The sequence below is a fragment of the Gymnodraco acuticeps genome, unplaced genomic scaffold (genome assembly GCF_902827175.1).
Source record: "Gymnodraco acuticeps unplaced genomic scaffold, fGymAcu1.1, whole genome shotgun sequence".
In the NCBI taxonomy this organism is placed as follows: domain Eukaryota; kingdom Metazoa; phylum Chordata; class Actinopteri; order Perciformes; family Bathydraconidae; genus Gymnodraco; species Gymnodraco acuticeps.
Genome location: NW_022990271.1, coordinates 49,266 through 121,354, shown reverse-complemented (window position 1 = coordinate 121,354; position 72,089 = coordinate 49,266). Strand labels below are relative to the sequence as shown.

At 40.9% G+C, this 72,089-nt stretch overlaps 2 protein-coding genes across 9 annotated transcripts in view; one reads left to right on the top strand and one right to left on the bottom strand.

Annotated features, from left to right (window-relative positions):
• LOC117549291 (solute carrier family 22 member 18-like) overlaps positions 1-3,525 on the bottom strand; it is an 11,879-nt gene extending 8,354 nt beyond the window's left edge. The window contains exons 1-4 of the mRNA XM_034221061.1: positions 3,514-3,525; positions 3,348-3,445; positions 2,974-3,119; positions 2,468-2,600 (exon numbers count right to left, since the gene is read on the bottom strand). Coding sequence (XP_034076952.1) covers positions 2,468-2,600; positions 2,974-3,119; positions 3,348-3,445; positions 3,514-3,525 — 389 coding nt within the window. The remainder of the gene's footprint in view (positions 1-2,467; positions 2,601-2,973; positions 3,120-3,347; positions 3,446-3,513) is intronic.
• Positions 3,526-34,096: 30,571 nt separating this feature from the next.
• LOC117549443 lies at positions 34,097-42,229 on the top strand. Of its 8 annotated transcripts, XM_034221366.1 has the most exons (8): positions 34,097-34,383; positions 35,504-35,548; positions 35,648-35,695; positions 36,601-36,672; positions 38,456-39,529; positions 39,665-39,820; positions 40,066-40,158; positions 41,464-42,229. In XM_034221366.1, the coding sequence occupies exons 5-8, from the start codon at positions 38,474-38,476 to the stop codon at positions 41,770-41,772; spliced, it is 1,614 nt and encodes a 537-aa protein (XP_034077257.1). In that variant the 5' UTR covers positions 34,097-34,383; positions 35,504-35,548; positions 35,648-35,695; positions 36,601-36,672; positions 38,456-38,473; the 3' UTR covers positions 41,773-42,229. The 8 variants fall into 8 exon arrangements, with proteins under 8 accessions (XP_034077257.1, XP_034077259.1, XP_034077262.1 ...); XM_034221368.1 differs by lacking the exon at positions 36,601-36,672; XM_034221371.1 differs by lacking the exons at positions 36,601-36,672; positions 38,456-39,529.
• Positions 42,230-72,089: the final 29,860 nt, after the last annotated feature.

The following is a 72,089-nucleotide window of genomic DNA, read 5'->3' as shown; positions in this document are numbered from 1 at the left end:
AGCGGACAGACAGGTTTGGTGTTAGGTTTGGTTAGGTTTGGTTTTGGTTTGGTTTGGTGTCCTCTGCTTACTTTTAATAATTGTAAATACAACTTTTGGCCCGTAATTTATTTACCTCATTGTAGCGACCAGAGAGGGGAGAGGGGGGGGGGGGGGGGGGGGGGGCGTTATTATGAGATTGCTCTGTTTGAGACTGAAATTGTATATATTTATATAAATATGTATGTGTGTGTGTGTGTGTGTGTGTGTGTGTGTGTGTGTGTGTGTGTGTGTGTGTGTGTGTGTGTGTGTCCGCATCTGTAGCCTGTTATTGTCTCATTATACCGCACTGTGAATGAATCAAAGTAAATACATAAGTGGTCATCAACACATCTGTCCATCAGACAGAGGGCTGCTGTGCCTCCTGTCATCATTAATGGACGTCTCTTTAAAATGACCGCTCAGAGGAGAGGAGTTCTCATTTCTCTAACCGCCTGCTGCTTCCCCTCCTTTCTCCTCGGTTCCCCTCCTCGGCTCCTCCGCTCGCATGTTCTGTGGGCGGGACTAAGTTTCGAGGATAGGAGTCGAGGAGGGGAGTTAGAGAAATGAGAAAGGGCCCCTGTTTCTGATAGCAACTTTCTGTGGGTCCGCTGCCGATTTGATCGTCAGCAAATCTGTATCCGCTCGTTGTACACCCGTTTTTAAAAGATTTGGGTACGGAGGAAAAGAGAGAGAGTTTTCTTTTCTGACGCTGCGCGAGTTCCCCGACGCATACATATTTATGTATAAAAGACATCACAAAGTGCATTTTGCATGATAGGTCCCCTTTAATATAATCATTAGGAAACATTGCAGTGCAGAGAAGAGCTTCACCTGCAGTATAGAAACAATGCTGACCTCGACCGTCTGATATAACCAAACCTGCCCTTTCCTGAAAAACATCACAAAATGTAGACCGATTTTCCAACAAACCACCAGTGGCGAACCGTCAGGGCCTTCAAGGTAATCAGAGAATACCCTGGAACACTCAGATAAAACAAACAAAAAATGTATTTAAAGCTAAAAATAAAATTAGGTTTCTTTTACAGGAATAAATCCTGTTTCTCTTTTCAGACAAGGAAACATTTGATATCTGCAACGTTCTTACCTGTATTAGATTATGGTGACCTGCTATACATGAATGCCTCTGACCAATGCCTAAAGAGCTTGGATACTGTGTACCATTGTGCCTTACGATTTATCACTGGATGTGGATATCGAGTACACCATTGCACTTTATATGCTGCTGCTAATTGGCCATCTTTGTCTGCTCGCAGACTTTCCCATTGGTTGGGTTTTATTTATAAATCTCTGCTTGGGTTGGTTCCCTCCTACATTTGAACATATATGTGTCAAAGAGAAAGTCTATATGGCCTGCGCTCCCAAGATTGTATTCAGATGCTGGTCCCTACAGTGAGAACAAATGGGTAAAACAGCTTTTAGATATGCTGCCCCCACAGCTTGGAACAATGTACAGAAGGAGCTGAAACTCTCAGATTGAATCACTATGGGGGAATTCAGGTCCATCTTAAAGGACAGAGAACACGACACCATTGGTAGATGTGAGTGCTCGTATATCCTAAAATCGTTTTAAATGTTGCCAGTTTTGAATGATTTTAATTGTTTGTTTTACTTCGCATATTAACTGGCTAATGTGCCATTTTATTTGTGTTTTACAGCTGTATCTGTCTGCCTGTCATGTCTGTGTTTTATCTGTTGTAACTTTGTACATGCTGCCCTTCTTGGCCAGGTCGCTCTTGGAAAAGAGATTTTAATCTCAATGAGTCTTTTACCTGGTTAAATAAAGGATATATATATATATATTTAATTATATAAATAAAATGTATATAAAATGAATAAATGAGAATCGTATCTGTGTCGTTGATCTGTAATATTACAGTGTTACGTTGATTTGTTTTTCCTTCTCGGACCATGCACTACGCATTTCAGTGGTTTTGTGTTAGAAAAGAAAGCAACCAATCAGATCTTGTTCTGGGTCTCTGGGTAGAATATCCTTCACCAAGGTATTCTATATCCTTGATAGAATGCCCTGGCCGTTGCACTGAATGAGAGCGTACCTTTGGACTGACAGTTTGATCAACCAATCATATATTGATTTGTAGCCAATGGACGTATTCTTTCAGAGTTTCCCTCGGTTCCAGGGTACTCTAGAAGGCCCGCTAGTTAACTGGCTCGAGACAGAGAATCTAGATGAATGAGACGAAGCAATTCATGCCGTTTAATTGTTTTTCACGTTGAAAGGACAAGTGCAACAGGTGAAGATGAAGTTGTTGCGGAATTGTTGTGAGTACCCTTTTCAAGACGACAATTCAGTGAAAAGACGGACATTATAATGCCGCGAAGGGGGGGGGGGGGTGTGTGTGTCTACAGAAGGTCCAGTTGTGATGGACACGGTTCGCCACTGCAAACCACATACAGTGAGACTCACCCATAGCGTGTGTTAAGCTGGCCGCCCAACATGGATCCTGCAATCATTCCGATGCCATAACACAGACCTATTTTGGATAAAGCGTCTGCCCGTTTATCAGGTTCTGAAAGGTCCGCAACTACCATCTGAGATGCTGCAGGCAACGGATGAAGACATACAAGCAAATGGAAAAAAGTTTAACATAGAAATGTGGTTAAATATTTCAATAACAATATTGCACATTGGTTGTAACTCACATCACCACTTGATATCAAAATGTTCTTTAAGATCACTTAAGAATATTATGAATCCTTTTTTTATGTATTAGGAGTATGTGGTTAATATGTAATTAACTGAGCTTATAATACAAATAGAATAACCAACACTTCTTAAGAGATGATTAGTGACAGTTATTGAATGTTTCTCAAAGGCAGAAGAGAGAGTCTTAAAAGCCTGTGTTTCTAAGAAATGTTTGAATTTTAAAATGTTAAGCTTAGTGAGCAGGAATATAGAAGCGTGGTGCTCACCAGGTAGAACATGCATGAAGACTGTGGGGACTTTGTGGAGGAACAGCATGGCAGGACTCGATGCGATGGCCAGCAGCAGAAAGAAAACGATTGTCGCAGAACAAGACAGGGACAAAGCTGCCCGGGCACCAAAGATATCTGCAAACCTGCCATCAACAACAGCACCCACATTTTCATCTGGACAAAAACATTGTAGGTTGCTAATAGCAAAAGACATAATATGTATTACATTACATTAAATATAATTTAGCTGACGCTTTTGTCCAAAGTGACTTACAATAAGTGCGAAAAACATGAAGATTAAAACTCTGAAAAACAAGGAAAGTGCAAGATCACAGTAAGTGCTGGTGAATTACATATATATGTTTTCTTACCTTCCAAACATAGGACCACCCAACAGCTGGATTAAACCAACCATGGTTTGCAAATAACCAAGCCACAAGGTGTCGAAACCAAGTTTCTTTGCCAAATACTACAGAGACATAATGAAAGAACAGATACAAATTCACACAGTCATGTATGGCATGTAAACAAGCTCACAGCAGATGTCATCTTGATATGAGTTGATTCTTCCAACAGATTCAGTATTGTAGCATTTGACACTCATTCTGCCTTAGACATTACGCAGATGACCTCTGTTTTTAATGTATATCATGTTTATTATACGTTTGTGTCATAGGATGGTAGGAATGAAAAGAGATTCCCATGTTTACAACTTCCTCAAACAAAAACATGCTGCTGTTTGCAGTAGTACTCTATTGCAGTAGCTGTCAACCGATTAAAAAAAGTATTAACTCAACATGGCACAAGTCCTTTGTCATTGTTACTACACTGAACAAAAATATAAATGCAACACTTTTGTTTTTGCTCCCATTTTTTATGAGATGAACTCAAAGATCGAAAACATTTTCTATATACACAAAATAACCATTTCTCTCAAATATTGTTCAAAAATCTGAAAAAATCTGTGATAGTGAGCACTTCTCCTTTGCCGAGATAATCCATCCCACCTCACAGGTGTGGCATATCAAGATGCTGATTAGACAGCATGATTATTGCACAGGTGTGCCTTAGGCTGGCCACAATAAAAGGCCACTCTGAAACGTGCAGTTTTGCTTTATTGGGGGGGTCCGAAAACCAGGCAGTATCTGGTGTGATGGGTAGGGTTAGGGTAATGTTGTGAATCGAGTGGCCTGTGTTTGTCGTCCATTACATACGCCTGCCCATACCATAACCCCACCACCACCATGGGCCACTCGATTCACAACATTACCCGAACCCTAACCCTACCCCTCACACCAGATACTGCCTGATTTTCGGACCCCTCCAATAAAGCAAAAATGCACGTTTCAGAGTGGCCTTTTATTGTGGCCAGCCTAAGGTACACCTGTGCAATAATCATGCTGTCTAATCAGCATCTTGATATGCCACACCTGTGAAGTGGGATGGATTATCTCGGCAAAGGAGAAGTGCTCACTGTCACAGATTTTTTCAGATTTGTGAACAATATTTGAGAGAAATGGTTATTTTGTGTATATAAAAAATGTTTTAGATCTTTGAGTTCATCTCATGAAAAATGGGAGCAAAAACAAAAGTGTTGCGTTTATATTTTTGTTCAGTGTAGTTTGCTTTTGATGAATGTGGCTTTGAGCCATATTTGAGAAAGGTGGTGGTGACTGTAGTGGTTGAGGCATTTCACTACAGATTTTTTTCAGTGCAGCCAACATCAAGATTACATATTTTAAAAAGCTGAATCAACCTTATGGACTAAATAAGATTGCTCAATGTTTAAACTACTGTGATTTTCCTTACATTTTATATTTACATAATTACATAATCTTATGAATTCCATTTCTACCATAGTTCCTTGTATTCTCTAGTAAATAATTAAAAGGTCACAAGACTTTTGTGTGATTGTGTGTATTTACTTTTACTTAAGTGAAGCGTTGTGGAGCTTTTATTATGCAGTATTTTCACATTGTAAAGTTAGTTTTTTTAATTGGTAAATAATCTGAATAGCCTTCTTCTAACAACACTGGATATCATTATTGTTGTATATAAAAGACTATGGACTACGACATTTAGGTTGACCGTTTATTGAACACGTTGTTATATACGCTCCCATGACAACACCACAACAACACAACTGTATCCGGTTCACACATCCCAAAACTCCCGGTGCCATCTTAAAGGCACAGTCACACCTGATGTGACACATACATAACATTTACCCCCCCCCACAAGGAACCCAATTAACTTTTAGCTATCTACTCTAGATGAACTGGGTAGACTGCCAGTCACCAGCATAGCCATGTGGATTATTCTGCCACGCAACAGACTATGCTCTGAACATTACCCCTGAGAGTCACAAGCTCACAATATAGTCTTCCAAGTATCTTGGTCTGACCCGGACACGGGCCGGATGAGCTTCAAAACGAACCACTGGCTCAACCGGCTCAGGTGGGAACCCGGCTGGACCCTGCAACTGATCATCAGGACAAACAAAGTCCCCGTCCTCCCTGGGCCCTGGGTCCATGATGGGGGCGGTGCCACCTTCTGAAGCCGGCTTGCATGCCACCGTGATCCGTCGGCCAGACGAAAGGTGGCTGACCCCAGTTGAGCGGTGACCTTCATCGGCGCCGTCCAGAAGGATAGCAGCTTGTGGTCCCGGTTAGGACGGTGAATCCTGACCCAGTCCCCCACTGTGAAGGGAGGCGCTCTCACCCTCCGTCTCTTGTCGAACCGCTGCTTCATACGACGCTGAGCCTCTGCAACCCTGGCGCTCTGGCAGGGTGTGGCTGTTGGCATGACGGCCGCCGGGGCCCGTAGCCGATCCAAAGGGAGCTGCAGCTCACGGCCCATCATCAAGAGGGCTGGGGAGCTGCCGGTAGTTGAATGTGGCGTCGCCCGGTAGTGAAGCAAGGTGCGAAGCAGCGCGGCTGAGAACGGAAGACCATCTGCCAGGTGTGCTCTGATCCCGTTCTTTAGGGTTTGGTTGAACCTTTCCACCCATTTGCTTGCGGGTGGTAGAAAGCTGTACGGATGTGTTTAATCCCCCTCCCTTCCACAAAGGTGGCGAACTCAGAGGAGACAAACTGTGGGCCGTTATCCGTAGTGATGGCGTTAGGACTGCCCCACCGAGCAAACAGAGAGGAGAGGAAGTCTGTGACCACCCGAGCCGTTACGGACCCTGTGGCGACCACCTCGAATGGAGGTCGTAGGCCACCAGGAGGAAGCGTTGGTGGTGCGGGACGCCATGCAGCTCCCCACAGATGTCCATCTGCATGTGCTCCCAAGGCGCGCGGCCACTGCAAGGGCTGCAGGGGCGGTGGGAGTGGCGGGCCAGTTTTGACACTGACCAGGCAGGCCGTGCACTCCTTCACCATTGTCTCTATATCTCGATCTATGCCCGGCCACCACACCAAATCCCTGCAGCGCTGTTTTACCTTCACGATACCCAGGTGGCCCTCATATGCCATAGACAATACGCGGGACCTGAGGTCGATGGGAACGAACGTTCGGAGGCCCCTGGCCACGCAGACACCGTTCCAGCAGGTCAGCTCGTCCTTGACCCGATGAAAAGACGCCAGCTCCTCTGGGAACTTCGCAGGCCATCCCTCCCGGATGTAAGTGCGGAGCCGGGAGAGCGTGGGGTCCTCCTCCGACGCGAGCCGAAGGTCATCCAGGGAAACCGCGGCCTAAAGCGGGGCGTGGAGCATGAGTATGAGCTCTGACTCTGTTGCGTCCGGGCCCGCGCCGGGCGCTGGGATGGGGGTGGCGCGGGAGAGCAGGTCAGCCACCACATTCTCCCTGCCGGTAGTAAACACTGTGGTGAAGTCATACGGCAGGAGTCTCTCTGACCAGCAGTAGATCCTCAGCGGTTTGTGCCCCGACCCCGATGTAGCAAGCAGGGCTGTAAGAGCCTGATGGTCAGTACGCAACGTAAAATGCCACCCATACACGTACATGTGCCACCGCTCGCATGCCCAGACGCAGGCCAATGCCTCCCGCTCCCCCACTGAGTATTTCTGTTCGGCCGAGTTGAGGGACCGAGAGGCGAACGCCACCGGGCGTTCTGTGCCACCCTGGATCTGGGACAGCACCGCCCCTATTGCCGTATTGGATGCGTCACAGGGCACGAACGTGGGGCTCGTCAGGTCAAAGAATGCGAGCACCGGCGTTGAGGTGAGCTGCGTCTTGAGCTGGCGAATAGCGGCAGAGCAGGCCGGGGTTCACTCCCAGACCACGTCCTGTTTCAGGAGTTTGCGTAGTGGGGAGGTGGTCGAGGAGTACTGAGGAAGGAAGCGCAGGTAGTAGGCCGTCATCCCCAGAAACGAAGAGATCTGAGCCGGACAGGACGGCTCAGGCAGGCTCAGGCAGGCGCAGCACCGCCTCTACGTTGGAGTGTAGCGGGCTGAGGCCGTCGGCGGTCAGGTGGAACCCCACAAACTCGATGGCTGGAACAGCGAAGGTGCACTTTTCCCCATTGAGTGTGAGGTTGTGACTGGCGAGGACCTCCAGCACCCTCGCCAGGCGTTCGTCATGAACGGCTGGTGTAGCACCATGAACCACTATGTCGTCCAGGAAGACGACCACGCCCGGGATGCCGGCGAAGATGGTCGACATGATTTTTTGAAAACAGCTGGGGGCCGAGCTGAGGCCAAAAGGCATGCGGGTGTAGCGAAACACTCCGACATGAGTCACGAAAGCTGTAAGGTTGCGGCTGTCAGGGTGCAGCGGAACCTGCAGGTAGCTTTGACGAAGGTCTAGTTTCGTGAACATGGAAGAGCCATAGAATTGTGCGGCTAGCTCCTCCACTGTGGGCAGCGGATACCTGTCAGGTATCACGGCTTTGTTCACCGGCCTGAGGTCGATGCACGGGCGCAGGCCCCCTGACTTCTTCTTCACCACCACCAGGTTTGAAATCCACGGGGAAGCATCAATGCGTTCGATGATGTCCGCGTCCAAGAGCTTTTGCAGCTCGGCGGTGATGTCGTCGCGCAGGGCGAGAGGCAGGCGGCGTATGGGCTGAATCACCGGGTGTACCTCAGGCTTGAGGAGGGGCTGGTGGTCAAAGGCGGTGAGGCAGCCCAAACCACTGAATAGGGCAGGCCAGCGCTGATGCCACGGCGAGCCGACAGACAAGATAGCGGCCCCAGAATTGTCCACAAGGGTGAAACCCAACTCACAAAACAAATCAAAACCCATGAGGTTGGCCCCCTGGTGAGACACTTGAAAGGTGAATGCGGGGAGAGCCTTAGTCCCGTAACGCACAGCCAAGGTGATTGTGCCCGCCATTCCAATTTTAGAGTGTCCATACCCGTACAGATCCTCAGCGTCGGCGGTGACTGTTCGGAGCGGAAAGAGACACCGGACCGTGGAAACATTCAGGAGCGACTTGGAGGCCCCCGTATCCAGCAGCAGCGGGAGGCAGACCCCATCCAGCTCCACCGTGCAGCACTTTAGCGGTCGGGAGATGGCGCCCACTGAGTGGATGGTCGTCGGTGCGTGTGGCCCAGGCGTACGTGGAGGTGGGCTGTCGGCTGCAGGAACAGAGCGACAGACCCGTGCAAAATGGTTCTGTCTGCCACAGCGTTGACACCTCTGTCCCTTGGCAGGGCAGTTCGGAGCTCGACTCTGGTGCGATGATGAGCCACAATTACCACAGGGCCGGCGTGCTGCCATACCCTGGCGTGCTGCAAAGTTCACATCAAAGTTGTCCTCAGGGAAAACCTCCCAGGGGGGCTCCATGGGTAGCGCCACTGTTTGAGTTAGTAGCATGCGTCTGTGGGAAAAGAACCGGAGGAGGGAGCTAGCTGGGATGCTAAGGCTGCTGCTGACTCAAGCTGGAAAGCTACCTCCACTGCTCTTGTTAAAGTGAGCTTGTCTGTCATCATTAGCAGCTTTTCTCTGAGCGTCGAGCTGTTAGTGTGCTCAGCCAGCTGATCCCGTATTAGTTCATCCTCCAGCGCCCCGAATTTACAGAGGCTGGCTAGTCCCCTCAGATCAGCCACGTAATGGTGGACGGACTCACCCGCCTGTGTCTGTGTCATGTGTCTCCCATCACCCAAATCCCCTGACTATTCATCCAATCAGCCAGTTGAGGATCTTTCCTACGTCTGTTTCCGGTATTGTTCCTGCAGAGCTGCCAAGTCTCACCCTTTGAGAGTGAGAGTCACGCAATTTAACCTCTTCACACGCCTCACGCCAGACTTGCCATTTCACACGCTTTTTTTCCCCTCTCACTACTTTATAATTATTTTTGTATTTAATGATATATTTCCATAACTTGTTGCTCGAGGCATGCCGTAGTTCGAATCAGGGACAGGGTGAGTCCGCCCTATTCTGCCCCCGATTGGCTGACCGAGATATGTGATAACCAATCATCAGCCCTCGAGGCTAAATCTAACCAACCCAACGAAAGGCACCACGTATACAAACCAATCAGAGGCAGCTTAGGGCGGGTCATTGCGTCTCTATCCTATGAAGAACAACCTAACTCTATGGCGGAGAAATCGAAAAGTAAACGTGAAACGTCTGTGTCAGCGCCTCAATAATGCCGTGACTGACATTTTCATCTGAAGCGGGAGGTCAAACGGTAGGTAACCACATTATTTTTACAAATATTTTTATTTTGATGAAGTCAACGGTGGGTCTGACTACGTGAGACTTAACGTTACACAGGCTGCTGGTGAGCAGTGTGGCAGGTTGCTGCGGTGGGTTTAACAACAACCGTGACTAATAGCAGTGTTAGTTAAAGAGCCTGTGACAGCATCCCAACAACTGTTGTGCAATGAAATATTGGGCTACTAGTAATCTCGAACCGTCAGTTTAAAAAAGAAAAAGCGATACCGTTCCGTTAAATATCAATAATTTCGAACATCGCGGGGAAATTCCTTCGACTCATTTTGAAGTTTTGGGGGAAGCCAGAAGTGACGTCAATGCGGGAACGCTTCACTGTGCGGCGAGAGAGCCAAACACGGACAAAGTGTTGTCATGCGTAGAAATGGTGAATTACTGAGTTTAGGCACGTTAATAACGTTTTAATGAAGTTGACTACAGTATATTCATATTTGTCAGTGCTTTCATGTCAATTCGCCGAACATAAACATACATGATCGTGGTGAAGATGATGATTACATTAGGATTAAAAATCGGTAGTGAGAGCTACTGAATTTCCTACCGTAGGATGTGATATAAAAACAAATCGATTATTTTTGTAGTTGTAAACTCAAGTGGATGAAACTACATTTATTAGTGCTTTCATGTCAATTCGGCGAACATATGATACATTAAATGATCGTGAGAATGATGATTAAAAATCGTTTGTTTGTGCCGGTCTGCATTTCCTGATGAGAAAACCACCCGATGCTTTTTGTAGTTGTAGTACACCAACATGGATTAAACGTGTGGTTTTTTCACCACAATGTTGGGGAAATTAATGGATAAAATGCACGGATTATTATTATTATTATTCCCACTCCGATCGGGACACCAGGTCCACCGTTTCCCCGCAGCGAGGCTCCCCCCGTTGACAGTTTACGTGGGCTGGGTGCAGTGGCGGACTGGCCATCGGGACGAATCCCGATGGGCCGGTACCGAAGTGGGCCGGTCGGATAAATCACTAGCACACCCCCCATAGGCGGCGCGTGAGGTTCAGGTTTGGGAAGGCTAAATAACTTTTTTTACCTGACGCTGCCCGGCTCCGGCGTCTATAGAAAAGAGATCAACTCAGTGTGCGGAGTTAAATCTCTCAAGTCATATTACAGGATAAAGGAAATACAGTTTAAACTGCCGTATGCAGAGAAGACGCCGACGTGTCGCACTTATCATTCATATTACATCATCAATCAGATCATCGATCATATAATGTATCATATATTTCTTTATCTGAGTCAGCTTCTCCAGCCGTATCTGGCCGTGCAACACTTACAGTGTCACATACTGTATGCAGAAGAGAAGTATTATTTTAAGCAACACATTATGTTGACGAAACACTCGAGTCAAATGTAATTAAAGTCAGATCCACTCGTGTCTTAGACGTGAACGCGCTCTCAGCTGGAGAGAGAAACCCTGGCTTGATATACCGAGTTGATAACCAGCGTCGTAGGACCGCTTAGCGAGATCTCGTTTGTTAGTTTGTTGTTGTTAGTTTGTTTGTTACTCAAACATATCCAGGGTCTGTTGAACTGGCTTCGTAGTACAGGGCACAGGTGGCTAGCAGCCTAAACTGCTAACAGATAAAACATAAACCGATCCTTCAGCCTCATATGAGCTCTCAGACACGTTCAAAATTAAACTGTCATCGCTGTCTGAGCTTGCTGCTGTGTGCGCCATCGTGCGTTTACATGCAGATGCTGGGATCCTGAACGGTGCCGCTGGAGCGCTGTGCCCGCAATGACGTCACACATAATTTGGCGGGACTTGAAGAATCCCCGAGAAGATCCAGAAAATAGTCAACATTGAAGGGCAGATTAATGGTTATCAAAGTACAAATATCCAAAATCAGTTCAGTAACGGTTTTCAAGGGGACAATATTTACTCAAATTGATGGGTTTGGATGATGGGGGAAACTCGTGTCACAGGCTCTTTAAATCATCACGTATTTGCGTGTGTGAGCTAATGGATACTTACTATGAGCTAAGGGAATTTACAGTACTGTACCTGTGCTGTTTGCATTTCTGTCTAATAAAATATTCAATCAATCAAACAGTTACATGTATGTAGCTATATTTTGATCCAGAGGATCTGACTGTGGATGTGGGATACTGGTTTAAAGGAAGCACCAATACAGTATGCTAGTAATAATGTACTATGTTTGTTCCCTTTTTCATTAGCACTCTACTTCTAGGTTAAATGTAATTTTGAAAATCTTTTCTGAAATACAAATTTGTAGATGCGGAGTTTCATCCGCAAGTTGCTCTCGAAGTTTCTGAAGCCAGCAGCACTGCAGCACCGGGAATTGCATGAAATCCTCTATAAGGACCCATCAAACCAACTACCATAGGTAATCCTCCAAGTTTCACATCAGCAGATGCACATACACTATCCACTCTCTGATCTCACTCACATAATACTGTTTGTGTTTGTTAGAGGGCTGCTTGTGCAGACAAGTTATGAGTTTGATAATCTCATCTCATCACACACATAGGACCACAATGGAAACAAGTCCACAGGACTTTTTAATGTTATCCTTTTAGCCCAAATGTGTGACTGTACCTTGTGCTGTTTGCATTTCTGTCTAATAAAGTATTCAATCAATCAATCACTGATGTGATGAAGATACTTAAAGGGGTGCTTTCAAGTTAGCTATTGTGGTTGTTGATGATTGCTAAAGGGACTCAACACCGGTCTTATTCCCAGTCTCATACTGACATGTTGGTGTTGGGAATGAGAACATATTGCATCAATCTTTCTCCAGAATCGCATACAGCACCTTAATGACCTCTGTGATGTTGTTGATTTATTGTGTCTCTCGTAGGAGAAAAGCTGGTGATCGGCTTCACTACTCGAGCTACACTCAACAGGCTCCTTGATGCAGGATACATTACACCGCAGCAAGTGCAGAGGTTCCAGCAGGCAGCAGTGGCGTTTCTGGTGAGGGCTGTGGAGTATGCCACATGAGAGAGCCCCTGATAAAACATGCCATGTTTCTGGATGTCCAGCAGAGGGTAGAGTGTGGAGTGGAAGACACCTTGTACTTTGTTGTGATGCCCCTGTGGGTGCATCAGTAGATAGGGTGTGGCTGTTCTGTCTGTGCTGCATTGGCTCCAGTGATTGTACCGATTGCAGTAACTCAGGGCACCTGGGTCTGGTGCTCTGCAGCTATCTTAAAGGCCTCTCTGCTCCTGTCTGCTCTCTCGCTCTGTTTTCCTGCAGGCACCCGGCTCTGATGAGTATAAATGTGTTGAATTGACCAGTGTTGTGCAAAATAAACACCTTTACCTACCCGTTGACATGTTGTGTCTCCTTTTTGTTGTGGCCTTTTGAGCCAGGTCGCAACAAATGGGGGCTCGTCCAACGGGTTATTTATTTAAAAAGTTTGTGTAGTGCTCATTGAGCAGCTGATTTATTGTTGTGGTCCAGCTGTGTGCTGGCTCTGCGCTGCTATTTGGGGGACACATCATGTCTTTTGGGTTTCAGGATGCTTTAGTGTTTGACATGGCATCAGGTTTTGTGTGCCAATCAGAAGGTAAGATATTGCTGTTTGTTACGCTTTTGTAAAAGAGATTTTCCCCGCTAGGCTTAAGTGGCGTTTCCCCTTGGGTTCCGTCTGTTTGTTTTTTTCATAGTGTTGTGGCGACGTGGTTGGTGTCAGCTGTTTTCGGACAGCTGTCTCGGGGGCACATCCGCGTGATTTCTTGGTGTTACCTGCGTGCAGGTCGCTCCATAAATCCGCCGGGTTCCAGTGCGTAATTACCCGCCGCAAGCCACATGAAGACTAGGTGAGATTAGGAAGATTTTGGTAAGGCAGTTAGGGGGGAATTCTCTGTTGGGTTTTGTCTTTTCGCCCAGGCGTGTTGACAGTTGAGTACTTTGCTTTCTGATTGGGTATAGGCAATATATTATGGCTTCTTTGTCAGCGTTTGTGGATGCGCCCTCAGTATCTTTCTTGGATGGTTGCCAGAAGGCGCAGTTGATCGAAATAGCAGAGCATTATGAAATTGCTGTTGTAGGGAGCAAGCGGAAACATGACATTAAAGCTGTCATCGTGTCATCTTTGTTTGAGCGGGGAGTGTTACAGAAGAGTGAGTCTGGTGTGGCAAGGGTCGGGCCAGTAGTGGTTCAGACAGCTGGTTTGACATTCGAACAGCAAAAGGAGCTTTTGGCCATGCAGTTTAATCAGGAGAGATTGCAGTTGGAGATGAAATTGGAGCAGGAGAGATTGCAGTTGGAGTTGAAGTTGGAGCAGGAGAAGTTGCAGTTGGAGATGAGGGGTCAGCAGCAGGAGGTAGAGAAGCGTTTAGAGGTGGAGAAGGTGCTGGAGGTGGAAAAGATGAAATGTGAGGTGGAACATGCTAGATTACGGCTGATGGGAGAGGGCAAGTTTTCTCCAGGGGAGGATGGTGGTGCTAGGTTAGCATCAGGCAGTGGCGATATAATTTCTTACTTGCGATTAGTGCCAAAGTTCAATGAGCGTGACCCGGACATTTTTTTCACTCTATTTGAACACATAGCAGAGGCAAGAAACTGGTCAGATTCGGACAGAGTGCTGTTACTTCAGTGTGTACTCACTGGGCGAGCACAGGAAGCCTATTCAGCTATTTGTGGCGAAAATACTTTGGACTATGATAGAGTAAAATCAGCGGTGTTGAAATCTTACGAACTGGTTCCTGAAGCGTATCGTCAAAGGTTCAGAAGTGGGGTCAAGGGAGATAAGCAGACACATGTGGAGTTTATCCGTGATTTAACTTCTCATTTTCAGCGGTGGTGCGCGGCAGCAAAGGTTGCAAGTTTTGACGGTCTTTGTGAGCTCATTGTCTTGGAACAATTTAAAAACATTCTCCCTCAGCGTGTGGCCACATATGTGAATGAACAGAAACCTCCCACCGCGTTTAGAGCTGCTGAATTAGCGGACGATTTTGTGTTGACACATAAGGGCAGTTTTGCGGAGAAATATTCTAGGGGTGATTGGAAACGTGGAGAAGACAATGGAGATGCCCGTGCAAAGTTTTCACCAGGCTCCTCCCGTAGATTTGCAGGTACAGGGCGACCCGAGGGGGCCAAAGTGGACCAATGTCACTATTGCAAAGGTGGGGGTCATTGGAAGGAGCAGTGTCCATTGCTGGAAACGAAGGGGAAGCCTCGTTTGTCACCACATGCTCCAGCCATGTGTTGTTCTGCCGTGTTGGTTAAAAAGCCACAGGGTGTAGGATCGGGCATGGTGCCTGATAAGAAGCTGGTTTGTGCCGACTTGGATGTGGGTTCTGTTTTTGGGCCGTTCATAACGGAAGCCGTTGTGTCAATAGTTGGTAGTGACAAGTATGTTCCGATTAAGGTGTTGCGTGACACAGCAGCTAGATACTCATTTATTGTTGAGTCAGTGTTGCCTTTTTCGTCAGAGACAGAGGATAGGGATTTTGTGCTGATGAGGGGAATGGAGATGGGCTTGATTCCTGTGCGACGTCATACAGTAGTGCTGGATTGTGAGCTGGTACGGGGAGTTGTGTCTATCGGCGTGCGTCCCGCATTGCCACTTGATGGGGTACAGATGATTTTGGGCAACGATCTTGCTGGTTGTGTGGTGTGGGCAGGTGTGCCACCGCCTGTGGTGGTTTCCAGACCGTTGGCATCTGTAGAGCCAGATAAGAGTGGTTTGCAATTTCCAAGTGTGTCTCCTTTTTATACTATTACGCGTGTGCAGAGCCGTAGGATGTCTACTGACCTACCTGTTTCGGAGTCTGGAAAAAGTGGCCCAACACGGTCCTTTGACTTTCAGATCGAGACAAAGGTGAAGGAGAAGAAAGAGAGGAAACGCCGCAAAGCGAAGAAGAGGAGGCCGAAGGAGGTCAGCGCGCCCAAGAGGCCGATGAGCGCCTACATGCTGTGGCTCAACGCCAGCCAACCCAAGGAGGAGTGGGACATAAAGGCAGTGGAATCGAAGAAGCAGTACGAAATCGCAAGGCAAGAGCTCGAAGACAGAGGCGGAGGAGGAGCGTCCTCCAGTCCTAAGATGGAAAGTAAAAAGCTGGAGTTAAGAAGAAGGATGTTGGGTTGTCGTGGACCCCTTTGGGGCCCCGTCTTAAGGGGGGGGCTGTGATGCCCCTGTGGGTGCATCAGTAGATAGGGTGTGGCTGTTCTGTCTGTGCTGCATTGGCTCCAGTGATTGCACCGATTGCAGTAACTCAGGGCACCTGGGTCTGGTGCTCTGCAGCTATCTTAAAGCCTCTCTGCTCCTGTCTGCTCTCTCGCTCTGTTTTCCTGCAGGCACCCGGCTCTGATGAGTATAAATGTGTTGAATTGACCAGTGTTGTGCAAAATAAACACCTTTACCTACCCGTTGACATGTTGTGTCTCCTTTTTGTTGTGGCCTTTTGAGCCAGGTCGCAACATTTGTCGACAGGTTAGTTGGGGTATCAAGTCAAGTACATTTATCTATAGTGCCAAATCACAACACAAGTTTTCTCAATATACTTAATAAGTAGAGCAGGTTAAAGACTCTTGGCTCTTGTCACATTTTCTTAACATTTTCTTAATAGATTGTAAAGTTTAATGACCACATCTGAAAAACAACCCGTTTCAGCTACATTACTTGACCAGATCAGTGCACATTGTGTTATTTTTAGGTTTCCTGAACTTCTCCCATACAACGGACCTAACGAGCGTGACAAACTGAGTGAGGAGTTTTTGGACTACCAGTCCATGGACATTGCCATGCCCGAAGACCCAGCCACGTTCGACATTGAGAGCTTTTGGGGGAACTTGGCATCAATGAAGAATAAGGTAAGAATTATTCTGCACCCTTTGAAATACCCATTGACGTAATCAACTTAATTCTATACAAAAATACTTGAGTAATTAGGCTTCCTACATTTTTCAAAGGTGACCGGTATGAGCAGATTTGGGAGGCTCTCCCGTATTGCCAAGTTGGTGTTGGTACTTCCACATTCAAATGCTGATGCTGAACGAGTGTTCTCTGTGGTGGGACTGAACAAAACCCGAAAAACTGTTTGGCTCTTGATGGAACTCTATCATCCATCATGACTGTGAAGATGGCAAACCTTGAGCCACAGTGTTTCAAATGGGAGCCCCCTCCCTCTGTCATCAAGGCATCAACATCTGCTACAAACACCTACAACATGAGACATGTCATGTAAACCAAAACACACAAACAAAGACATGCACTTTATTTATTTATAATATATATATATATATATATATATATATATATATATATATATTATTCTGGTTCTAATTTTGTTACTCTTAAAAAAAATGCACTAAAGGAAAAGGCTGCTATTGGTTCTTAAAAGGCTGCTATGTTTTCTTTATATTGACATTTTATAAATAAATGTATTTTATTTGTCAAACTTTTATTTGTTACAATTGTTTTCATTTCTACTTGTGCTGGTCAATTATTAACACTATATAAGCATGAGGAGGCCGACAGTGCAGGGAGAGCAGCTGGCATGGGGGTGAAGACATCACAACAGTCTTAATGTTCATTTAAATTGAGATATTCCTCTAAATCGACGTTAAAAAAGGCAACAAATAAAATCAAAACGCATCTTCCCCCGAAAGTCTCACTCCTACTTTTTACTGAAACTTGGCAGCCCTGGTTCCTGTAATGAGAGTTCACATTTATGCTACATTGAAGGGTGGAATTGACTACACATCTTCAGAAACATAATTTGCTTCAGATATAACTCATAGCAAATAAAGTATAAAAATATAAGTAATAAAAAGAGAAAACACTGGCATGTAATTTACGTTAGAATAAATAGAATGGTTTTGAATAATAGATGAGAGTAAAATCTACGTCACTTTACAGCCCCGCCTACTTTTGGGGAAACCAACGCTGTCATTTGAACGGCGATCAAGCCTGAAGCCACAGAGATCTTCTGTTACTGTCCTTTCTTCTTAGAGGAAGTACAGAAACACGTAACTCTGGATTTGTTTTAATGTTTGAGGTGCAATAAACGACACAGCAGCTTTTTGGCATGTTAAAACTATTATTTTCTGCCTCGCTCATGAGAGTAACAGCTGGCGAAATTACAGCCTCGCCTACTGATTTCAAATGTGTGCTCTAAAATTATATTTATAAATGACTATTATCATTATTATAAGCAAGAGAATAAATGGCAAAGATATGTAGAAAATAAACGTATTTGAGATACGTTCATAGGCAAGGCAAGTTTATGAATATAGCACTTTTCAACACAAGGCAATTCAAAGTGCTTTACAAAAATGGAAGACATTAAGAAAATGGCATTTAAAATCAGTCATTAAAAGAAAAGCTAATACAGTAAACATTAAAAGAAAAAATACATGGATAAAAGTTACAGTGCAGTCTAAGATATGAATAGTTCAATTAAAAGCAGCGACAAAAAGAAAAGTCTTCAGCCTGGATTTAAAAGTAGTCAGAGTTGCAGCGGACCTGCAGGTTTCTGGGAGTTTGTTCCAGACATTTGGAGCATAATAACTGAACGCTGCTTTATCATGTTTAGTTCTGACTCTGGGGACAGAAAGCTGAAGATATTCATAAGAAACGTAACGTGGGAGAAAATGTTTCTAGAAGATATGTAGAAAATAAACGTATTTAAGATAAGTTCATAAGAAACGTAACGTGGGAGAAAATATGTTTCTAGAAGATATGTAGAAAATAAACGTATTTGAGATACGTTCATAACGAACGTAACGTGGGAGAAAATACGTTTATAGCTAAACGTAATTGAGAATGCAGTTTAGTTCTGTGGGAACGTACTTTTTAGGAGACAGGGTTGCAATGACCTCATATTATGTCTCTCATTAAAGTTACATCACCCATTATAACAATAGTCTTTCCTTTATTCTCTTGACTGAATTACAATAGTCCTGTCTTTAACCAAATGTAAAGTCCTTCTTCTGCACCTTTTGAAGACTCCAAAACAGGCATTTGTACTGTATGTGTTTGGAGAAATGACACAACAAATGGCCCAGATTTGTACTATAGAAACTTGAAATCTTGTAGTGCAGGACAAAATACTAATTGGCTTAGCCTTCCAGGTTATATAGGCTTTGTTTTGCAATATTTATTCAAAGGTCACTTCTTATTTAAAATATTACATTTCTGAGGATAAATACAAGCAATCATAATACTGCCTTCATCAAGAGTCATTGCAGCCCAATACGAATTGATCCTCCTAATAAAAGCTTTTCATCTGTTGACACGTGTTTTCAAAATGAAATTAAGGGATTATCTGTAATGAACATTATAAAATAAATCTTCATTCTGCTGTGTTTTATTTCAAAAGTGTTCAGAAAGATTAAATCAATGATATAGAAAGATCTTAAAATCAACATTATTATTAACTTCAACTAAAGTACATTTTAATAGCGTGCACAAATGTGTTAATTGCCATGCACCTGATGTTTGATACTGTTTACGTTCAATTTCAGCTGTTTTGGGCAAAAATCTTATATTGACTAAACCATTTTTTATGATTTGCTTTGATTTAGTTATTTGGAGAAATCATTGAAAAGGTAAAACTTGAAAAAAAATTGTAATTGTTTGCACACAACATTATTTACTTTTGAACCGATGTTGATTTTTCTATTTTTCTATTTCCTTGATGCCTGGGAAATATATCCAGCCTGTAGTTCAACATGCACATTTTCTATACATGTATAAGAATAACATGAACACGTTAAGTTCCTCTCTCTCCTCTTTTAATAACACAATCAAATCATATTTAATTTTCCCATGACCTTCACTCCCAAACATAATTTTGTTATGGTTTGCATTTTATACTTTTATCCAGTTTGGACAGATATGTTTGAGAAAGAAAAAAAAAAGCTCCTTTAATGGGTGAATCTGTATACCCTGCTAAGTCAGTAGTATTTTAGTTATTTTTAGTTTAGTACTTTTTCAGCTGAATAAATATTATAACTGTTGAGCGTGATGTTGTGCCCAGCATTTTCATGTACTGTGCTCTGAAATCAAAATGTGGATAAGCATAAAACAACACTAAAATAAACACGACAACTTGTAAAAAATTTGAAAAAACACAAGGGTAAGTACACGATAAAAGTACTTGATTGTACTTGTGGTCGTACTCCAAGTAGTACTCTGTCCAGCAGTACCACTTTCACTGAGAACTTATGGCAAAAAATCATTTTATCTCATCAAAGATGGCAGAAAACATACATTATTGTACTCTGGAGGGGAGTTTGACAGGGTATTACTCAAAAAGTACACGATAGAAGTACTTGATTGTACTTGTGGTCGTACTCAAAGTAGTACTCTGTCCAGCAGTACCACTCTCAATGAGAATTTATGGCAAAAAATCATTTTATCTCTCATCAAAGATGGCAGAAAACATACATTATTGTACTCTGGAGGGGAGTTTGACGGGGTATTACTCCAAAAGTACACCATAGAAGTACTTGATTGTACTTGTGGTCGTACTCCAAGTAGTACTCTGTCCAGCAGTACCACTTTCACTGAGAACTTATGGCAAAAAATAATTGTATCTCTCATCAAAGATGGCAGAAAACATGCATTATGCATTATTGTTCTCTGGAGGGGAGTTTGACAGAGTATTACTCAAATAGTACATAGTAAAAGTACTTCATTGTATTTGTGGTAGTAGTCTAACAAGTACTGAGTCCAACAGTACCAATTTTATTAAGAACTTATGGCTAAAAATCATTTTATCCCTCATCAAATATCATTGATTGATTGATCAAATATAACATCAGCTCTTGTACTACCATCAGCGCCGCTTCTCGGCGATTACCGTAAAGCAGAGTCCTGCATCGGGTCGGGTACCCCACGGTTGACCCGCAAAAAAGGTGATTCGCGGGTGGTATTTTTTCAAACGCTTTTTTCCGGGTTCGGTTCTGGGTAAAACAAAGATGATGCGGGTCGGGTCGCGGGTATTGCATAATAAATATATTAAAATAATAATAAATTAGTTTAATGTTTAAAATCCTCAGACCTCTCCCCCGCGGGACCGCGCATAATCATAACCTCTGCAGCGCATCAATCTGCTGCTGTGCGCGCCACATTCGAAATGGCTGAGGTGAAGCTCTCTAGCGGAGAATACAGCATTTTCAATAACACTTCCTCAAGAGCGAAATCCAACGTCTGGGAGGCTTTTGGTGTCATCCTAGATGGAGGAAATAACCAACATCCCACGCTTTCTGAGACAAATATGAAACTGCGTGTGTTAATAATTGCACGTTTTCACTGCTCATAGGCTATGCGGGTTCGGGTCGGGTTGCGGATCTTGTGCCGACGGGTCGGGTCGGGTTGCGGAACTAATTGGCAATATGTGCGGGTAGCGGGGCGGGTTCGGTATTGCACGTCGCGGGTGCGGGGCGGGAGCGGGTCTTGAAAATCAGACCCGTGCAGGACTCTGCCGTAAAGACGCTATTAATCGCGCACTAAAAAATGAAGCGCTGCTCATTTGACCAAGCAAATGCGAGAGACGGCTGAGTTGACCGCAGTCTGTTGCCGGCGTTGTCGAAAAACAATCCGCCGGAGCATAACATTTTGTGGGGCAGCAAAGTGTCCAGTGAGCAGTGTAACACAGTCCGCATATTTCAGAGCGAGACCGAGAGTCTGAAAAATCCGCTGTCCCTCGCTGCCCAGTGAGTGTATCAGCAGGGCTTTCTTCCTGTCGTCGTTAGCTTCAGCTAGCCCCGCGGCTACTATGAACGTTTCGAAGGACTCAAGCCAGCGAACCCACGGAATCGGCGGTTCGCCCGGCAGTGCGAGGAACGGGGTGAGAGTAGAGAATCCATAATCCTCGTCGCCACTGTTGTATATAAAAGACTATGGACTACGACATTTAGGTTGACCGTTTATTGAACACGTTGTTGCATACGCTCACATGACAACACCACAACAGTATCCGGTTCACAAATCCCAAAACTCCCGGTGCCATCTTAAAGGCACAGTCACACCTGATGTGACACATACATAACAATTATATAACAATGACATATGCTAACCTGTCTCCATAAAGGAGAATGTTTGATATAGTAATGTAAATAGCCTTTACTGATATCACGTATGTGGGTCATTCTACAGAAAAGGTGGAATCTGGGTGATACAAATCTGCTGAAATATATTCCTTCTAAAAACATCTAAAACCTGTTAAATAGCAATAACTAACTCTTAACTTGATGAATCCACAACAAGTAGAGCTTAAAGTATTTTTATTATTTGTATACATTATACAAAGCTTATTTGTATAGGAATGTCACTGGTGTTACGTGTTACCAGGAAGAAGAGTAACACCAGTGACAATTTGGAGAAAACACTACCATTTTAACAAAATGGCTGCAATGTGTCAGACCAAATATGGCTTCAGTCAATATCAAAATCGTTTAACTCTTCAATACAATACATTTTCCCATTCAAATGTTCACCCCTAGGGCTATGCAATGAGTAACACTAATGACAGACTTGAAAGACGCATGTCAAATTTGAAGATAAAATGACACCTTTAACAAACAAAGTAAGAAGTATCTGACTTTCCTTATGTCTTTGTCCACTGCACTGCCTCAAATGATCTCTTGTTACAGGAGGCACTTCAGAGACAGTACATTACTTAAAAATAAAAGCGTTGTGTGTAGCAGTAACACCAATGACGTAATTTTGGGTGACTGACATTTATTTGATATTATTAAAAATAATTTGCGTTTTTTTTTACCATTTCAGTGTTATATTTAATGCTTGTAATGTTATGTAAATATAAATTAGATTTATTTATTGAAAAAAATATATTTTAAATGAAAACTATAGGCTCCATTTCATGTATGTTCAAAGTGACAAGGCAGTTCCTTGAACTTGGCATTTTAAATAAATTGCAATTTACGTATAAAACCATTTTAATTTATTTTTTATTTAGTACCATTGCAAAGACAATCTCTATTTATTCAAAATATATAATGAATGTGAGTATTAGGTCAACGTCATGTATTTTGGTGTCTGCAAAAGTAAGTGACAGCACTTCCACCTTTTCTGTAGAATGACTCATGTAGTTTATTTAAGAATGCTACATTTGTGAATGCTGGACTTTTCACATGTTATTAAGTCATTTCTCTGAGGTTATCTAACCGCTTACAAAAGAGAATGCTGCACATTCAATGAATCGTAGTAAAGACAGCTACTGTTAACCTGTCCTAGGGTACACATCATCACGCTTACACTCATAATAACCATTTGTAACCATTCATAACAACATCAGTAATAACATTTATGCATTTCCAGGTTTTCCGGGAGAGCTTTCGCATTCATGGCATGCACGGAAATATCAGCTTCCTGCTCTTGCCATTACATAAATACTCACAGGGGTGACGGAAAACTTTAAAAACATCCATGTGATGTCCAAAGTAGCGATGAGGTAAACAATGTTAATAATTTTCTTTCTTTTCGGTTGGTCTATAACGTGAGCCTGGATGGGAACTGAAGCTTTAGCGGTTTCCTCGGCTGTTTCTCCTCTTGCACTCATTTTGCCTCTTGTATACACACTTTTATATCGTTAGTGTTACCGCCAAATGTAAACAGTCGGTAGGAACTAAGCAAGCTGCAAGACTTGTTCTGTAACAAAGCCTTGAACACGGTGAACTTTCGCATAAACCAAGGCGTTACCTTAGTACTGCCTTGGTTTATTTAGTTATTGTCCCTCCCTTATACAATCTTTGGATCATCATCCCACCGATGGTCCCTAAACGTCTCATATGCAAGCTAATGCTATGCAGAGGTGGGAAGTAACTACGTACATGTATGCTACTTTATACTTCTACTCCACTACGCAGGGCCGGTCCTAGACATGTTGGTGCCCTAGGCGAGATTATGATTTGGTGACCCCCCCCCCCTCCAAGCAATACACAATAGAATATATAAAGAATAAATGAAACATCTCTACAAAAGACCAATACACTACAAGAACTGAAACGTATTGACATGTTGGTTATATACATAAAGAAGGTTTCAAATGTATTCATTATTGTATGAACATGTTTTAATTGGGGGGTGGACGTCACATCCTCGAGCGGGGTCCGGGGGTATGCCCCCCCCGGAAAGATTTGTTTAACACTTTAAAATAAAATGCTTCAATCTGGTGTACTTTGAGCAGAATTACTAGAGACTAGACAAACACCCATATGAAAAAGATCAGTTTACATTTTAATAACCAAATAAGTATGTGAACATAACCAATAACCTACCATAGCCAATAACAAATAAATGTAACGTATTTTATTTGTGTTGTTCATTTATATCTTATTTGACCTAGTTAACATTTATTTATGCATATTTTTTTATCTCTCCAGTTTTAAACGATATGTTTGGTTACTGTCCTATAGTAGGCTATACATTGAAATGATTTCAAACCTGTTTTTATTTATCCTAATAATTATAAAGGTGTGCCTTGGAAATATTTGTTTACATAAATTGTGACCAAACCGTTTGAGACCCACTGAGATAACGTAGACTAAAGTGAACTATCTAAACAGAGTCCTTTACCTCACTGAGCTGTAGTTATCACTCAGCCTCAGTCCAACAACAATCCGCGGTACCGATGCGGGCTGTCTCTTGCTTGCTCGCACTTTGGCTGTGAGCTGCGGACGCCTGATAAGTTAACATCCCCCACTTTCATCACTTACAGCGCCCATCGTACAGGGCAAATTAAAAGTGTAACCGGGGTAAAAAGGGTGTTACCTTGACTTAATTATGAATGTTGTTACATCAAGGCTGAAAATTAGGATGAGCCAAACAGTCAAAAAAAATGTTTCCCTCCCAGAACTACCAGCGCCATTACCTTTAAAAGGGAAATAATGTAATTTTACTCCACTACATTGTTGAACAGCTTCTGCTTCAATAACGAAATGCATCTTTAAAAATAAACTAGTGGACTAATATAACTCTTTAAGTCACTAAAGAGTCCAATTATTTAATATTTTACGAAAAGTCAATCAGAATTGTGTCATACAGTAAAATGCTACTTCATGCAAAAATACAATCTAGAAATATTTTCGACAATAATGTATTAGTACTTTTACTCGCCCTCTTGTGGTAGATTCTGGTGATACTGAGGTAAAATAACAAAGAATTACACAACATCCTAAATAACATCTGGACCCAAAGAGTTGAATTATGCATCCTTGTTGGAGAAATTGTATACTTAACAATGTATGTGATTAAAATATTAACACTTTTGCCTTCACTATATAATCAGTCAAATAATCTAACATTAATCTACACTCTTAAAACTGCTGGGTTAAAACCCAATCATAACCCAGCTGCTGAGTTAGGACAGAACACGCGCTGGGTTGTCTTAACCAAGGGGCAAACTCTGGGGAATAGCCGGGACGCCAATACGGAAGTGCCACACACTGAAGTTCATATATTGGCCGATAGGCGATGGCTGCAGAAAGGAGCAATTTCCATAGACCCCCATGTTAAAATGCCCAATTTTACAGCAGAAAAAAACATGTTTCTACCCCTGGCTCCATACATTTTATTATCGATATAGTTAGATTCCACCTTCATGATTATGGATCTGTGAGTGAATTGTTTTCTACGACCCTTTTATTTATATTAGGTTTTAACGTTTTTGCATAAATTAGGGCGTGGTCACATTGAGTGATGGCTCTGTCAAGTGACTACTGCTGCTGCTAGCTTCTTGTCTCTCTGCTACCTGCTCCGTGAAGCTAGCTACAGGGACTCTGCCTGGTCAGTTCATCCTGGAAACACAACTTGAAGCCGGCCGTGGTTGTTTGTTCTTCATGCTTATATATTGGACTATTGTGACTCGCTCTGCGGTTAAAACAGACGGTGCATGAATGCGGTTTTGCAGTAAGTGAAATTCGAGTGCTTTATTTATGTGTTAATGATTTTAATCAGCTACGTAATGAATATTAAGGCTTGGGTTAGCGTGTAGCGAGTGGTAGCTACTTCGGTGCTAACGATGCTAATCGTAGCCTCCAAGTTAAAATAATAGATTGTATATATAAAGGTTCAAACGAAATAGACGTTAGGTGGGATAATACTGTTGAACAAACGGCTTCTGTTTGAGGTTGATAAAATAAGGTCATCCTTGTAACGTAGAGATATTTTATTATGTAGGTAGGAACTGTATGCATCGCTAAGGTTAATTTAAATTGGCTATGCTCAACAGTGACGTGCGGTGAGGTTCATGGCTGGTGAGGCACTGACTCTTTCAGAGTCAGATTTACAAATATTATATTCTGACCTTAATCGAAATATTCTGTTATTTTCAAAAGCTTTTTTGGTCTGATGTTTCGATTCATTTTAAACAGACCGTTCAACAAAAGGATACCCACAATCTAAATATTGGATTGTTCTTTCTTAGTAAGAACCAATTTTTATTACCAATTAGCCTCCAAGTTAAAATAAGAGATTGTATATATAAAGGTTCAAACGAAATAGACGTTAGGTGGGATAATATTGTTGAACAAACGGCTTCTGTTTGAGGTTGATAAAATAAGGTCATCCTTGTAACGTAGAGATATTTTATTATGTAGGTAGGAACTGTATGCATCGCTAAGGTTAATTTAAATTGGCTATGCTCAACAGTGACGTGCGGTGAGGTTCATGGCTGGTGAGGCACTGACTCTTTCAGAGTCAGATTTACAAATATTATATTCTGACCTTAATCGAAATATTCTGTTATTTTCAAAAGCTTTTTTGGTCTGATGTTTCGATTCATTTTAAACAGACCGTTCAACAAAAGGATACCCACAATCTAAATATTGGATTGTTCTTTCTTAGTAAGAACCAATTTTCATTACCAATGTGGTCTTGACTTGAAGATGAAGTCCATGCTATCCTTCTGGACAACAATCTCTATTACTTTTTTGTAAAAGTCCTCCGTATCTTCTTCTAGTTTCAAAAGTCTAGTTTGTTGTTCGCGTCTATACCGTCTCTGCGTAGAATAACAGTAGCAACAAGGACCTGTGGGCTCATGTGCGCCCCCTTCAGTGCGGCAGAGGTTATGGCTGCCTCCCCTGGTGCTTTTTTCATTGCCGTTGTACGGCGAGCCTAAATATCATATATACGTGAAATAAGTTATTTAGAGACTATGGATGGCGAGGATAAATGTAATAAAGGGATCTACAAACATTACATTGGTGACCTACAGTGAGATGGTGCAGGCATACGCTTAGGGTCCGCTTTCCAGCCAGTTTCTGTGAGGTGACGCATTTTGAGGTGAGGCAGAGCTCATCTGTGCCTCACCTTACCCCACAGTAACTGGCTTGAGCGCGCTCACAAAATAAGTGCCCGCGCTAAATTAGTGCCCGCGCTCCAGCAAGTTACTGTGGGCTTACGTGAGGCAGAGCTCGTCCCTGCCTCACTCCTCATCGCTCCCATGTAGTTGTAGCGGAGCTCGGCAAATTTGCTGATTTTGACTATAAAAAGCGATTGGAATCATACAGAAATCACATTTACAACACAGATCAGTGGAGACATGTTATTATTATTACTATTTAGTTTTTCTTTAGTTGTTTTTCCGTTACATTGGAGTATGGCCAGTCTATGAGTATGACAGGTGAGGCTCTGCCTCCCCTGACTGCACGTCGCTGATGCTCAAGTATGTAGACAAGTTAACGTCGAAGTAGTGTATATGTGAAATCAACCTCACAATATGATGTGTATATTACAATTATTAATGTCATATTTCAAGATGATTACTTAGATATTACAATATGGTTGGTTGAGCTGGAGTTCATTATTGAGCTTACACGTTAACGTCACAGTCATCTGAAGAACGAACCCAAACCTTGTTGTTTTTATTAATTGCATTACCAAATGGGTATCAAATAGGGCTGGGCGATTTTTTCGGTTTTCACGATTAATTGCATTTTTACTTTCCTACGGTTTGTGAAATGGCTAAACCGAAAAACCGCGATTTTTTTTTTGGATCTGTAATCAAAAAGCTCCTCAAAAACACTATCGAAGCAGTTCCTGCCGTTGCTACGTTAGTTCAAACAGTAACAACGCACTATTTTTCTTAGCGGATGCATGTCAATTTAAATCAATACAAAACTATTTTTTAAATCAATAAAATAATTTTCTAAATCCATAAAAGCATTTCAATTAATATTGGGAGTCATGTCGTTACTTTGCTGAGAATTTGGCCATGTAATAAGCGGGATAATGTGCACATTGCACATTGCATAATGTGCCTTCATGCCGATCCCTCCGCAAAAAAAAACGGCTCGTTCGCGGGCGAGAGCCGGCTCCCGTCGTTCACTTAAATAGTTCGCGACCGACACATCACTACGACAGACGTAGCATAAAAATGTCCACGAACACAGATGAAGAAGAACTCATTCCTAAAAAAGGTACCACTTCAGTAAGTTCAGTTGTATGGAAGTGGTTCGGGTACAAGCAGTCAGACATAGAACAAACAACTGTTCTGTGTAAGGTCTGTAGAAAGACGATCGCTGCAAAACATGGGAACACAACCAACTTATTCCAGCAACTGCGACAGAGACATGCAGTGGTGGAAGCTACATGAAGCTAACTTCCCAAGACTGAGTTATCTGGCCAAGAAATATCTCTCCATTCCTGCCACAAGTGCCCCTTCGGAGAGGGTTTTCAGTACGGGGGGTAATATTGTAACATGCCAAAGAGCATGCCTCAAGCCAGAGGCAGTAGACAGGCTTGTCTTCCTCGTGAAAAACCTGTAGAAAACTTCCTAGAAAGTTAAAGGGATGTTATTTTGTTTGAGGGTATTTTTTTATTATTCATTTCATTATCATTATTTGTTGTATTTGTATCATTCAACATGATGATATTTTTAAATGATGAAACCAGTCTGAAGTGATTTTTTTGTTTGATGCCAACAGCAAGACTAACCTGGAATTCATGCATTGCAATTATTCTAATGGTTAACTTCCTGCAAGCTATAACAAACCCCAATATTACCTTTCCTGAAATCAACATCCTGTAACCTGATTTATTTTGGACATGTTTTTCTATTTCACTATTATATTAAAAACATATAACAATATATATTTTATTTTTTAAAATGTTTAACTGATGACCTATAGCCTTTATATTTTGTATTGGAACATAACAAAAACATATTTCATAAAACAGTTTTACATTTTCAAAGATATATGAGGCTTTATACTTTCTTTTAATTTTCTTTGAGATATGATTTGTTGAAATGATTGACAAAAGTGTATAATGTATATTTTTCTCACATAACTAAATATGCAACCCAAATTATTCTGGACAGTGATATTTAATAGGTTTTCTTTCCATACAGGTGCATTTGGAAATAATAGAAATGTTGAAATTGAAATGAAACCAGATGCAGTCAACATTTCTAACATCAGATTCAGTATTGGCATTTTTTTCATCCGTGAACCTTTGTTGGAAATGTGGATGATCCCAAAATAAAATGTCAAGTCCTCGCATCTTCACTCCAACCATCTGTTTTATTCTTCTTTTTACTCGACATACTTAACTCACCACATCCAGGAGGATCCATATCATTTCAGAAAAAAATCGAGGTTTAAATAGAAAATCGTCCATTAGTTAGAAAAAATCGAGGTTTTATTTTTAGGCCAAATCGCCCAGCCCTAGTATCAAATAAACAGTAAGCATTGGTAACACAACTTCCAAAGTTACAGTAAAATAAAAAGGACCCTGACTCGGACAATACACAATCCAACATGTTCAACAGAAGATAATCAGTTATATTGTTTGTACACATGGTACTTTACATATATATCTGTTTGTTTAAGGTGTCCAGGTGATGCAGACAGGCTGGACCAGAGAGTGAGAGACAGAACTGGACTCCTCATAGCAGTGAACTTCAGCACAGGTACAAAGACTCTTTTTTTCATACTGTACAAAAAATCAAGAAAGATATTGGTTTAAATGAATGAAGTATTGACTTGAATACACTGATATACATTCCATTAAACAATACTAAATACTAGATCACCTACACATCAGTTAAGTTGAGGGTTTTTTCCATGCAAAAAGTTACATTTAGATGTTAACAAGCACTATGATTTTGTCAGCTTTCTAATTTAATGTATTAAAGGCAAATATATTTAACACATAGTGAGAACTGCTACTATTTATCTCTCAATATTGTCTGAAAAAACGTGGTAAAAGTTATTCTTTCAGTGAGACAACAGAGCAAGCTTCTACAGTTGCACTACGTTTTGTAACAGTTCACTATTATTTTGATAATAACATATATTTCAATGTTGATGAACTTCATACTGTTCATTCATAATCTGATTGTCTTTATAGCTCACTGTTGAAATTAAAAAAAACTACAGCCCCTAAACACACAAACACACCGCTTTCATAAATAACACACTTGTTCTGCAATAATATGTTTTATGTTTCCTGTAATTTTTGTTAGGAAAGGACATGTCTGAAAGACACAACATTTTCTCCTTCTCTGAGGGTCAAGAAGAACATCCAAGAGGAACATTAAAAGCTGATGTTATGAGATTTTAAGACCTGTACACTAAGAAACTACTTTTATTGTAAAAACAGTCAGCTGATCGAATGCACCTATTTCCACATCTACACTCCATCAGCTGATTATTTATATTTGCCTCACTTTATGAGCTTCACATCACTTGTGCCTTGTACCGCAGAGTTTGCAATGTCACAAATAAATGGGGCCAATCTTCAGTCAGATGTGAATGTGTAATCTAACATTTTCAGTAAGAATTTTTTCATTTCAAACCTTTATTTATACAGATAAATCCCATTGATTCTAGATTCAGTAAGAATAATGGACAAAAGGAGTGCAAATACAAATACAATTTATTTAAATGTAAACCAAAAGTTAATCAAATGTTTTAAATAAAAAGCACATATGGACAGAAGGTGTAAACCTATTAAATGTATAAGTAAACACATTTAGTCAAATAAAGTGACAGACTAGGCCTGTGCAGTTGGTATCAGCTATGCCCAGCATGGGCTCCTCCATCAGGCCTGGTCCTCCTAGCTGAGGAAAGACCCTCAGTCCTCTCCAAACCAACAGACAGGACGTCCATCACACGGAGGTTTCTCCCTGTTGCCTCACTTTATGAGCTTCACATCACTTGTGCCTTGTACCGCAGAGTTTGCAACGTCACAAATAAATGGGGCCAATCTTCAGTCAGATGTGAATGTGTAATCTAACATTTTCAGTAAGATTTTTTTCATTTCAAACATTTATTTATACAGATAAATCCCATTGATTCTAGATTCAGTAAGAATAATGGACAAAAGGAGTGCAAATACAAATACAATTTATTGAAATGTGAACCAAAAGTTAATCAAATGTTTTAAATAAAAAGCACATATGGACAGAAGGTGTAAACCTATTAAATGTATAAGTAAACACATTTAGTCAAATAAAGTGACAGACTAGGCCTGTGCAGTTGGTATCAGCTATGCCCAGCATGGGCTCCTCCATCAGGCCTGGTCCTCGTCGCTGAGGAAAGACCCTCAGTCCTCTCCAAACCAACAGACAGGACGTCCATCACACGGAGGTTTCTCCCTGAAGTCTCTGCAGCTCTCTGGACACCATGCTGTCTCATTCCGTCCACTGAATATGAGAGGGGGAAAATGAAAATAATAAATGCTTTAGACAATAAGAAACATAAAGTTGACTGTTGAGTTGCTCAGTTTTTTTAGATTGTCAATACTATTACTGTATAACTAATATCTCAGGTTAAGAGGCACATTCAAATAAAGATTGGTCTTTAAATACATGTTGTCTTTTGAATTGTTTGTCTAAAGTCAAGGATCTATAACTGGTACTTAGTTTTAATGATACAGTCTGGTTATTATGCTGTTTGGAGGAGGCCTCAAAGGTAAGAGCACTAACTAGCTACCATCACATGTACCTTAGCTTGACTTAAATGTATTAAACGTATAGTTAAGTGATATCAAAATACAAATAACTAATGTCATGCAAACATATTAATATTTGCTTGATTCCAGTGTTGAATTTAGCACAATTGCATACAAACATTAAGGGGTTTTAAGATTCTGAAGTATTATGCTAAAAACTCAACTTAGATTATTATTTATAGTTTTGCTGAATAGTTTCATGTCCGCTTACCTTAGAAACGTAAAATGCCACGGCAGTGTGCAGATGGGGAGCATGTTAGCTTAGCTTGGGAGCTTCAGCTAGCTCTGGAACTTCCAGCTCGGTGGCAGCAGGTCCCGCCTCTTTGCCCTTATTTGGAGCAGGCGGGAGTTGAACTCTGACGTCACTGTCGAGCCGTTAGTGGCCGACTCCACCTACTAAGGGCTTCTCCGCAACTCTGCAGAATCCTATGGGTGACGTCACGGACCCTATGTCCATTTATATATACAGTCTATGGTCTTAACCCATGTGCTGAGTTGTTTATTTGACCCAAGCTAGTGATTGAAATTAACTATATTGTTGGGCTAAATATAATATAATAATGTATATTAGTGTAATGAATTATCTCCAAACACACCGTATATATATATAAAAATGCATTTATTGATAATTTGAACAGCTTTAGCAAATCGCCAACATTCCATTTCCACTATAAAAGAAAAATGCATTTTAGCACAATACAAATTCAATATATTTAACTCTTAAATAAATAAAACACCTTAAAAACAGTGCTAGGGCCTTGAGAAATATCTGTGTGTATTTTAACCATCACTTATGAGTGAACACAATTTTCAGGAGCAGTTCTGCGTATTAATTTAACACATGGACCATAAAGACCCAATACATATAAAAGTATAAAACAACATCTACGAACAGTCCTTCAACTTGAAGCTGAACAGTAACAAATCTGTCAATGAACACAACAGAACACAGATGTAAAGCAGCAGGATGTAAACAGAGGAGAACAGTGTGTGTGTGTGTGTGTGTGTGTGTGTGTGTGTGTGTGTGTGTGTGTTAACCCTCTGGAGTCTAAGGGTATTTTCTCGATTTTTAGATGTTTTCTTAAATCACCTTTTAAATGTATTTCTTCTAAAATGGCACCCATGTGTTACATATCAAAATGTTCAGGACAATCTCTAGTATTGCTATATATGCAAATTACTCACCTTAGAGCACTGTTTGATGAGATAAGTAGCTCAAAAGCTTAAAATTTGACATCCGATTTTCGGAAAATCTTCAAAACTCTTGTGAAAACACAAATTTACTCATGTGATCGAATTGTTTTGGTGTTTTAGATTTGGTTACCAAAGTCTTAGGATTACAAAAGTAGTGAAATATTTGAATTACACTGTATATAAATGTGTTATTCATGTCTAAAATGAAATTTTATAAATTCGCATTCTGAGTAAAACAGCTGTCAATCACTCTACTTTCACCACAGCAGGGACTGAGATATATCAGGACTGAATAATGACTTCATATTACATAACAAGGTTCATGTGATGTGTACAAAAAAAAGAATTGAGCATTAGAACTTTTTTTTTCAACCAACAATTTATTATAATACCAACAATGTATATAAATATAACTGCAAAATCTCACTATTTACAATATTGAACATCAGAACTTTTTTTCCTTCAACCAACTATTCATTATACACTGACAAAATGATCCTTCCTCCAGTAGTCCAATACATTGTCCAGTTTCAGCAGCCCCATGTATTTATAGAAATCCTCTACAGTCAAGTCAGTCCATTTGTAGGTTTTACCCTTTCCCGTCTCCTGTGCAGCCCGCTTGTTTGTGTTGGTACAGAGTGTCTGTACTGTTAGTGCACTGAAGAACAGCTTGAACAGGTCAAGGGGTTTGTTTGATACTGTTGAGCTGAGCTGTGGCCCGGGTGTGCGAGCAGGTTGAAACCTGGAGACAGGGGGAGCAGTGTCAGGGTCTTCGCCTGTCTTCCAAGACAGTGGAGCTCGCTGCTGTGCAGGTGGGGGTGATGGTGCATGGGCAGCTGGTGGCTGTGTGGGAGGTATGTGTGCTCTACGAGACCTCTTTGCTGTCCGGGTTGATGGTGATGGCTGTGGCTGTGGTGGAGCTGAGGTGTATCTTGACCTCGTCGCAGGCAGAGATGGAGGCAGCTGTCGTGATGCTAGTCCGCTAGTCGGTGGGGATGGCAGTGGTGAAGGCCCTTGATCCATGGTAGATCTCAACATGGTGGCAGGCACAGCTGGAGGCTCCTGGATAAATGTCATCTGTGGGCCGCTAGGCCCAGGCAGCTGTGAAACCTCTCCGTAAAACAAATAAAAATTGTGGGACAATAATTATTACGAAGTTCAACACACACACAAACACACACACACACACACACACACACACACACACACACACACACACACACACACACACACACACACACCTATGTATTGTACTCCCCATTACTACATAGCACTCCCCACAAATGGCAGGCACACATATAAATAAATTAAATGTCTCCGTTGTGGGACAAATAAAGGATTATCTCATGCATCTACACACACTCAAAAAAACGATTCAAGCCCTTCTTAGACTTGACACATTAATAATTGTTTCACTTTACTTAAATATTTTTATTTAAGAAATAAACCTAAGTATAGTTCATTAGTGTAACACAAATTACATTAATCAATTCACTTATTAAATGTATTTAAGACAGAGCAACTCAAAATGAATTGTTTTCATTTGGGACCGCCCCTTTGCACATCACCTTTGCGCATGCACAAAATCCGTTCTGTCATTTGCCGCCTTTTGTCTAACACTGACGGTGTGAAACTGACGGTGGAAAGTCTATTATTTGGTAAGTATTTGTTTTTTCTAGTAGTTTAGAATGTTCCCTGTTTCCAAGTAGGCCTAATGCCTTTTCATTATATCGACAAGAATATTTGAAACCACCGTGTTATATTTTGCTCCGTTTTTAGTTGGGTCTAAACAGCAAGCTAGCTAGCTTGCTAGATATGGTTAGCATTGAATACTGGATAGTAGAGATCATTAGATTATATTAAATTAGATGTCACGTTATTGTCATTGAACACAGTACACCGAAATTCAGTTTAAATTCAACCAAAAAATGCAAAGAGTAATTAAAGTGCACGAGGTAAAGCAGCAAGCTAGCTAGCTGGATAACTGGTTTGTTAGCTAGCTTGCTAGATACGGTTAGCATTGAATACTGGATAATGGAGATCATTAGATTATATTACATTCGATTTAACGTTATTGTCATTGAACACAGTACACCGAAATTCAGTTTAAATTCAACCAAAAAATGCAAAGAGTAATTCAAGTGCACGAGGTAAAGCAGCAAGCTAGCTAGCTGGATAACTGGTTTGTTAGCTAGCTTGCTAGATACGGTTAGCATTGAATACTGGATAATGGAGATCATTAGATTATATTACATTCGATTTAACGTTATTGTCATTGAACACAGTACACCGAAATTCAGTTTAAATTCAACCAAAAAATGCAAAGAGTAATTCAAGTGAATGAGGTAACAGTATGAGGCAGAGCCTGCATGCAGCCCAGTAAGCGCCGCCATTTTCTATCATAAAGCTCAGCAGGTCTGTCCATCTCTCTCCTGGCCTTAGTGCAGGCAGAGGAGGACAGGCGGAGCCACTCGTTTCTGTAGGAGTTCAGTTGAGTTTAGTTTTTTACTGCCAAATATTTAATATAAATAATGAGATAATATATATATATGTGAATCTTGTATGGGTTACCTCACTCACAAGCAGGCACCCAGAGTTGTGCAGAAACGTAGGCCTGCTTTATAAAACATGTCTACTAGACTCTTAATTTTAAAGTGTGATCTGTTATCATTTTTTTTTTGGGTTGTGCAATCTTAGGCAATTATGTGTTGTCTGTGAAAATTCAAATATATAAGCATTTTAATCACACCTCTAATATATTTATGTTGTCTTTTGCAGTTTGATCAGCATTAACAAGCATCTTGGGGCAACCTCTTATTTATGGTAAGTACACGGCTACTTTCACATTACTTGCATAAGCTGATCTGTGACATTGTCAGTTGTTCAGTGTCAATTGCTAATTCTCTTTTTTCTCTTTTTCAGGTTATGCATGTGGCAGTGCAAACACTGCAGTTTGGAACTAGCTAGCAGGTATTTGTTGTTAAAACATTTCCGGCAGACACATGCACATTTAAGGGGCAGTTGTCGCTATCCATGTCCATATACTGATTGCCCATGTTCGTTTGACACATGGAGTAAACTTTTAAATCACACATACAAAACTCATGCTAAACAGCTAACACCAAAGCCAGTAGAATTACCTACATTTAAGTGTCATGTGTGCTCACGTAGAGACTTAACAGAAAAAGATTTCTTCCAACATATTAATGGACATCTCAGGCATAATGAAACTGTACCATGTATGTTTCTAGGATGCACATTTAAAACTAACATTTACAGTACATTCAACACACACAAAAATAGGAAACACAGACAACATTCACTTAAAGACTTTATAGCCAATGTTGTCAGTACAAGTGGTGAGTTGGATCAGTCACACAGTTCTGCAGTTGGTCCAACGGAGTCTGTCGATATAGACCAGGAATATGAAACACTAAGTTGTGGTGATGCTTCAGAAATACACCTTCCAAATTTAATCGAAGAAAAAATTGCATGCATTTTATTGAAGTTGGAAAATATTGTTCACATTCCAAAGACAGTTATTGATGAAGTCCTTTCTGAACTTCACTACATATTAAGTACATCATCTTTGCCTGTCACTAGAGCTATTGTTTCTGATGTATTACAGAGCCATAAACTACAGGTTGAAGATTCAGTAGTTGGTGAGCTTTCCACTGCTCTATGCAATTCTAGTCCATTGGCCACAGCTATTGCAAAGGATGGCCCTCTTGCTACAGCATATAAACGTACACAGTACTATACATCTCATTTTGGTGTTTTAGAGCCGGTTGAGTACATACTAGATGCCCAGAGGAATAGGACATTTCAATATATCCCTCTGTTAAAGTCTTTGCAACATTTGCTCTCTCATAAAGGTGTCCTTGAACATATTGAAACGCAACAGCGGCTATTGGCTGTTCCCCAAGAGTACAGAACTGTAAGAGACGGTGAGTACTATAAACAGAATTCGTTTTTTTCTGATGAAGGTTTGAGAATCTCTGTAAATCTTTATGTTGATGATTTTGAGATTTGTAACCCTCTTGGGACATCTCGAAAGACACACAAACTTTGTGGTGTATATTGGGTTTTGGGTAATTTGCCACCAGGTTCCCATTCAACACTAAACTCAATCTATTTAGCTGTTCTATGCAAATCTGATGATGTTAAGACCTATGGCTATGGAAAAGTGTTGGAGCCTCTCTTGCAAGACTTAAGCATATTAGAACAGCACGGTGTATTTATATCTCAGCTTGGTCAGTTTGTTAAAGGTTCTGTCCAGTGTGTTATAGCTGACAATCTTGGAGCCCATGGGCTCGGGGGATTTGTTGAGAGTTTTTCAGCTGGGTCAGTATGCAGGTTTTGTATTGGAGTCAAATCAGATTTTCAGACTAAGGATGTCCAGTCAGGTGCTTTCCAACTGAGAACAAGAGACATCCATGATGTTCATGTCCAGTCTGCTCAGGAGAATGCAACTATTTGCTGTGGTGTAAAAAAGCAGTGTGTTTTAACAGAGCACCTTTCCCATTTTCATGTAACTACTGGTTATCCTCCTGACATTGTGCACGACCTTTTTGAAGGTGTTGTACCAGTTGAACTGGCTCGTTGTATGAGTTTGTTGATCTCCAAAAAATACTTCACTTTTGAAAGGCTCAACAGATTGATTCAGACATTTCCGTACAAATGGGGGGACAGAACCAATCGCCCCCATGCCATACCACGCTCTTTCACATCTAGAAACACAATAGGTGGCAATGCGCATGAAAACTGGACCTTAATAAGACTGCTTCCCTTTGTGATTGGGCACATTTTACCAGAAGATGAACCAGCGTGGCAGCTAATTCTAGATCTTAAGGACATAGTTGAGTTGGTTGTGGCCCCTGTTCACACAGATGAGACCATTGCTTATCTTGAAGCCAAGATCTATGATCATAGGCAGCGCTATCTTGAACTCTTTCCACATGTAAAGCTCTTACCAAAACATCACTTTTTAGAGCACTATCCGCAAATGATTCGTTGCTTCGGGCCTCTAATTGTACTGTGGACAATGAGATTTGAGGCTAAACATAGCTTCTTCAAGCAGGTTGCTCGTCACACCAATTGCTTTAAGAACATACCTCGTTCACTAACTACTAAACACCAGTTCATGCTTGCCTATCACACACATTCCTCCAGTGTCAAGAAGTCATCCTTGGAGGTCACACATGTCTCAATCCTGCCTGTTGATGTCCTTAATGAGGGAGTCGTGTCTACACTGAAACAAAGTTTCCCAGATGTGACTGAGGTTCATATGGCAAACAATGTGTCTAGCTTGGGTATACGTTACTGCGAGGGGATGATTATTGTACACGGATCTGCAGATGGACTGCCTAAATTCCATGAGATCATTAAACTTTGCATTGTTAAGGAGAAGTTGTGTTTTCTGGTAAAAGACGCATGTGCTTGGTACAGAGAGCATTATGGTGCTTTTGAGCTGTCTGCCTCGCCCAATACAGAGGTTGCCGTTATTGAGCTTGCTGACTTGGTAGACCCCTATCCCCTTGTTGACTACATGGTTGGGAGTTTGCGCATGGTAATGTTGAAAAGATTCATCATTGTTAAAGGTGAGTATCATTTTTAAACCTAAATAGTCTGAGCTCTGGATAGCAGGCTCTGACAAAAACTGTAAAACCATTTTTATGTTCATCTTTGATATAATCCTAATGTGTTTCTTTCACCTTGTTTCTGCTCTAGATTAAAAGGTGTTCCATAATGGCAGGTCGGGCGCTTCTGCGCATCATCTTTGCCGACCAGTCTGACTCTAGAAAACTGACCCTGGATTCGGGAATCCCAGCAACAGTTGAAGAACTGCACACATTTGTCAAGACATCTCTTCAATTGAAAGAGGACTTCCGTCTGCAATACATGGATGTTGACTTTAACGAGTTCATGAATCTTACATCAGTGTCTGAAATTCAGGATAAAAGCACACTGAAAGTAATTTACTCTCCTATATTGTCAAATATTGAGCCCTCCATCACTTTGTACACAGTTGACTCATTTGATAAGACCTCAATTACTGGAAGCTCAGAGCCTCTAATCCCTGAATCATCAATAGCCTCATGCTGCAGTGATGATATGGTGTATACGTCAACCCCGCATCCATCCCCTGAAGCTCAGGCCTCACAATTGTTATCCTGGCCCACAGTTTTTGTGGTTCCTAAGCTCACCTACGAGGCTGAATTTGAGCTTCATCTAAAGAATGCAGAGTTTGAGACAACTGGTACATACTTCCAGCCTGGCCTAAAGCTGAAAGGAGTCATTCTTGATGGCCTAGCCCAAGAAATGATCAAATTCACAAAATATCCGAAAGACTATCAGTGTGAAGAGGTAGCTGCAGCGTTGACGAGGGCCCACCCTTGTTTGGGGCAGCTAGGATCCAAGACAGGATTTGGGGGGTGGAAACAGTCTCTTAAGTACAAAATGCAAAACTATCGTACAAAGCTTGGCCGTCTTGGACATCCTGAAATCCTTGTGAACTCCTTAAAGCACAAGAAAACAGGCCAAGGCAAAGCTGCAGCAAACATAAAAAAACCAAGAAAAGCTGAAGTAAACTACATTCCTCTGCACCCAAAAGGCGAAACCACAGAAAGCTTGGAGAACGAGAGAATTGCCTTATTGTCAGAACTGAAAAAGCGTGACAATGAAGTGGTGATAAAAGCAAAAATGGAAAAAACCTTCTCCCACAGACGCCTTGAGATTGTGGAGCAAAGGCCTTTGATAGGGGACTTCAAATGCAGATGGCCTGCTCTGTTTCAGCAGAGTGAAGTAAGTAAATATTTGTATTTGTTGACAGTCTTTTATTATTGTCTTTTGTGATTCATGTCTACATCCTTGCATGGTTGTGATTCTAATAAACAAGTAACAATTGGTTGTATTGTGCTTGTTAATAATATTTTTAAGGTGAATGCGGAGTTTTTGAGGATCACAACATCACCACTTCAATCAAAGTTCATGTGGCAGCTGGACCACTTCTCAGACAAGCTCTTGAAGATCTTCAAGACCAAAGGAGGAGTGAAGGGGCACAAAATCAAGGAAGCCCTTGCAATATCAGATTCGGTTAGTATAAATGCAGAGAACCTCGTTTTTCACTGTATTGTTTTTGTCCATGATCATATGAACACATTTAAGAAATTGTCTGCTTTTATAGTGTTTTTAAGGCAATAGCTTATTGTGGAAATGTAGGTGTAAGGAGTCCTGCTTAGGGACACACACGACAGATACAGCCCTCTACTTTGTAAACTACCTGCTCTGTTGCACATGCATTGTGCTTAATTGTCTTTGATTTATCGCCCCTGCTTTAGTTTGAAAACATCCACATCAAGAGGGGGTGCATCCTGCGAAGCATCGCGATCTACCTCAACGAGGATCCAGACTCTTTTTTTAAGGAGTATCAGGTATGTTTATCACAATATGTTTTCAATGTATTGGTTAACAGTGTTACCCACAATTATAACCACCATTACTTACATTTATAATAAGAAAATTATATGGCACACAACCCTATCCCTGCTTACATCTAAATATCTTATCACATATCATAAATACATGCAGAAATAAATAAATCTATACATTAATATAGGAATGAATATATGTAAGAATGAATAAATACAGAAATAAAAAAATAATAATAAATAGATACAGAAGTAATTTCATCGGGCAAGTGTTAAAATAAATATAGAAAAAAGTGAATTAATACATTTATACAGATATAAATACATCTATAAATTAACATAGGAATACAATTGATAAATACAAATGTGAATTAAAACATGAATATATCTGGAAATAAATACAAATAATAAATGAATGCTGAAATAAATATTTACATTTATATATAAATACATCTATAAATGAATAAATAAATATGGACATGAATACATATGTAAGAACTTATAAATAATTGAATAAATACATAAATAAAATAATAAATAAATGCTGAAATATATTAATCAATAGATTCATGTTTAAAAAGGTATGTGAATGCAGCAATTACTAAATTGTTAAAGGAATAATTACATAATCACATAACAAGGAAATAAATTATTAAAGAATAAATAATCAAATACATATCGAAATAAGTAGGTAAATGCATAATTAACTACAGGAATAACAACAAATTACATTATTAAGTAGGGATGTAAACAAATAATACCTGAATTAATAAATAAGATAACGTTGATAATCAAACAGAACATACAGGAATATATCTTTATAACTTATTTATGCAAACATTTTCTTACAAGCTTAATTTAGTTCTGTGTTGGAGGTCCTAACCTTCTCTGGTATCACTCGGACATTTTTGTCCAAATTGGTAATTTTTCACATCAGATTTGGCTATAATGATTTTGTGTTTTTTCTAGATACTTTTTGGAATTTCAATTTTTCTAATCGGTCTCGAATACACTGTACAAATTACCCTAATTGTCCATTTAAAAAATGTTCCCACACTTCCCAAAAAGTGTGGGGGAAAAATATTTAAATATAATATTTGTATCATATCATTTTATCATTCAAGTTTTGAAAGTGGACATTTTTATCCTGAGTGGCCAAATAGGGTAGTACATTTGAGTGATACCAGAGGGTTAGTCTAAAACTGTTTTGATCAATTAGGAGAGCCACATAAGTAAATCTGCTTCTATAAAATGTAGTAATTCAGGTTTTAGTTAACACATATGTTGTATGTTTGTGTCTTTGTTCAGGCCTCTGCCTCTGAAGATGCCAAGAGGGACATGGCAAACACAGTCATGGGCATATACACACTTCAAAGAGATGTGGATGGGCAGCCAGAGGACGTGGGAATTGTCATCGAAGGCAATATAGTCATGGACAACTTGGGCAGCGTGATTGTGGGGTTTGTCATGCTATTGGGACTTATTTATGCCCTGGATTTGAGCTTTCCGGACAACCTCAAACACACCTTCGAGTTCATGCAGAAGGTAGTGATGAATCTGGATGGGCACAAGCTGAATGGTAAAATCGAAAGTCTGAAGATCAAGTTGTTCGATTGAAATGTGAAAAAGAAGTGACTCATGAGTTCATTGTTGTCATTTATTCACGAGTTTCCTAGTCAGAGCAGATTGAGCCGTTATATCAATCATTTGTTCTGTGCTTTTCTGTATTTGTTTCAACACACTGTAACACTATTTCCATATGTTGGTGTTTGCAGTGCACTCTTTATGTTATGTGTTATTGTCCTGTTAGAAGAGCAGTGCATACCCCTGTTATATTGTATTCATTGTATTTGGCAAAGGGAGATTTGTAAGTTAATTATAGGAGTTCCATTTCTCTGCCATTTTAAAAATGGTATTATCTTTCAGAAATGTTTTTCATCTTTCAGTGTGAATTCATTCATTTTAAAAAGACTGTATTGAATGGAGGATTGTTTTGAATAATGTGAATTTAAAAATAAAAAAAACTAAACCATGTTTTCTATCATGTGTAACACATTTTTATTAAATTATATTTAACCTCATTATTTTATTTTCAATTAATTAAATAGGATTTAGGTGGACTAGCATTATTTAAATTCATAAAGGTAATGTTATCATTTTACTTAAACTCTATTTGAAAAATTTGAGTTGGACTAACTCATTTATACGGTGGCCCTGAAGTGCAAGACACCACAGCATTTCACAAAACACAACAGCATTTCACAAAACACAACAGCATTTCACAAAACGCCACAGCATTTCAGAAAAACACCACAGCATTTCACAAAACGCCGCAGCATTTCACAAAACACCGCAGCATTTCACAAAACACAACAGCATTTCAGAAAACACAACAGCATTTCACAAAACACAACAGCATTTCACAAAACACCACAGCATTTCACGAAACACCACAGCATTTCACAAAACACTACAGCATTTCACAAAACGCCGCAGCATTTCACAAAACACAACAGCATTTCAGAAAACACAACAGCATTTCAGAAAACACAACCGCATTTCACAAAACACAACAGCATTTCACAAAACACCGCAGCATTTCAGAAAACACAACAGCATTTCAGAAAACACAACAGCATTTCACAAAACACAACAGCATTTCACAAAACACCGCAGCATTTCACAAAACACCACAGCATTTCACAAAACGCCGCAGCATTTCACAAAACACCACAGCATTTCACAAAACACCACAGCATTTCACATTGGACGGAAAGGGTATTCCTTAGGGAGAACACTTCTTGTTTGTGATTGGACAGAGCCAGCCAGAGAAGCACTGCTGTGATTGGTTGTTTTTGCTGCCAGTCAAGAAATGACGCTTCGTGATTGGCCCAACACATCAGCTGTTAGCTGTTAGCACACACTCAGAGCTCACAGCTCCTCATATCTGTTCAGAAACTGGACAAAAGTTCAACATATAAAAAACACAGACTGTCTATGTCATGGTGAATACAGTCGCTGCTTTATTTGTGTCTATATGACGTTGTTGTGAGTGTGGACGGAGCAGCTACAGGTTAGTTTAGCCTGATGGATCCGATTCCGATAGGATTTACATGGAGATACGCCCCGCCCCCTCTCCAGCGTCTTGTTTGAATAACAGGAGTAAACACAGAATGAATGCTTTATTAATTCATGGTTTTTAAGGGGCTTATCTCCATGTAAATACTATGGTAGACTACTCAATATTCGCATCGCTCTAATCACTCGAGTTTCACGCGGCTGTCAGCTGTGTTTGCTCCTGTCATTCAAACAAGACGCGCTGGAGAGGGGGCGTGGCGTATCTCCATGTAAATTTATGGGAGATACCAACTACAACAAAATGAACATATTTGACCGTGATTTAATGGTGATACATGTTTCAAAGTGATGCCGAAGCAACTACATACTGATAACGGTTAGTAAAAACCATGAATTAACGCTTTGACAAGTTTGCAGACAAGACGGCAGGCGAAAAGCTTTTAAAATGCGTGTTTTCTGAATGGAATCGGATCCATCAGGCTAAACTAACCTGTAGCTGCTCCGTCCACACTCACAACAACGTCATACAGACATAAATAAAGCAGCGACTGTATTCGCCATGACACAGACAGTCTGTGTACATGTTTAACTTTTGTCCAGTTTCTGAACAGATATGAGGAGCTGTGAGCTCTGAGTGTGTGCTAACGGCTGATGTGTTGGGACGGGACCGGTTGGGACATATTGCGCTGTCGGGCGTTGACCAATCACAAAGCGTCATTTCTTGACTGGCAGCAAAAACAACCAATCACAGCAGTGCTTCTCTGGCTGGCTCTGTCCAATCATAAACAAGAAGTGTTCTCCCTAAAGGAATACCCTTTCCGTCCAATGTGAAATGCGGCGTTTTGTGAAATGCTGTAGTGTTTTGTGAAATGGTGATGTGTTTTGTGAAATGCTGTAGTGCTTTGTGAAATGCTGTGGTGTTTTGGGAAATGCTGTGGCGTTTTCTGAAATGCTGTGGTGTTTTGGGAAATGCTGTTGTGTTTTGTGAAATGCTGTAGAGTTTTGTGAAATGCTGTTGTGTTTTGTGAATTGCTGTGGTGTCTTGGGAAATGCTGTGGCGTTTTCTGAAATGCTGTTGTGTTTTGTGAAATGCTGTAGAGTTTTGTGAAATGCTGTTGTGTTTTGTGAAATGCTGTAGAGTTTTGTGAAATGCTGTTGTGTTTTATGAAATGCTGTAGTGTTTTGTGAAATGCTGTTGTGTTTCGTGAAATGCTGTGGCGTTTTGTGAAATGCTGTAGTGTTTTGTGAAATGCTGTAGTGTTTTGTGAAATGCTGTTGTGTTTCGTGAAATGCTGTGGCGTTTTGTGAAATGCTGTAGTGTTTTGTGAAATGCTGTTGTGTTTTGTGAAATGCTGTTGTGTTTTGTGAAATGCTGCGGCGTTTTGTGAAATGCTGTAGTGTTTTCTGAAATGCTGTAGTGTTTTGTGAAATGCTGTTGTGTTTTGTGAAATGCTGTTGTGTTTTGTGAAATGCTGCGGCGTTTTGTGAAATGCTGTAGTGTTTTCTGAAATGCTGTTGTGTTTTGTAAAATGCTGTGGTGTCTTGCACTTCAGGGCCACCGTACATTTACATTATACTGCATGGATGCCATTAGTTTGAGTTTGTGCCACATATATTTATTGGATGGAAAACCTGCCAACAATAAAATTGAGTTAATCCAATGAGTTATTTCTTTGAGTGCATGTAACCTTACTTATACACACCAAAATAACGTTTACACATAAATAAAGTTTATCACAGACACACATGTAAATAAGTCTATGACAAAGTCTCATCTGTACAGAACAGTATGATCAAATAAAATACAGAATAAAGGATTATTTGTATTCATCTACACATGTACCTTACTTATACATGCCAAAATAACGTTTACACATAAATAACATTTACACAGAGTAAACGTTTACTAATCAAGAGTCTATTTGTCCCGAGAAAAAGTTCATGAGGGGAAAATAAAAAGGTTGATAAATCCATTGTTCATTTTCGCGGTACTCCTCACAAAATGGCAATGCACTACAAGTTATATTTACACTTACCCATCCTCAAATGGATCCCTGCTGTCCCTGTATTCTTCTTCTTCAGAAGAGTCGAAGCCTTCAGGTTCTGATGAGCCATCTTCTTCACTGCCGCTCGCGAAAATAAAATCCAGCGCGTCCGCAACGGTAAAGTTCCTTCGAGCCATTTTCTCTATCTTCTTCACAGACTAAAAGACTGAAACTGATGGGAGACACCTGTTATATGTTTTTTATTGGTGGGTAGGGTCCTTAGATTTCTAGAGTGTCCATTGGTCATTTCAGACCGACATGGCTGCCGGCCGGCCGAGATGTCCTTGACTGACACACAAATCCACCAATCACACACAGTGTAACGCCGAATCAAGCTGCTTTGAGCGGCAATATTGGCTGCTGTGCCCTGGGTACAGTCTCACAGGAGATACTCTTGAAAAGCTACGATTCTAGCGATTCCGCAGATATCTGAATCATATTTCTACTCCTTACAAGCGAAAATCTATGATTAAATACGTAAATAAATGTGCACCACCGACTCCAGAGGGTTAAAGTGCAACTTTGTTGGTAGGATTAAACTGCCAAAAGCTTTTTCAGGCTCAACACCCTGGGCTTCAAGGGCTTCAAGTTCCCCTCATCCAGGCCCATCAACACTTTCTGGGTGAAGTCGAAAGTGTTGGCCAAGTCTTTTGGGTAGCTCAGATGCAGGGCAAAGGTCAGTGCAAAAAGCAGGATGAGCCGTCACTGCTCGGCTCTTGGTAGTTCAGGCATTTATCAAACCTGGCAACCCCGGGTTTCCTGGCAGCTGTCAATCAAAGTCCAGTGGCTCCGCCCCAAAGTGCCAGAAACTTTTCACGCGCGCGTAGACAGACTCCGCGAGGCTGACACTCCCGCGAGCAAGCAAAAGGGCTGTCTCTCTCGCGAGCGCAGAGCCGCTCGCGGGGGTTTCATCTGCGCGCGAGGGTCATTTTATGCGCGTGTAAAATCACATTTTCCGCTCGTGAGTAGCTTGTTTTACGCGCGAGAATATTGACCCAAATCTGACTCCATCGGGTTACTGTGAAGATGGGAGGGCTTGTTGGTCCCTCTCTACATTCACAGAGGGCCCAGCTATAGTAGCTCAACGAGAGAGTAATGTCAAATGACAGTACAATTGACCAATCATATATTCCCTCTAAATGGGCGGGCTTTATTTTCGCGGACTTTATGACAAGTTCCGCCCGCTGTGAGGTCTATGCAAGTGGTGCAGTGACGCGTCCTAAAACCCGGAAGTAAGCTGCGCTCGGATTCCCTCGACAGAAAGCAGTGGGATTTCTCCATAGGATTTTGGAAAATAGCTCGAAATAAGGTCTGTGGAAAACGAACCTGTTAGATAAATGCACGTTGTGTTCAGCCGGATAATATCCACATGTCTATCCTACTTTTATTATTTTTGAATCATAAATCTAATCGATAGATTTATGATCGATAGATTTATGATTAGCATAAGTTCGTTCATGATGGCTCACTTCAGTGATAGTGATGACATCGTTGCGAAATTATTAACCGAGTCATTTTCAAGATTGAGTTACAATGATAAACTGGAGTGGCAAAGGATCAGCTGAATGACCCGCAAGTGCTTCACCCAAAAGGACAGGAGGATGGACTTTGTGTTTAAGTGATTTGATCATCAGAGGTAGGCCTAAGTCATTTTCAATGCGGGCCGCCGTGCCGACTTAATTCATTTGTAATTGGTACTTGGCTGTGGGTGCCCTGTCATGATAGGTGTTTATATAAATGATGTTGTTTTGTGTGGTAGAGGGTCGCTGTCATTGATGCGTTTTGCACCCCGGACCACTGTTTTGATATTCGCCACTGACTTAGAGGCATAGAGGATTTACGTTAATTTGATCCACATTCATTTTATCCACTAACGTTGTACCATAACCGTGCGTTCTGCATGTTTTGTAAAAGAAAGCTAACTTGTAACCCATTGTAAAATGAATAGTCTAGTATTTCAAGTTAGCTTGCTTTTACAAAACATGCAGAACGCACGGTTATGGTAATTGTAGTGGATGAAATTAACGTAAATCCTCTATGCCTCTAAGTTAATAAAATATGACCATACATGCATGCAGTAACAAAAGAGAAGAAAAAAAACTCCCGCCATTTGCGGTTCGAATTTTCCAGAGAACTTTTGCAACACAAACGTTTCCACTTTGAGATATAACTTAAAGCAATATAAAATACTGTCTTACAGGTTTAAATAATTGTTCAAGTGAGGCAGATATTAAATCTAGACTAGCTAACAAGAGCTCAAATGAAACTACAGAGATGCCAACATTGAATATGTAAAAAGAGTAGCATTTGCGAGCGAAGCGAGCAAAGATCCAGCTGGGGGTTCGGGGGGCGCTGTAAGCCCCCGAGATTTTTTTTTATATTAAAGGCTCTCAGGGGCTCTGTGAGCTGCTATTATTTCTCATCAGGTGTTGTTTTCAAGCAGAACCTTTTGGTGAAATAGTGGACAGATGCAAAAAATTCATCCGGGATCCCTGACCTATTTTAATGTTTATCTATCCAATGTTTCCTTAAATGCTATTGAAAACAATGCAGCTAATTATATAAACATTAAATGAACACAATAAATAGAGAGTGAGCACTGCAACCTTTGTCATTTTATTAAACCAACCATAGAGCTTCAGTTTCTATTTTCTTCATGTTGATCAGTCATATCATAATCCATAGTAATAAATTGCTCACAAACATGCAATATAATATATATGTACAACTGATATTACTTTAAGTTGAAGTGTACTCATAGTAAAGTTATTCAAGGAGACCATTTCCCATATATCTGACCTACATAAAAGAATACTTCACACTGGAACTTAGTAGATGCTAGGAAGCATCTACTAAGATCCAGTGTGAAGTATTATTTTATGTAGGTCAGATATAGTGTACCCAACATTGCCCCCACCCCAACACATGTTCATCCATAATCTTAATGCAATGACTCAGCTATATATATGTGCTATCATTCCCTTAAGTTAACCTAAAAAAAAAGGAAAATAAGATTAATCTACCTGGATCTTATTTCTTGATGGCATTTTCGACTCCTTGCACATCAATAACTATGTTACTACCACATCACACTCAACTATATATACATGAATATCCTAGTACTAATCTATGGCACTGGTTAAAGTGCATGTTTATATACAATCTCAATGTTTATATACAATCTCAATTACTTATTCATCCCCCCCACCTCCCCGCCAATCCTTTACATAGCTTAGCACGTAACAACTTCAGCATGCTGCCCCATTCCTAATGTCAGAATTGACTAACTAACTAAACTTCGTTATTTCCAACTTTCAGCAACATCATACCTTTCAAAACAACCCCATTCGCATCCAGAGTCATCGATGTCAAATTAATATAGACCGGAAACCCTCCGCCATTTTGTTTGCATCATGCGACACAAGTAAGCGTTTTAATAAAGCACGTGGTTTTTCGCGGGCACAACCAAACTGATAACAGAGCCGGCCAATGCTTAGACCTACATGTATACAAGGCGGCCGGTTGGTTCATTGAAAACACGTTTCAGAATCTCTTTTCATTCGTTGACAAGATAATTTATTTTCGTTCAGACCTACCTGCAATTTTTGAATCAGGGAACATTTTTTTGAAGAGTGCTCCCATGTGATCCGCGGCTGCTAACGGGATGTTGTGTTCCACCAAAAAGTCCACGCATAGCACTTCAGCGTTGATTACACTGGAATCCTTCTCTGTTACGAAGTAACCTCCGATGGCTGATGTCGACTCGCGAGATTTCTTGTAAGAGAGATGTTTTAACGTTTTTGTATGTCGCTCGACATCACTCTTCCCGCCATGTCGAATGCTGACATCGCAGCTACACAGCGTGCAGTACGCATGAAACTCGTCGAGTTTTGACCTATGAATCACAGGCCACACAACAGAGTATTCTGGCAGAAATCGTTGGTCGTTAGTCCTCTGCTTTTTAGCGGGTGGTGCTGCCATCGCATTGGGGACAATTTTTCGCGGATTTAAACCGATTTTATAAGATTCTCGTGACACTCATCGACTCGATCGTGTTCTATTCACCCGCGCCTGCCTGTCCGGGGTTTAGTCTCATTAAACACGGATATCCGGATCCGGTATCATTAAGCTTACTATAGCTATATGAATGCTACGGGTTAATCGCATGGGGCGCCGGAAGTGAAACCCGGACTTTCGGGATCAAAGATGTTCGTTCAAATGCATTCGATAGGTGGCGCCACTTTATTTTCTCAGACATAATATCTTGTGTAAAAAAATCGTAGCAAAACATTGAAAAATCGTAGAAGCGTAGTTTAGGTTAAAAATCGTAGTTGCTACGGCCAAATCGTAGACATTGGCATCTCTGAAACTAACACACCATGCGACACAAAGAGCATTAGATGCAGAAATTAATAACAAATCATTTAAATACTGTGCAAAGGCAAGACGTAACTTACCAGAGTAGCACGGTCAAATTCCGGCAGTGAGACTCGAGAGCACGGTGGACAAAGTATACTTCTGGAAGTTTGAGTGATTTCATCCGAGAGGAGCTATAATGGCGGACTCAAATGAACGAACGCATGGGTGAGAGCAGTGAGGCACGTCGGGGGCGGAGCACATACGTGATGACGTCAGACAGATTCAGTAAAAACATTTGAGTACAATCCCCAATATGACCCAAAGTGGATGAATACTGTATACACATTATTACAAATCAGTTCATAGTCATCAGAAAATGTGCGGTGAAATAACTTTTATAAATGTTTGGGTTAAAACAACCCATATTCTTCAAGAAGCTTGTACAGTTCGGTCTTACAGTGTAGGAGACAATTTGATACAATTACTTAGCTATAGGCAGGATGTCTGACCGAGGACCGAGGAGTCGAGGAGGGGAGGGGAAATTAGAGTATTGAGAAACCTCTAAAGTCATAATAAAGACAAATGTATTTCGATCAATAACAATTTGTTATCAAATTTACGAATCATAAAATATGAAGTCAGACATTTGAAACTTGATTCATAAACCTCAAAAGAAGCGGTGAATGAAAATGTAGAAAAAAGGAATTTGGAGTCCGCTGCAAAGTTCAGTTTGTAGAGCTGGCTGCCCACACTTGGTCCCGATGCGAAGGACCCGGGTTAGAATCCAGCCTGGGACCGTTTGACCTGTGCTATCCCCTCCGTCTCCCCCTTTCAACACTGTCGTTTAAATAAAGGTTGCAGAAGAAAACCCTAAAAAACTGAAGACAACATGCAACATTAGTCGCATTATAAATGTCTAACTGAAAATGTCATTTTCATGTGCAAAAATGTCCCTGGAAACAGTTTTGAATGAAGGAATGATTTACTTGTGTTGTGGAGACGGGGCTTACTAATGTGTTTGTGCAGTCACTCGATGAGACAAACATTACAGCTAGTCTATCAGCTTCATACTGACGGCTTTCTTCTCCTCCCAGGACTCTTCATCAATTTCCGGCACCTGTACAAGCAGAGGAGGAGACGATTCCGCTCGAGGAAAAGGAAAGTCCAATAACTCATCAGCCTGTTTTTAAAACACCCTGAACTGCCGTCCTGTTAAAGATTAAGCAGAAGGTTTATTTTCCTCAATTGCCTTTCTCATCTTCTACACACATACACTGACCTGAAGGAGGACTTTTCCCCTTAATCCTCCAATGGGTGAACTTTCCCCAGACCACGTCCTGTTTATCCTTCTTTAACAGCTGCACAACACACATCACCTGAAAAAACTGTACATCCAGTGCTTTACTAGTAGTGTGTTTATTCTCTTAAAAAATGTCATATTTATCAAGATGTGTGTCTGCAGTGGGACATGGAGTCCTCTGTTCCACAGTTAGAGTGGTTAAAGAAAACTCTTTCTGGGAAGGCTCGGGCAGATTTGCCCTTTTTGTTTTATTTATTGCTTTAGGATTATTTATTAAATGGTGGTCTTTGTTGGATCAAAACTCATAATGTTTTTAGATATCTTTTAACCCATGGAAGAAAAATCACTGATCCATCATCGGTGATGTAAGGTAGATAAGCTACAACACCATGGCTCTTGAGAAATGGTCAGATGTGTTTTCCAAACACTGAGGCTTGTTTGTCTCAGTCAGTCATTCACGGCTTTGAATATTAAAAAAGCCATGCAAATGACTTTTAAGAGGAATTTTTATAACTATCTTTTCATGAAACACACAATCCTTCCTGGCCTTTACACTAGTTTTATTGGCAACCTATACAACAATTAAGCTTCTACTTTGTGACCTACAAGGAGGACATGGGATTGACAAATTATGATTGAAGTATTGTTTGTTGGCTTTTTATGGTAAACGCTAAAAAATCACGCTAAACATACAAATGGCAAAATAGGAGAATGTTTATTTGAGGATGAAGTTGAAGGGCTAAATAAAAAGGTTATCTTTTTATAACTTGACAAATGCTTGTAGTACTTTATGCCAGTTCTAAATTGACAGCACCTCCAGAGTCCAGTTTTATCTTCTTTAAAGCACCATGTCAACATTTTAAAAATGGGCAACATTGGACACCCGTGGTCATTTGAATAAATCCAACAATCTGCCATGTGGACACTGACATGAATAGAAGGAACACAACAAGCACACACTGTTTTCTCTGTAAGTATACACAGTTGATGTGTGTATGGTCAGTGTGCCAATTAATGCAAATATATGTTTCTACCATCAGAAGCTTACACTACAATCATAGAAATTCAACCTTTTGTTGTTCTTTGAACTGTGGATGTTTCGGTCAAGTGACAATTCTCTTAAATGTGTCTGTTAGGAGAAAAAAATTAAACTCTTGGCCAGGTCACTCGTGGAAAAGAGATTTTAATCTCAATGAGTCTTTTACCTGGTTAAATAAAGGATGAACTCCAGATGCAAGTAAGTAGTAGTAATGATCCCGCTTTCGTCTCATTAGTATGCAAGAAAAGTGACAGGTGGCGTGACAGGTCACACCTCTACTACTTATGTTAATGAGCTAAGTCCCGCCTCCCTTTGTTCGAGGTGGATGTCACACCTAGGTGTGAATTCACACGTAGGTGTGAGATCCTTTGATGTGAGGGGTGAGGTATTATCACACGTAGGTGTGAAATGCCCCCCTGTGTAGTGCTTTTGTAGTCTAGTCCTTTGATGGGAGGTGTTATAGCAGGTATGTGTGATATAAGCCTCTGATGTTAATTTAGGTGTTGATTAAAGCAGTCTCTTTGAAGTTATGCTGTCTGGCCCCTGTCCCCTCAGAGTTGTATAATCTAATTAGCCTCTGATGTTTGCCCTTTTGATGTGAAGTGTTATAACAGGCCGATGTGACTTCACACTGGTGTGTTATAAACCTCTGATGTTAATTTAGGTGTCTCTTGAAGTTATGTGAGACTGTCTACCCACCCCCCCTCCCTTTTCTCCACCCCTTCCGGGCTATGACGCAGGCAGATAGTGGGGGGTGGAATTAAGTAGAAATATGCGCAAACTAAATAAAAATACAGCAATTCCATTTACCCAGTCACCTTTTCAAAAAAGAAAAATGGCAAGAGAAGCCTCGAATGGGGTTTAATCAGTCTGTGACAGCTTACCGCCATCCGTCCGGAGCGTCAGTCAAGAAACGAATGCAGCAGCAGCAGCAGCAGCAGCAGTGCGGGGGTCAGAGGCCGACAGTCACGCGCCTCTTTTGGTCATGCGCGCGTTCATGTGTGTTGGAGGAGGGGCTCTGTGAGGAAGTGGCAGATTTTCCCCAGTTTGACTGCAAAATACTTTTTACAGAGGGCTCCGCGTCCCTCTCAACATAACAAGTCCCGCCCTCCTCACCAGATCATTTAAAAGTAAGGGGATGGAAATAGATGAAGAAATACGCTCAAACTAAATAACAAGCCAGTCATTTTCCCTCGCCAAGTCACCTTTCAAAAAAGAAAAATGGCCAAGAGAACCCTAGATATGGGTTTAATCAGTGAGACGCCAGTGACAACTTACCGCCACCCGTCCGGAGCGCCAATCAAGAAACGAATGCAGTATCTGGGCCGGGTTCAGACGCCTCCAGCCGAAGAACTTCATGAAGAATGGACTCTGAAAAATGGCGATGTTTGGGGTTATGTATTCAACTATATGGCGAATGAACTGCATTTCTACAATCTGAAGAATGGAGAAACGTATGGACCCCGTAGTGTTAAAGCGACACTGACCTCAACAGATTGGGCTGTGTTAACTCTGGTGTCCTCCAGAGATCTCCACGCAACCACTGTATCGGAAGAAGTAGTGCATCAAGAAACAGGCGTGGAACCCGCGGTGTACAAGATATTTGCAAAGAAAAGCAAAGAAACGCAGACAGCATGCGAGATCAAAGAAGAGTTTGCACCGCTGCCCCTCAAGGTGGAGGAAGAAGAAGGAGATATTTCCCCGCCGCCAGAAGTGAGAAGAGTCCTGACAAGCACCGTATGGGAAACTAAAAGCGGACCATCGGGGCGATGGTATTACCGCGCAAGCCGTATGGTGACGCTGGGGAAGGACCCCTCTGATGATTTTGTTTTGGAGTATTTCAACTCTACATGCAGGGTTTTTCAGACATCCTTGCGGGTGCCTCTGACTGCTTGGCTGAAAATGATTGATGGAAAAGCTACAAAGCTTAAAGAACTTTTTAAACAGAGTCAGACATCGATCGACATTATACTGGTGAAAACGACTCTCACTTTTGCAGAGGCCTCCGCCTCTCAATCAACATAACAAGTCACACCCTCCTCACCAGATCATTTAAAACTATGGACCCCCTCAAAGAAAAGCAGTGTGTTACCAATGTAAAAAGAGCGTCAGGGGTTGTCTTACGAAAATGTGTTATCTCTGTATCAAGATGATGTGTTTAAAAATGAATTTTGTGAAAAATACCAACTGGGATGAGAGACGTCATAAAGACACTCATTTTAAACCACAGTGTTTGTTCTCTACAAATGTTTAAAGATTGTTACAAAATGTAAAAAATAAAAGGTCTGGAGACTAAATTAATTCAGGTGACTCTGTCTTTATTAGGAAAACAAAAATATAATACAAATGGTTTAAGGGGTAAATGTAACCATCTTGGACTTAATAGTCTAACAAAATACTTTATCTGAATACATTTTTTATTTTTTTAAACGCACTTTTTGAAATTATTTATTTGTTATTTCAGTGGAACAGTCCAGTTTTTGTTAACATCAATGCTTGCGCTATGACTGACATTGATATGGCTGACATTGATATGTATCAACCTCCATCTACTCCATCCGAGTCTCCAGGGGAATCAACAACTTGGCGTTCATTCGGTTCAATACAGCCATTCGGGACGCTCTACAACCGATATTTGCAGTAAAAAGCAAAGAAGACGCAGACAGCATGCGAGATCAAAGAATTAGACAACAAAGGCTATACATTGTGTTACTAAGATACTTTTAGACACACTTTGGCGTATGCAACACTTGTTCAGTTAAACAAGGTTTTTTCTTTTCTGATAACCTTACATATGTTAGTTATTTTCTGCTACCAAGATACTTTAAGATACACCTTGATGTACGCAACACTTAACAAAAGGGTATAATATGAAGTACTTGGTAAGGAAGGGGTTTTTTCTTTAAGGGGTGCAAAAACTTTCAGAACAGGGTAAAATATTCATTAATTTGTAATGAATTGAGTTTTCTTTCTTTTGATTTTCAACATACTATTTGTACACAATGACTTTTCCATATTTCTGACAAACTATACTTTTTTGACTTTTTCCGTAAAATCTTGACAAACTATTACTTATTCTTAAATGTTGACCTATTGCTGCTTGGTTAGAGATGATTGATGAAAAAGCTACAACGCTTAAAGAACTTTTTTTTTTTTTTAAACTCTCAATTCTATAAATGACTACCCCCCATTCAACGCAATAAACCCCACCCTCCACTCAGAAAATCATCTAAAACGAAGGACCCCACTAAGACGACCGCTGTAAACTAGACATGGAGCTGAGAAAAACCAAGACTCCCCCCGCGAGTTGCAGCCAGGAACAGACTCCTGGACTACCATCATCACCACCATTCTGGACACCCGAATCTTGCAATACTACTGCTGCTGATTTTGCTCCTTGGGTCAAAACGTCTCTGTTTATGGACACAGTGAAATCGGTGTTGGTTGATATTGTGGAGAGGGTGATACATCGGTACAGAAAAGAAATATGCAATGGATGCCGAGTCAGTCACCCCGGCCAGAGGCAACACGATTTCCTGAATGACATTTGAATGATTTTTACTTCAGAAACAATTACAACGCGTTAATGAAAAGACTCTGGCTCACCGACTTCATTACTGAGATTGACCAGACTCTTATTGATAAAGACATTTTCACGGATGATTGGAGGATCCAAGGCGCTTCGGAGGCTTTTCTTCACAATCTCAAAAACTGCAGACGCCTCAAGGAGAGACTTGAAAAGATCCATGCAGAGTTGGATGGAGAAGAAGAAGACTAATAACCAGCAGTTGACTGAAGCCAGGGACTTGTTCCATACATTGACTTTTTCTTTAAAGTAAAATAAAAATGGGAAACTACTATGCAAAACGCTCTGTATATATTAATCAGAATGTAGTCAATACCTTTTTAATAAGTGTGGTGATGAGGACGATTGAAAACAGAACGAGTAGTGACTCCTGTGTAAAAAGAATGGCTGAAGTTTGTAAACTGGAAGACATTTTGGATATCGTTCGTTCTGGCAGTATTATTCCGGGTCATTGGGAAACGATTGTAAACGAAACATTTAAAGTGGTCCTGGAATCTTCATTTTCCGAAACATTCTGTAACATTATCTCAGAAATGAAACAAACATCAAAAGTGTATCATGTGCTCTCATTGTATGCTCTGTTTGTAGATGTAATGCATCTTTGTGTAGAAAGCAGCATACACATGAATATTCTGACTGAAGTGAAAAAACTCCATCACGATATCTCCAGTAATATGGGGAATTCTAAGCTGGAGACGGTCCTGCGGATGTTGCAATCAGTATAACTATTTGATTTTTTGTGTGTGAAAAAATAAAAAAGTGGTTTTTTACATTTAAAAACTGTTGTCTTCATTATAGCAAGGGGGGCGTGTCTGATACATGTGTATTACAGTCCTTCTTTTTTGTGTTTTTCAGTGTTTTCTGTGTGTCTGTACACACAAAGCACAAATCATTTAAAACAAACCCTGAATCAAATTTAGAGAGGACCATTAAGAGTCAGAATCTTAACGAAATCTACTAATACAAAGTACTTCATTATCTACTTTTCAGCTTTTATACACAAAAGTGTATCTTTCAGTAACTTTCTCAGAGAATTTAAGCATAAATCTGTCAAATGTTCAAAACAGCCTTGCTTCACTGAAATAGCCTCAAAATCACAAACTGCCATTAAGAGTCAGATGCTTTACGGAATCTAATAAAACAGAGTGCTTTCATGGTAGTGGTCAGCTTTTAAACATAAAGTGTATCTTTCAGTATCTTTTTGAGAGAATTAAGCGTAAATCTGTCAAATGTTCAAAACAGCCTTGTTTCACTGAAATAGCCTCAAAATCACAAACTGCCATTAAGAGTCAGATGCTTTTACAAAATCTAATAAAACAGAGAACTTTCTACAGATGACTCCTCCCACTCAACGCAATAAGTCCCATCCCATTCAGCAAATCATATAAAACTAAGGACCCCCCACTAAGACGACCGTTGAAAAGTAGCCATGGATATGAGAAAAACCAAGTCTGATGTAGCCTCCCCTTATTATCACCAGGATAACGGATATGGGCTTAATGACTGGATGTTACAAAGTAGGGGAGAGGATGTTCCCGAAGAAGAGCTCTCCTCTATATCATATCCATGTAAGGTCTTTAGGACAAAAGAGGACCATGATAACATGACATATGAAGAATATCTTTCTTTAAAAGATGGTATTATAGATAACCTTTATAGAAACAGTATATCTCATACCACTCGCCAAGATCGCAAACGACAATTAGCAGAAAAGATAAGAAAAAGTAAAGAAAAACGAAGAAAAATGAAAAGGAGAAGAAAAATGAAAAGCAAACGCAGAATGCGAATGAAAAGAAAAGGGGCCATAGGACGGAAAACCAAAAAGACAAAACGAAGGAAGGTGAAAAGAAAAAGGAACAAAGTGAAGAAATGTAAACTAGAGGATGCTCATGGTGTTGTTGAGCCATTACCGGATCATAATAATCTTATAGATCATCTACCGCTAACCGACTGCTGCGAATGTGTTGAACAAATACCAAAAGCAATGGCAGAGCTTTGCTTCAATATAATGAGAGAAAAAGCACGATACTATGGAATTGCCCAAATTGTGCCAGAACATGCATTAAAAGACTGTTGGAGGATTTCTATTCTAGTATCGGTTGTCATTACATCGAAGGATATGCCAAAACGTGTGACGACATAGACAAAGCTTTTGAAGACAATTATATGGTACCTGTCCTTACAGCTAAACAAATCCTACGCCAGGTATTCAACAGACCACAAGAAGCACAAGAAGCCCCAGAAAGGATTACATTCAGAGCTAATAATGGTGAAACCGAAGAAGAAGCAAAGCAGATTATAATCGTTGCGGGTGAAAGGATAGAGAATTTGCATGTGATGTTAATGCATTTATCTGATATAAAAAATGCATTCGTATACTTCCAAGAGACCCCTAAACATCTACTTTGGCAATGTGAATAAAAAGACAGTGGAGAATGTGAAAGTTTATTGGCCAGTGGAGGAGCGAGGTCATCTCTCTCCTCCACTGGCCAATAAACTTTCACATTCTCCACTTTTTTATGATTTTGTTTAGCTCACGGACCCCAAACAAAAGTGCAAAACGTTTCATATTTTCCTGCTAACCTTGAATTATTCTGTCCTGTTGTTTCGCTTACAGCTGTTTCTTACACATGACATGCATTGTTTTACAATTTATTACATAAGGTGAACATGTTTATGTGTTGCACAGGATATAATGGAGCCAAGTACGTAATAATACAAACAAATGCTAGCTAACTGACTTGCATGAATCAAAATATATGTAAACCTCTATTATCAGTCCATCCTTTATGTTCTGTTTTTTATGCCGCTAAAACCATCTTTCTGTGTTTTTCTACCCTATTAAGCAAAATAACTCTTAACACTGGAAATGTTATAAAATGTTAAAAGGGTTTCTTGTGCTATATACACAATTGTCCTTCATTCAATTTGTCACTTAGGTTGCATATACACAATTGTCCTTCATTCAATTTGTCACTTAGGTTGCAAATAACCAACATACCCATTGACAATTGGGCATAAAATCAGGTGTATTTTGGTGTAAACTGAGCTTGTGTCTAATCCGTTCCAGCCAAACCAAACACGAGTAAAAGGAGAACAAGACTTTTCAGGGTGTGGAGAATGCTGCTGAATAAGTCAAACAGACCAATACAGAGCAGAAAGGGGAACATTTATCGCCACATTAACATACCGACTCCTCTATCAGTTTTTGATTTATAAAGAACCTCTCCAAAACTTCACAGGCCAAATTATTCAAATTTAGACTGATGTTTTCTCAATTTGTGACCAAAAAAGCATAATTTCACACAAAAAGTCCCAGTCAGTCTATTCCAACAGACCACGTGGAAAATCTCTCAAACTATTTAAACACAAAGCGTCAATTTGGAGATTTCTTTCTTGATAGCCATATTAAAAGATACCATTGATCTTTTTGTTCAATTTGTTGGTTTGCTCTCAAGTCCTTATGGTCAAGAAAATGACTCCATTTGTGGTGGAGCAAAATCAATGCAAATTAATCCTTTATTCATTTCCCTGTGAATAATTCAATTATTTGCACTTTTGTTTGGGGTCCGTGAGCTAAACAAAATCATAAAAAAGTGGAGAATGTGAAAGTTTATTGGCCAGTGGAGGAGAGAGATGACCTCGCTCATCAATGACAAAGACTCCTTTATGGCTTTGGTGTGAACCCATGACGCAGGCCTATTCCACTCTGACTGACCAGCACCACAGGACATCCAATACGTGCAAAAATGGTGCCTCAGTAAAACCAACTATTTTTAGACGCATAATGGTGGTTAGAAAACCGAAAAAGCCGTAATCTTTGCCCATTCTTTAGTGCACATACTGAGGGTCGGGGTGACGGACTGCAGGCTGTGTGGCAGCCTGTCGAAGATTTATTATAAATGTTTCGTTTACAATACTATTACTATATATGAGAGCAAAAAATAAAACACATTTTCATTTTGTAATGGTTGTTTAATTGAAAACACAACATTCAACACATTTTCATAAAAAACACATTACATTTTACCAAGTTAATGTCGTAGTGCATACAAGGTAATAGACTTAACGATTTGCACTGCTGCTTCTCTCCGCGTTTCATTGACAGTGATCGGTTTATTGTTCAATTCACATTGCCAAAGTAGATGTTTAGGGGTCTCTTGGAAGTATACGAATGCATTTTTTATATCAGATAAATGCATTAACATCACATGCAAATTCTCTATCCTTTCACCCGCAACGATTATAATCTGCTTTGCTTCTTCTTCGGTTTCACCATTATTAGCTCTGAATGTAATCCTTTCTGGGGCTTCTTGTGCTTCTTGTGGTCTGTTGAATACCTGGCGTAGGATTTGTTTAGCTGTAAGGACAGGTACCATATAATTGTCTTCAAAAGCTTTGTCTATGTCGTCACACGTTTTGGCATATCCTTCGATGTAATGACAACCGATACTAGAATAGAGATCCTCCAACAGTCTTTTAATGCATGTTCTGGCACTGTCACCAATTTGGGCAATTCCATAGTATCGTGCTTTTTCTCTCATTATATTGAAGCAAAGCTCTGCCAATGCTTTTGGTATTTGTTCAACACATTCGCAGCAGTCGGTTAGTGGTAGATGATCTATAAGATTATTATGATCCGGTAATGGCTCAACAACACCATGAGCATCCTCTAGTTTAAATTTCTTCACTTTGTTCCTTTTTCTTTTCACCTTCCTTCGTTTTGTCTTTTTGGTTTTCCGTCCTATGGCCCCTTTTCTTTTCATTCGCATTCTGCGTTTGCTTTTCATTTTTCTTCTCCTTTTCATTTTTCTTCGTTTTTCTTTACTTTTTCTTATCTTTTCTGCTAATTGTCGTTTGCGATCTTGGCGAGTGGTATGAGATATACTGTTTCTATAAAGGTTATCTATAATACCATCTTTTAAAGAAAGATATTATTCATATGTCATGTTATCATGGTCCTCTTTTGTCCTAAAGACCTTACATGGATATGATATAGAGGAGAGCTCTTCTTCGAGAACATCCTCTCCCCTACTTTGTAACATCCAGTCATTAAGCCCGTATCCGTTATCCTGGTGATAATAAGGGGAGGCTACATCAGACTTGGTTTTTCTCATATCCATGGCTACTTTTCAACGGTCGTCTTAGTGGGTGTCCTTAGTTGTATATGATTTGCTGAGTGGGATGGGACTTATTGCGTTGAGTGGGAGGAGTCATCTGTAGAAAGTACTCTGTTTTATTAGATTTTGTAAAAGCATCTGACTCTTAATGGCAGTTTGTGATTTTGAGGCTATTTCAGTGAAGCAAGGCTGTTTTGAACATTTGACAGATTTATGCTTAAATTCTCTGAGAAAGTTACTGAAATATACACTTTTGTGTATAAAAGCTGAAAAGTAGATAATGAAGTACTTTGTATTAGTAGATTTCGTTAAGATTCTGACTCTTAATGGTCCTCTCTAAATCTGATTCAGGGTTTGTTTTAAATGATTTGTGCTTTGTGTGTACAGACACACGGAAAACACTGAAAAACACAAAAAAGAAGGACTGTAATACACATGTATCAGACACGCCCCCCTTGCTATAATGAAGACAACAGTTTTTAAATGTAAAAAACCACTTTTTAATTTTTTCACACACAAAAAATCAAATAGTTATACTGATTGCAACATCCGCAGGACCGTCTCCAGCTTAGAATTCCCCATATTACTGGAGATATCGTGATGGAGTTTTTTCACTTCAGTCAGAATATTCATGTGTATGCTGCTTTCTACACAAAGATGCATTACATCTACAAACAGAGCATACAATGAGAGCACATGATACACTTTTGATGTTTGTTTCATTTCTGAGATAATGTTACAGAATGTTTCGGAAAATGAAGATTCCAGGACCACTTTAAATGTTTCGTTTACAATCGTTTCCCAATGACCCGGAATAATACTGCCAGAACGAACGATATCCAAAATGTCTTCCAGTTTACAAACTTCAGCCATTCTTTTTACACAGGGGTCACTACTCGTTCTGTTTTCAATCGTCCTCATCACCACACTTATTAAAAGGGTATTGACTACATTCTGATCAATATATACAGAGCGTTTTGCATAGTAGTTTCCCATTTTTATTTTACTTTAAAGAAAAAAGTCAATGTATGGAACAAGTCCCTGGCTTCAGTCAACTGCTGGTTATTAGTCTTCTTCTTCTCCATCCAACTCTGCATGGATCTTTTCAAGTCTCTCCTTGAGGCGTCTGCAGTTTTTGAGATTGTGAAGAAAAGCCTCCGAAGCGCCTTGGATCCTCCGATCATCCGTGAAAATGTCTTTATCAATAAGAGTCTGGTCAATCTCAGTAATGAAGTCGGTGAGCCAGAGTCTTTTCATTAACGCGTTGTAATTGTTTCTGAAGTAAAAATCATTCAAATGTCATTCAGGAAATCGTGTTGCTTCTGGCCGGGGTGACTGACTCGGCATCCATTGCATATTTCTTCTCTGTACCGATGTATCACCCTCTCCACAATATCAACCAACACCGATTTCACTGTGTCCATAAACAGAGACGTTTTGACCCAAGGAGCAAAATCAGCAGCAGTAGTATTGCAAGATTCGGGTGTCCAGAATGGTGGTGATGATGGTAGTCCAGGAGTCTGTTCCTGGCTGCAACTCGCGGGGGGAGTCTTGGTTTTTCTCAGCTCCATGTCTAGTTTACAGCGGTCGTCTTAGTGGGGTCCTTCGTTTTAGATGATTTTCTGAGTGGAGGGTGGGGTTTATTGCGTTGAATGGGGGGTAGTCATTTATAGAATTGAGAGTTTAAAAAAAAAAAAAAGTTCTTTAAGCGTTGTAGCTTTTTCATCAATCATCTCTAACCAAGCAGCAATAGGTCAACATTTAAGAATAAGTAATAGTTTGTCAAGATTTTACGGAAAAAGTCAAAAAAGTATAGTTTGTCAGAAATATGGAAAAGTCATTGTGTACAAATAGTATGTTGAAAATCAAAAGAAAGAAAACTCAATTCATTACAAATTAATGAATATTTTACCCTGTTCTGAAAGTTTTTGCACCCCTTAAAGAAAAAACCCCTTCCTTACCAAGTACTTCATATTATACCCTTTTGTTAAGTGTTGCGTACATCAAGGTGTATCTTAAAGTATCTTGGTAGCAGAAAATAACTAACATATGTAAGGTTATCAGAAAAGAAAAAACCTTGTTTAACTGAACAAGTGTTGCATACGCCAAAGTGTGTCTAAAAGTATCTTAGTAACACAATGTATAGCCTTTGTTGTCTAATTCTTTGATCTCGCATGCTGTCTGCGTCTTCTTTGCTTTTTACTGCAAATATCGGTTGTAGAGCGTCCCGAATGGCTGTATTGAACCGAATGAACGCCAAGTTGTTGATTCCCCTGGAGACTCGGATGGAGTAGATGGAGGTTGATACATATCAATGTCAGCCATATCAATGTCAGTCATAGCGCAAGCATTGATGTTAACAAAAACTGGACTGTTCCACTGAAATAACAAATAAATAATTTCAAAAAGTGCGTTTAAAAAATAAAAAATGTATTCAGATAAAGTATTTTGTTAGACTATTAAGTCCAAGATGGTTACATTTACCCCTTAAACCATTTGTATTATATTTTTGTTTTCCTAATAAAGACAGAGTCACCTGAATTAATTTAGTCTCCAGACCTTTTATTTTTTACATTTTGTAACAATCTTTAAACATTTGTAGAGAACAAACACTGTGGTTTAAAATGAGTGTCTTTATGACGTCTCTCATCCCAGTTGGTATTTTTCACAAAATTCATTTTTAAACACATCATCTTGATACAGAGATAACACATTTTCGTAAGACAACCCCTGACGCTCTTTTTACATTGGTAACACACTGCTTTTCTTTGAGGGGGTCCATAGTTTTAAATGATCTGGTGAGGAGGGTGTGACTTGTTATGTTGATTGAGAGGCGGAGGCCTCTGCAAAAGTGAGAGTCGTTTTCACCAGTATAATGTCGATCGATGTCTGACTCTGTTTAAAAAGTTCTTTAAGCTTTGTAGCTTTTCCATCAATCATTTTCAGCCAAGCAGTCAGAGGCACCCGCAAGGATGTCTGAAAAACCCCGCATGTAGAGTTGAAATACTCCAAAACAAAATCATCAGAGGGGTCCTTCCCCAGCGTCACCATACGGCTTGCGCGGTAATACCATCGCCCCGATGGTCCGCTTTTAGTTTCCCATACGGTGCTTGTCAGGACTCTTCTCACTTCTGGCGGCGGGGAAATATCTCCTTCTTCTTCCTCCACCTTGAGGGGCAGCTGTGCAAACTCTTCTTTGATCTCGCATGCTGTCTGCGTTTCTTTGCTTTTCTTTGCAAATATCTTGTACACCGCGGGTTCCACGCCTGTTTCTTGATGCACTACTTCTTCCGATACAGTGGTTGCGTGGAGATCTCTGGAGGACACCAGAGTTAACACAGCCCAATCTGTTGAGGTCAGTGTCGCTTTAACACTACGGGGTCCATACGTTTCTCCATTCTTCAGATTGTAGAAATGCAGTTCATTCGCCATATAGTTGAATACATAACCCCAAACATCGCCATTTTTCAGAGTCCATTCTTCATGAAGTTCTTCGGCTGGAGGCGTCTGAACCCGGCCCAGATACTGCATTCGTTTCTTGATTGGCGCTCCGGACGGGTGGCGGTAAGTTGTCACTGGCGTCTCACTGAGTAAACCCATATCTAGGGTTCTCTTGGCCATTTTTCTTTTTTGAAAGGTGACTTGGCGAGGGAAAATGACTGGCTTGTTATTTAGTTTGAGCGTATTTCTTTTTTCATCTATTTCCATCCCCTTACTTTTAAATGATCTGGTGAGGAGGGCGGGACTTGTTATGTTGAGAGGGACGCGGAGCCCTCTGTAAAAAGTATTTTGCAGTCAAACCGGGGAAATCTGCCACTTCCTCACAGAGCCCCTCCTCCAACACACATGAACGCACGCATGACCAAAAGAGGCGCGTGACTGTCGGCCTCTGACCCCCGCACTGCTGCTGCTGATGCTGCATTCGTTTCTTGACTGACGCTCCGGACGGATGGCGGTAAGCTGTCACAGACTGATTAAACCCCATTCGAGGCTTCTCTTCCCATTTTTATTTTTTGAAAAGGTGACTGGGTAAATGGAATTGCTGTCTTTTTATTTAGTTTGCGCATATTTCTACCTAATTCCACCCCCCACTATCTGCCTGCGTCATAGCCCGGAAGGGGTGGAGAAAAGGGAGGGGGGGTGGGTAGACAGTCTCACATAACTTCAAGAGACACCTAAATTAACATCAGAGGTTTATAACACACCAGTGTGAAGTCACACCGGCCTGTTATAACACTTCACATCAAAAGGGCAAACATCAGAGGCTAATTAGATTATACAACTCTGAGGGGACAGGGGCCAGACAGCATAACTTCAAAGAGACTGCTTTAATCAACACCTAAATTAACATCAGAGGCTTATATCACACATACCTGCTATAACACCTCCCATCAAAGGACTAGACTACAAAAGCACTACACAGGGGGGCATTTCACACCTACGTGTGATGATACCTCACCCCTCACATCAAAGGATCTCACACCTACGTGTGAATTCACACCTAGGTGTGACATCCACCTCGAACAAAGGGAGGCGGGACTTAGCTCAGTAACATAAGTAGGGAGAGGTGTGACCTATCACACCACCTGTCACTTTTCTTGCATACTAATGAGACGAAAGCGGGATCATTACTACTACTGATGCACCTTTACAATCCAAATCTGCTCTTACCCAGATGTGACGAATGACAAATCCCACTGGATCTTAAATTGGAGAAGTGTGGCAGATGGTTTATTATTAGCACTGACGCTTCACACTAAAGAGGGGGCAGGTGTTATTCTACTGTGAAACTGAGTGAAGAAGCTGAGCACAGGCAATATTGTTGAAGGATATGACATCATCAACAATGAACCGTCCACTTCCTGTTCCACCCAATCTGTTTACCCTTAGACTTTCCATTTGTTTTGGATTTATTTGTGTTTATTCAAGTTGTTGATTTTGTTTGTTTGAGTTTTTTTTTTTTTTTTTAATGGTGTTTGGGAAAGATGTGTACTTGTCATAAAGCTTGATTTAGACATTATTTGCATTTCAAAAGTCTTTAGGCAGGGACATTCAGACTAACGCTGCATTTTGTTCACAAATATGGTTTCCTGCCTAAAATAAACATCAGTTTTCTAAATTTGGAGACTGGGTGTTTTTTTTCTCTCAACTCAGTTCCTTTTATAAAATATCAAACATTTTTAAATGTTTAATTAATTGTTTTACATTTCGCTGCAAATAGGAAAGGATGGATGTTGTTGGAGATTCAACGTATTCAGGTTGCAGCTGCCTGCTGTAGAAGATGAAACACACTTGTGTGTGTGTGTGTGTGTGTGTGTGTGTGTGTGTGTGTGTGTGTGTGTGTGTGTGTGTGTGTGTGTGTGTGTGTGTGTGTGTGTGTGTGTGTGTGTGTGTGTGTGTGTGTCTTATCCATTGGCCATTGGTGTCTTCCCGCCACATTACGGAGTTGAAACCATCAAGGAATAACAATGCATCCGACATAACTTCCTGTTTGGAGTCAAGACCATGAGGGCAATGAAGGTGCACTCTCCCCCGAGGAGGAGACTCAAGCGCAGTCGCCTCCTCTTCTTCCTCTCAGGTGTGCTGCTGTGCTTCGTCTACACGCTGACTCTGAGGGCAAGGCTATCAGAGCCTGGATCCTCCGCCCAGAGGGACCACACTCTCGGAGCAGATGTGAATAGTGATGATGATGTTGTGGAAGTCAACATTCGGGAAGTGATGGGGTAAAATGAGACGGAGGAGGAGGAGGAGGCGGTTGTCTCACCTGAGAGCACCAATACTCCTCCGGTGATAGTTGTCAACAGATCAGATATCCAACAGTATATCTACGTAGATCCTCAACCTCCCCTAACTCAACCGCCCCCCACCACCCCTCACCCCGCAGCGCAGCCCCCTCACAGGAAGGGCGGTTTTCCAACGGACATCTTCACAGTGAAGCAGCGGCGGCAGGGCTGGGTGGTCCTGGCATGATCTACATGTTTGTCGCCCTAGCCATCGTCTGTGATGAGTTATTTGTTCCCGGGCTGGAGGTCATCACCAACAAGCTGGAGATCTCTGAAGACGTGGCGGGGGCAACCTTCATGGAGGCTGGAGGCTCCGCCCCCGAGCTCTTCACCTCCCTGATCGGCGTCTTCATCTCCCACAATAACGTGGGCATCGGCACCATCGTGGGCTCGGCCGTCTTCAACATCCTGTTTGTGATCGGCATGTGCACCATCTTCTCCCGGGAGATGCTGCACCTGACCTGGTGGCCGCTCTTCAGAGACGTGACCTTCTACATCCTGGACCTCATCATGCTCATCGTGTTCTTCGTGGACAACATGATCCTGTGGTGGGAGCAGGGGCGTAGCTGGAAATTCTGGGCCCCATGAAAGAATCTATTTGTGGGCCCCCAATCCATGCGAGTGCGCGATGGACATTTATGTATTGCATTGCACTAGTTTTTTTGCTGTAGCGGCCGGGTTGCTGCCTTTCTCAGCAGAGTGCTAAAGCCCTACCTGTTACACGCGCAAGTAATTCGAGGAGGCGCGAGTGACAAGTGTTGAGCTATTGGTGGGGACAATTCAGGATTCTTGGATACTGGTGGGGTCATGACCTTGCGTCCACCCCCTAAACGACACGATGAAACCCAACCTCGAAAACCCTGTTGAAGTTAATGAACTGTAATGGACTGCAAGAAATCAACATGCACTGACTATCAACTTTATCTTCTGTCTATTTAATTGAAAAGTACACCCAATACAGGAATGAACAAACAACAAATCTCAACATTCTTTGACTTATTAAATTAAGATTTGAACAACACAAGGACAAAAGTATAAATTAACTGAAGATTTGAACACAATTATAAAACAATAAACTCTCAGGACATGAACACACTTACAGCAAACAATGAAAAATGTAGTGCTAGAGGACTATGCATCAGATAGTAATTGTTCACAATGTGGGCTGTAGCCTGTCAGCTTACTATAGGGAAACATCCCACAATCCTGGCATAGACTGGATTTTTATCCCGAACGCCAATCGCCGGACCTTCTTGGTGGCAAAATCTTTTACGAGCTCTTTGAAATCAAGTGACAGAGCCAGCTTGCTTTCAATCGATAACATTGCAAGGCTGTTCAACCTCTCTTGCGACATGGTAGATCTTAAATAGCTCTTGATAAGTTTCAACTTACTAAATGATCTTTCACGACCAGCTACGGTAACTGGGAGCGTCAAGAAAATTCTGAGGGCAATGCAAACGTGCAAAATGCTCTGGAGTTCCATCTTGTATATTGCATTCAGTAGATCAAGAGAGCTACAATCAGGGGGGAAAGTGGCAGAAAATATTTTATTGAGATGCCTTATCTCACTCTCAAACTGATCTGTGAGATCCTGTGAGTATTTCTCCCTCAGTGGCTGACACACAGAAGCCATGACACTGTCACTCAACTTCCCAATTTTAAGTATGGCAGCAAATTCTTCAACAATATTTGCTGTTGTTTGGAACCGAGTGTCCAAGTCACTTATGATCTGGTCCATGGCAGTGAAAAACACAGTGTTACGGAATGCTGTTTCTGGCCTATCCTCCTGACCTGTTCCTTCAGCAGTTTCATCATGAAACCTCTTCCTCCTCCTCTCACGGCAAAGTTCTTTTTTGAAATGAGGTGTGTGAAGGTAAACTTCTGTTGTTGCAATGTTGAGGTAGAATGAAGGAGTCTGGAACCGTTGTTAGCCAAAAGCACTGAAGAGTTTTATTGGAGAAAGTACAGACAATAACGGCCGGGAGATCATCTTAGTTTCACACATTACATTACATTACATTGCATTTAGCTGACGCTTTTGTCCAAAGCGACTTACAATAAGTACATTCGACCAGGAAGACACAACCTTGAAGAAAAATGGATTGGACTGGACACATGTCCAGTGCTCCACCAGCGATCTCTGAACCAAAAGACACAAAACATCTAACCAACACGAGGAGAGGCGGGCTTCCAGAAAGCCCGCGTATAATCAATAGCCGATGCAAGACAATGATCTGCTTGTCTCAAAGAGATGCTGCCAGGTCTCAAACCCCCCACGGATATCGGAGAAGCGTTTGACCTGTGACCTCAACCTACAGAGGAGTCTTTGAGTGACTACAAGCAGATGTTTGCAGTATCACAGACTCTAAGGAACCATAAAAGACTCTATAAACAGATCAGATGAAAATATTCTCTTACAGATTCACTCTTTTTATCAATCTATTGATAACCAATTAACATTAGTCTAAGAATATTTCAGTCAATACTTAAAATCAATAGGCGTCCTCAGAGTTGGGTGGGCTCAGATACATTCATTACATTAAAAATAGAACAAGATTGAAAAACACTTCAATCACCATGATTGAACACAGTCAATCATAATAAAAATCATCTCTCTTCAGTGCTTGGCATTTTTGTCAAAAGGTACAATAATAAACACATGGGGTACAAAATATTATAGCAAAATATATGTTTCAAAAATAAGATCTTTTATCATTTATCACTCAGTTAATCTCATTCATCAAACACAGATTCTAAATCAGCTTACATCTTAAAGATTTACTTTAAGGCAATTACTTATTAAGAACACAATTAGAATTTAGGATTATAAGAAATCAATTGAGGTATAATTTAGGATTATGAGAAATCCAATTGAGGTATAAATCAGAATCATGAGAGATCCAGCTAGGTTCCTAGTTTAAGGTATAAATTCGCAGTGATGAATCGATCAATCTGTAAACTGTAAAGTTACAGTGTCCTCAATCTTTAACATTACTTTACGTTTACTTCATTACGCTTTATTCAAGAGTAAGGCACTTAGTAATACATTTATTTCATTCAAATACACACAAGGAAAATCAGACATTTTATTTGTATCACAACCTGCAAAGGAAAAATCAGACATTTGTCCTTTAATCCAGTGTATCAACTGTAATCAATTATCAAAACATCTGTTCTTTATTCAGAATATCAACTTTAAACAACATCTCAATCGCTGAATGGAGGTACCCACGGGTCGGAGATCACGATGGAGACCCAGGGGTCCGGAAGCTCGGCATTGTACATTAATATTGTGTCCTGTACAGTCGAATGTCCAACTAGCCTTTGTGGGGCCTGGAGGGCAGTCTTGGCAACCCTTCGTATGGCTAATTTAACTACAGTGATCAAACAGATCACTAGGATTAGCACAACCAAGATAAACACTGAAACAGTAACAACAAATGTAACCAGCCCCGCTCCCCAAGATCCAAAAGTTCCACTTAATTCCCCAAATGTAAACCCATGAGTTTCATGCAATTATTTTATTCCCCTGGCAGTATCATGAGCCATGTCCATAACTTCAGGTGTGGCATCAGATATGAAAGAACAGCACTCACTTCCTATCACCTTGTATGTTCCTCCTTGGGCAGCTAAGAGGAGGTCAAGCGCCATACGATTCTGTAGTGCTACTGTCCTAACTTCCTGCAATTCTTTGTGTTCAGCTAACATCGCTGTGTTGGATACATTTAAATGATGTTCTACCACTTTAGACAATGCGACAATTTCCTGCTGAGTAACATAAATACCGTACCAAGGCAAGAATAGGCTAGCTATCTGTTGTCCTTGTGTAATTGACCTGCTGTTCCTGTGTAGAGAGGGAAGTATTGCTGCAATCTCAGTAGCCTCTACTTTACGGATTAAAGGGATTAGGTAGGCTAGATAACAGGTACCATAAAAAACATCATATGGCACACATCCATAGGCCCGGTCCCCACAAACTAAGTAAACTCTCTGTGGGAGGGGAATTCTGGCTATATGTACTCTCACTATGGCATTACAGTCGCTGTGTCCCACATCAGGAGAGGTGTGAGATCCTACTGCATTCTGGAAACAGATGGACACATTCTTCCATTCATGTACAACAATTGGGGGGACATATACTGAGCAGTCACGTGTAGGGGGCTTGCCTAAGGGTATTGGCTGCGTACAGTCATGTATTTTAACCTCAACGGAGTCCACTGTCCTAGAGCCGAACCAGGGCACCACTGTTACCAATGCTTCCACTAACAAAGCGGGTGTGTGTGGTTGCATTGTACATGTTGGACTTGTAAAGTTATCTGAACAATTAGTCTGAGCTAGAGCTAACTGGAATCTATATTCAAAAGCTAGGTTAACGTATTTCTTCATATATATTCATTTTAAAAACATCAAACGTTTGAAACCGTCAGGCAGGTAATCTTTATTTACTGTCTCAACAATGAGAGAGACTAAGCCCTTGTACTGTAAAGGTTGCTCAGAGTCTATGGGGTAGGAAGGAGTGTAACAATCCCCAGCCTCATCGCTAATTCTAGATGCTATGTCATTCCAGTTTACTAAACCGTAATCAACTTTTGTGAAAGGAATTGGGCTAAACATAGGAGAATGCATTGATTCTGGCATATTTTGGCACAACCAACAGTTGCTAACATTACGTTCATGTGCGTAGTCTAACATTAAACTTACTGCAGAATTAGTTTTAGTTTGTTTATAAGGAGTAATTAAGGCCTTTTTTGAAGAATCTACCTCGCCTCCTGATTGTTTAAGTGGAGTAGATGGAACATTTGTTTTGCTATTTGGTCCAGTAACTGTGCATGCAGTATCACCTAGATTGGGAATGCGGTAATCTGGCTTCCGCACTGTACATTTTACCTCCTTCCTTATCAGTGCCTCGAACTGTTCTATCGTGCTACACCACAGTTCTGGGGGCATTTCTTCGATGGTGTTAAGAACCATCCTTACCCCCTCTGGTGCGACCCTGAACCAAGAGTACTGGTTTTCTGGATATAACTCCCATGTTGAGTAAACTGAGAACACAGGAAACACAATAATACAGTTAGATGAGTCACATATTGAACTTGGGCAGTTAACGGCAATAGTCTCTGACTTATGATCAGGGAGGGAGACAATCCTCCTTGTTCTCCCTCCTTTTCTCTCTCTTTGTGTTTCTTGCACCATACTGAATGTCTGTGTGGTGTTTGGATACAACCTGTCCTTGTCGCTAGGCACTTCTTTGCCCGTTGGTGTTGTTTTGCCCTCAGGGTCTGGACCCTGAGTGGTCAAGTCGTCTGCGCTCTTAGATAAGAGCACCTTATTTTCTCCCTCAGATGGGCGAGGTCCCTCGCCACCTGTCGTTGGGATTGTCACAGCTTCATCTAGCAGGGCGTTCTTGGCCAGGTACAGTAAACCCAGAATGACGATGATGGTGACTGCCTTCACACGCCAGCATCCGGTAGAGGAGAGAGACGACATCTTGAAGCGTGAATCCACTCCGCTCTACCTTGTACTCTCAGGGCTGTTCTGGTCACTATTAATACCTGGAAAGGACCTTTCCACCTGGGAGACAAAGAATCTTTTTCAAGCGATTTGATTAGTACATTATCACCAAT

Excerpts from the sequence above, each read along its gene's own strand:
- LOC117549443 (XM_034221368.1), top strand. The coding sequence starts at position 38,474 with ATGGCAGGTCGGGCGCTTCTGCGCATCATCTTTGCCGACCAGTCTGAC. Across the intron at positions 39,530-39,664 it reads CTCTGTTTCAGCAGAGTGAA|GTGAATGCGGAGTTTTTGAG; the intron begins GTAAGTAAATAT and ends AATATTTTTAAG. Across the intron at positions 39,821-40,065 it reads CCCTTGCAATATCAGATTCG|TTTGAAAACATCCACATCAA; the intron begins GTTAGTATAAAT and ends CCCCTGCTTTAG.